Source organism: Brassica napus, chromosome C8 (assembly GCF_020379485.1).
Source record: "Brassica napus cultivar Da-Ae chromosome C8, Da-Ae, whole genome shotgun sequence".
NCBI lineage: Eukaryota > Viridiplantae > Streptophyta > Magnoliopsida > Brassicales > Brassicaceae > Brassica > Brassica napus.
The window spans coordinates 19,380,192-19,452,280 of record NC_063451.1 but is presented as its reverse complement, the minus strand read 5'-3'; the positions used below and the strand labels follow the sequence as shown (position 1 = coordinate 19,452,280).

General features: G+C 36.7%; 2 protein-coding genes, 1 long non-coding RNA gene and 1 other non-coding gene across 6 annotated transcripts; 1 reads left to right on the top strand and 3 right to left on the bottom strand.

The window, feature by feature from the left end:
- Positions 1–12,476: 12,476 nt before the first annotated feature.
- Positions 12,477–16,316, bottom strand: LOC106413917 (acetylserotonin O-methyltransferase). The gene is made up of 2 exons (XM_013854646.3): positions 15,453–16,316; positions 12,477–13,039 (listed from the first exon to the last, which is right to left on the bottom strand). Exons 1-2 carry the CDS (start codon positions 16,230–16,232, stop codon positions 12,716–12,718), a joined length of 1,104 nt encoding a protein of 367 aa, XP_013710100.1. The 5' UTR covers positions 16,233–16,316; the 3' UTR covers positions 12,477–12,715.
- Positions 16,317–31,398: 15,082 nt separating this feature from the next.
- Positions 31,399–37,365, bottom strand: LOC106414303. 3 transcript variants are annotated; one of them, XR_007327586.1, is made up of 8 exons: positions 36,411–37,359; positions 36,192–36,336; positions 35,501–35,680; positions 34,936–35,099; positions 34,732–34,858; positions 34,303–34,590; positions 34,025–34,223; positions 31,399–33,873 (listed from the first exon to the last, which is right to left on the bottom strand). It is a non-coding gene; the product is annotated as an uncharacterized LOC106414303 (long non-coding RNA). The 3 variants fall into 3 exon arrangements; XR_007327585.1 differs by having other exon boundaries at positions 34,732–35,099; positions 35,222–35,680; positions 36,411–37,365; XR_007327584.1 differs by having other exon boundaries at positions 34,732–35,099.
- An 18,157-nt stretch (positions 37,366–55,522) lies between these two features.
- On the top strand, positions 55,523–58,560 carry LOC125591506 (acetylserotonin O-methyltransferase-like). Its single transcript, XM_048765873.1, has one exon. It carries the CDS (start codon positions 55,695–55,697, stop codon positions 56,202–56,204), a length of 510 nt encoding a protein of 169 aa, XP_048621830.1. The 5' UTR covers positions 55,523–55,694; the 3' UTR covers positions 56,205–58,560.
- Positions 58,561–63,923: 5,363 nt separating this feature from the next.
- Positions 63,924–64,030, bottom strand: LOC125592066. The gene has a single exon (XR_007327916.1). It is a non-coding gene; the product is annotated as a small nucleolar RNA R71 (small nucleolar RNA).
- Between the last annotated feature and the right edge of the window lie 8,059 nt (positions 64,031–72,089).

Sequence of the window (72,089 nt, the reverse complement as noted above, 5' to 3'; positions counted from 1 at the left end):
GTGATGGCCTTCCGAGATTTCTTTCGTGTCTATTTGAGGATGTTCCGTATAGCTATAGGAGCTCTGTTACGAGTTTTCCTTACATGCCGCATTTTACGAGTAAAACACAGCGGGCTTAAAGTGAATCGTAGTATATGGAACTTGGTCGATTTTTGACAAGTGGAACCTTTCCGTTAACTGTTTGGTTGTTAGGACTGAGTTTTGTTATGACGAATTTACCGTATGATTCCCGTTTTTGGGTGGTACGATAATTGTTTGTGTAATCGTTACTTGGCATTTCAAGACAAATTCCGAATTACCGCCGTCAAGTTATTGGAGCGGTGGTCGCTCAATTGTTTTGGCTTTGCATGAAGGCTGTGCTCCGCTTTATAGCCAAGGACGTTGTTGCCGAAGGATTAGATCATGACACTTTCGTGCTGTCAATAAGGTCAAGTCGGTTAGAATCGTCCTTAAAGGGGATGCTGTAACCTAGTTCGGCTTTGAAGGAAAGGCGTAATTGGGAGAGTGACGAATGGCGTTTATTGAGATTGATAGGCCGAGTATGCCCATGGTGGTAGAAAACGTTTTTCCACTTTAGGGTTAATTTATACGATGAAAGTTTCGTATAATGTTTCTTATACGAAACTCGTTTTATCAAATCAGAAAAGATCTTTATGACTTAAGAAAATCATCGACTTTCATTCTGAAGTTTGGCAGAGGTTTTCTAAACGAATGATTGTGATGATAGATGCTGTATAGTCTTTGAGAATTTTTCCAACATGGTTTGGATCAGTTCCTATCGTTTAGACGAATCTCGGATTGTCGTTTGCTTTTAGGATGATTTTGACGAGACACCGCATTGTATGAATATTTTTCCGCATATTTCCACGAGAGTTTGCTTTGTCGAAAGCGTTTTCTTGTCGAAAGCATTTTCTTGATCTTGACGAGACATTGCATTGTTTGAATATGTTTTTGAAGTATGGGAGTATACGAGTATAGTATACGCACCTACTCCTTCCCTTTTTTCTCGAGGAATAAAATGATCGACAGTCCGAATCGCTTTGAAGACGACGCTTGGCCTGTGATTTGGTTGTTTCCAGGTTGAAGACTTGGAATATGTCGGTTCCGAGAGAATTGCAAGAAACGAATCGGTTTTAAGACGATGTTAATGTCTCTAGTTTTTTCTCTCCTTAGGAAGCGAACTTGATATGCGTGGCGATCGTTTCTCGATTTTCCGAGAGTTTAGATCGGTTTGCAAGATCTGGACGAACAGCTATGGGACAATGTATCAAGACAGGAAAAATCACCTAAGACTTAGTTCGCTAGACTATCCACCTAGGTTTTACGTTCCCTAAAGTTCTATGGCAGTCTCAAAGGTGTTTTTATTTCTTAGCAATTTCCTACGAAAATTCCAAGTCTGATTTCAAAAGTTTCAAGTCGCAACTACCTTAGTTCTCTCGAAGATGCAGTTTTGTCTCTTCTCAGTTTTGCTTGCTCATTTCCCCTTCCTCTTCTCGTGTATGTTCGCCTTTTTTCGATATTGGTGTTTATCTTTTGAAACTTGACATTTATCTTCCGAACTTGACTGATACGAAGTCAATAAAAAGGTTCAACGTAATCGTATAGTTGAGGCGGCTAAGGTGTTAAGTTAACCGTTGCCGTATTATACGATTAATCTGAATCCACGGGAGAAAACTAGTCTTTGCGGTTTTTTTTTATCGTAATGTTTCAATGGAAACTCCAATCGAGACGAAACAAGAGACGTTTCGATCGAGATTTGAAGGAGAACACAAAGATGGAGGAAAGGGCGAGTAGGAGCAAGCGAAGGAGTTTAGACGAGTCTTACTTGTTTTCGTCGTAAAATCTCAATGGAAACTCCGATTGAGACGAAACGAAGAGTGTTTCGATCGGGATTCAAAAGAAAACACAAAGTAGGGGCTTTTTGAGGCCTGACAGGTCGCTATGTAGCGAGATGGAGGTCTGACAGGTCGCTACGTAGCGAGTGGAAGCAAGCCAAGAAGAGTCCTACTTGTTTTCGTCGTAAAATCTCATCGGAAACTCCGATTGAGACGAAACAAAAAGCGTTACGATGAGGATTCAAAAGAGAACGCAGAGGAGGACTTTTCTGAGGCCTGACAGGTCGCTATGTAGCGAGTGGAGAGTCGGCTTGAGCTCGGTCGCTACGTAGCGATCAAGCCGTGTGCGTTCTCGATCTCTACGTAGCGACCGAGCCGTGTGCGTGCTCGGTCGCTACGTAGCGACCAAGCCGTGTGCGTGCTCGGTCGCTACGTAGCCACCGAGCTGTGTGCGTGCTCGGTCGCTACGTAGCCACCGAGCTGTGTGCGTGCTCGGTCGCTACGTAGCGACCGAGCTGTGTGCGTGCTCGGTCGCTCGTGTGCGTGCTCGGTCGCTACGTAGCGACCGAGCTGTGTGCGTGCTCGGTCGCTACGTAGCGACCGAGCTGTGTGCGTGCTCGGTCGCTACGTAGCGACCGAGCTGTGTGCGTGCTCGGTCGCTACGTAGAGACCGAGCTGTGTGCGTGCTCGGTCGCTACGTAGCGACCGAGCTGTGTGTGTGCTCAGTCGCTACATAGCGACCGAGCTGTGTGCGTGCTCGGTCGCTACTGTGTGCGTGCTCGGTCGCTACGTTGCGATCGAGCTGTGTGCGTGCTCGGTCGCTACGTAGTGACCGAGCTTGGCTTGAGCTTGGTCGCTACCTAGCGACCGAGCCACGTGCTTGCTCGGTCGCTACGTAGCGACCGAGCTGTGTAATCGATTAGTTGCGCTCCCTTTTTCCGCGATTAACCTAGGGGTTTTCTGCGGTTTTCGGGAGAACAAGTTTTACCCTTCCGAAACGTTTTCAGAAAACGTTTGATAAGATTTATCGTTTCCCTTTATGTTTAAAAAGAGAAATTGCGAGCTCGTTTCATTGCACTTCCTGTGACGAAAAGTCATAGCAAGGTTTTCGATTTTTCTCAAGAACTGTGGCGTTTGCATAGGCGTTGGCTATAGGCGCAGTGGCGGCTGGAGTTTTCTTACCAGCGTTGTTGCGAACTGCGATTTTCTCTTTCATATTTCCAGACATTGTTTTGATCAAGCGTTTTGCGGCTATGAGTTAGAGTAATCCGTACCTCCCCTCCTTCTAGCGCCAAACTGTGGGAACCGAAATTCGCATTGTCGATTTACGTTTAAATTAGGAAACTCGGAAAACCCTAATTTCCCAGAAGTCCCAGATCTCCGCGAGAACCAACAGCAAGTGACCAAATATATGCGGAAATATCGTGAAAAGATAACAAACGAGTTTAGAGAAAACGGTGGATCTTATTTCGAGTCCGCGTAAGAGCGTTGCGATCATTACAAGAGATCATAAAAGCTTTGGCCGCAAAGACTGTCAGCGAGTTACCTAGTTCTAGCGGCCTAAAAGCTCAAACCTAGTTGAGTCGCGGCTCGATAATAAAAGACGAAGAAAATAAAGAAAGGTTTTTGATTGATTTCGGATTGAACCTTATGAAAGGCTGCCTACGTACCCCTTTTGAGGATCAAGCCGAACGTAGTTCAAGAGTGAACCAAGGGATCGAACTGCTTGTGCGCGTTCGTCTGGTAATCGGGTGCCAGTCATGGAAACAGAGCATGTCGAGAATAATGCCTTAGAGTTTCTAAGTGCCGAGAGTTCTCCGTCTAAAAAGTTCTCCCTTTGTGCCTCTCGCCTAGGACTCCTTATATACTGGCTCCAGGGTCGGTTTACGCTTTTCCTCTTCTGCCCTTAAGCCGCCATAGCATAAAAATGGAGATATTCCATTTTTTCCGATCTTCGTAATTATCTTCAAAATTTCGTATTTATCCGCGGAAACTTGACATTTATCTTTCCTCGCGAACCAAGCGTAAACCGTCATGCGGCTTACAGGCTGTTGGTTAAGAAATCCTAAGTTGGGCTTCGAGTCATGTCTTAGGTCCCTTTGGGCCGCCTTCTGACTCGAAGCGTTTATTACGGCTTCTTTCGATATAGAACGAACTTTCTGCAGTTTTTACGGTAAAGTTTGATCGATAACTTAGAATGGCGGGGAACATGAAATGGGTTCGCTACGGTCTTCGGGAGATAGCATCGAAGGGTAGACGAGAATGCATGGACTAATGTCGTATCGACGTTTCGGAAGAGTCGGTCGCTACGTAGGCTCGGTCGCTACGTAGCGACCGAGCTTCGGCTCGAGCTCGGTCGCTACGTTGCGACTGAGCTTCGGCTCGAGCTCGGTCGCTACGTAGCGACCGTGTTTCATCTCGAGCTCGGTCGCTACGTAGAGACCGAGCGGGATGGACGCTCGGTCGTTACGTAGCGACCGAGCTTGGCTCGAGCTCGGTTGCTACGTAGCGATCGAGCGGAACACGCGTTTGGTCGTTGCGTAGCGTCCTTCTTCGAGCTCTTGTCTGATGTCTCGTGAATGTGTTTTCTCCGCAAGATTCTTCGTAAAAATAAATCTTTTTCGAAGATTTATTTTTCGTAAAAAAGTTCATGCCGATTTTTACGGACTTTCAGACATTGATTCCGTCGTGACCGATTTTGACCCCAACAATGGACAATATACCGAGCATGGTTTCATGAATTAATAACCTCAGGTTGTAAACCTATGATCCGGTGTATCTTCTACACGGATGTGTACCAATATCTTGTCCATTGATCTTTCTCTATTATCATGTTGAGTCATAGATCTCAACCACAAAAGCTCTCGAATACCTTGGCTATTATGATTGGTTATGATGATAAAGTGCGGACTACCATCGACCATACTATATTCTGATTGATTCATGTTTTGAATTATAGACATTGTCTATATATGTCCGCAACTCGTTCCATGAGCGTCCAAGATCATTGCTGCAAGGATTTTACAGTCTTATCAAACTACGGCGCTGCGGCCAAATACATTTGTGGACCTCGGTTATCAATCTCTCTTGCATTCGGTAATGCCATATATATCAGACATTGCAGTCCTTTATCCATATCTTGATGGTGTCCCATGACCTCTCTGCCGTGGATCATATCACACACTGAATATACATTAGGTCATAGACTTCGATCACACATTCTTATGGACTGCAACCTATTGGTATCCGATCGAGAAGGATAGATTAAATGTCTCCTCTCAGCCTCACATCAGCATCAGACTGTTCTGCTATGCCGGATCCTTATCTAAGGGATCTGATGTTGGATTGGTCTATTCGGAGAACATGCTATCCGAGGTAGCAAGCTGAGGCAATCCAAATTACCTTTCTTTGGGCTGATCTTTCTTTTCCACTAGCCCGTACTACAATCTAGTCGGTCCATGCTAGTGTCACATATCTGTATAAACCTTTTAACCTCTCTTTAGGTTGGTTTAGTATAAACACAAGGAATTCGAATTTCTTTATTAGTTTACATATGGACTGAATTTGATTGTTCTTATAGAACTCTTTTACTAGTATTACATATTATATGCAGCTGCTTTGTTTCAGTCCATGAACAGCTTAGGAACAATGTTGTCCTCTATCCAGTGATCCATATGCTGCTTACTACATCTTTATATGTCAATCTAATTTCTTTCTTATGACCAGACCTTTGTCAATTTCGAAATTGTGTAGCAGCATCCACCACATAGAAGTTTATCTCCATATAATATGTTCCATGTTCTCTGTGAGTATCCTTGTGTAGCAAGCTATGATCGAATGTTGTTAGTAGGAAACATGAACACCTTTAGACCTCGTGATCATGTACCATATCTCACGGTTTCTTTTCCCTCACAAGACCCATCTATTTCACTGGTTTATATCAGATGGCGTTTCTGTATATATGTATGTGGCCAATACACCTATCTTTCTCTATAGATACTTTAAACCCCACGTTTATCTTTTCAATCTAATCTTTATTCTTTATGAGTACTCTTTCATGGGTTCTGATCCTCGTTTATATCTTTATGTTCAAGTGCTACTCTCTTATGTACAAATATATCTTTATGTGTCGACACTTATATATGGTTCCATTGTGTTCCAGACATGATCTAATCGATTTGAGATTTCATTATCCATGACCTTTGTTACCTAGTAGCTTGGCGTACCAAACTACATGGTTGGGTACCTTAGATGTTTAGCTGCGCAGCCTTTTCTCAATGTCTGGTCTGGTTTCCTTATGACCTCGGATTTGTATTCTATGCACCTTTCTCTTTTTCTTTCCGAGGTTCCTTATCTTATGGAACACTTTGGTCTATCTTGTATAGACTCTGTAGCAACTTGACTGTGTCTCTTTCTAGGACATCAGATTTCGTTTGGTGCTAAGTTGGTTATGACTTAGTCATTCTTTTCTTTTCTTTCCGGCTCAGTGTCTGGCATCTCGGTTAGCTAGCTATGTATAATCTTTTCTTTCCTTGGACGTCTATAATTCTAATCCGAGGATCTTTGCCAAGACAATGATGGTTGATACCATTCTGTTTCTTATCATCCTTTACTCTTTACCAGCTTATAGCTTTCTCCTTTTAATGTTGGATAGTCGGATTCATTGATCATGCAATCCGTGTACCTGGCCACTTTCTGATCACCCATATTTGGCTCAAGGTCTCTTAGAAGTCGTGGGAGAAAGTCATACTCTTATCCAACATATATTCCCAATCCTCTTCTGAGGTTCCATCTTAGACGGCACATATGTCTGTGGTGGTTTATTCAAAGTCTCTTAAGATGGTGTATGTCTGGTTTATGACCCGTATTCAATCTGAGATGGGAATATCTATGCTCACTTATATGGCCTGATATATTTTTACTTTATATACATGTAAATCCATGATGTCCCTAAGCTTTAGGATGGATGTCCGATCCTTATAGGTAATGGACTTCACGGCCAAGCCGTTTATATCATGGTCATAGACCATGGTTCACGAATTTGTTCACGAATTTGTAGTATTGATCATGTATCACGGGTTTATCCTCTCTCCCCCTCATGAACATACTATAATTTCATGATGCTTAGGACAATAAAGCCTAATGAATTTCCCTTTGTGTACATGTTTCACAACGTGAGATCTTATGGGATAACTCTTTGTGCCTTCTCAATATCAATCTTTGCATCAAGTTTAGACTAGGATGGCTAATCCGGTCTTGCCATAAAGTGTATAATTTTCGTGGGATATATCAGTATGATCACCACGGCTCTTGCCTCTTATCATACTGATCAGTAGCATAGTTTTGATCAGTAGATTACATAGGTATAGTCTTGACCACTTTCTTAAAAGGGTCTTAGGCATTTTCTTTCTTTCTTAAATCTGAAGGAACTTGTTTCCTTTTGCCCATTGTTTCTACGATTTGACGGCAAAAGCAATAAGAAATCCAATATAAAATAGTATTTCGAGTGTGACCATATTAACTCAATGGGTCATACATTCTTGGGTGTATATAATGCCCTTTAGGCAATGCCTTAGCCATAGATTTCTTACTAGGCTACTATACCGTACCATAATGCCTTTTAGGCAATTTTTTTATCAATCATTCACATTATCAACTAAGATCAGGCAAAGATATAATAGTAATGAACTCAAATCAATTCTATTATTATATATAAAATCGTGAATGACAATTAGGTTTAAAGCAAAAAAAAAATCAAAGACTTAAAACAAAATTAGCATGTCGAGATCTTTCTTTAGTCAATAGACATGCCGGCCACACCATCAGTTACATTGGACACGGCTGCCTTGGATTCATCCTGATCCATACCAGTCTTATTTGCTTCAGGATATCTCATCTCACTGCTTCTCTTTAGCAACTTATCATTCTCAATTACCGTGAGGCAAGAGATTAGGTCATTATAGGTGGTGAAACCTCTTTCTATATAGATATGTTTTGACAACAGGTTTCCTGGATGGAATGTGGAGTATGTCTTGAAGAGTAAATCCTCATCTGTTACCACTTCATCACATAGTCTCAGTTTGTAAACGACTCCGGACAAAGCGAAGTGATACTCGGCCACAGACTCAAAGTCTTGGAATCTGAGACTCATCCATTCATGCCTGACCTTTGGTAATAATACCATTGCGTATCTGGACTTTAATTCTGTCCAAAAGTCACGAGGATTCTCAATATATATATATACTGATTTCTCAGATCCTCAGTGAGATGATGGCGCATAATTGTTATGGCTCTTAACTTTTCACTTCTAGTTGCATAATCACCATGAATGATACTCCTTCCGAGTCCTCTTGATTTCAGGACAACTGAAGTGTTCATTGCCCATTCTATATAATTTTCTCCAGAGGGATTTAGAATGGCATAATCCAAAGGCTCAAATCTCGGCATCTGAAACCATATTATCAATCAATTCATGATTTAGGATGCAACCAATTCAAAATAATCAATCCATATGATTTCATAGGTCTCTCGACCAAAACACTTTACTACTCGATCATGGTGCGAAACAAGTCGAGAATGCTAGGTCTATATGTGATGCTTAGGCCACACGGCCATGTAATGTGATACAACGATCCTAGAGATCGGTTAATGAGATATGCAAGCAAGGTCATACGACCATTCAGATATGGTGTCTCTCTAGGCCACACGACCAAGCTATGATGCATTAAGCCACACGGCTTTCAATCACATGATGCAAACAATGTGATCTATCAAGGGAACAAGGCCGCAAGTATGAACAATGCATCGGAATGGTTAGGCCACACAGCCGTTTGGTATGGTTCATAGCAAAATCACACGGCCACAACAGAATATAATGCAAACAAAGATAATCAATTTAGATGCATTCAATCTTATATCATTCAGTTGCATATCAATTAGGGTTTACCAATTTCAAGGTTGGTAATATGCGGCTAGATTTTAGGGTTTCAGAATCAGAGTAATCTAGCAACCTAACTCTCATGCAATATGTAATCAATCCTAAACCTCAAATCAATCAATCAAATTTTAAGCAATATGAGATTTAAGGTTTCAATGCCTTTAGGAATTTAAAAACGAGATTTAGGATTTTAAACATTTAAGTGGCCGATTTTATCAACATAAGGTTAAGGGTTTCAAGGCCCTAAGATTTTAGTTTCGAGATTCAATCAATCTATTAATCTTAAAACTCAGATCATCAATCATTCAATCAAGCAAGAACAATTTAAAATCGATTTCAAGCTTTAGGGTTTTAGGGTTTTCGATTCCAAGATTTAGGGTTTTCATAATTCAGATCAGAACAATCAATCAACATGTTCTAATGGAATCGATTTCAAGTAGGGCTGTTCAATATAGCAAAACCGAACCGTACCGAACCGAACCAAACCGAAATAGATAATATGGTTTGGATTTGGTATATACCATACAAACCGAATGGATATGATTTTTAAAAAACCGTAGGATTTGGATATGGTTCTGTATATAACCGATAAAACCGAATAAACCGAATAAAACCGATCAAAAAATAGAAACATGTAAATATGTATATATTTTATAACAACGTATGAAAATCATAAGTTAATTTTTTTGCTAATAACTATTACCATATTTTTTACAGTAATAAAATAGTCCTGATTTGTAAAACACTTGAACTATAATTAAATAACAATTCATCGCAAACATGCTTCTTATTTTCTTAGTCTTCTTTTAATCTTTTTGCTTTAATTTAGCATTGACTAAATTGAAATAAAGATTATAATTTTGATGATAACAATTAGTGGAAATTCTTCACAATTTTTTTTTATCTATAAACGAATAGAGTTTCGTGTTTAATAGAAGAAACATGACTTTGATGAACGCTAAATATGAAAGAATATAATAACTTATTTTTTGTGCTTAATTCGTGCTTCTGTTTTATTTTTTGTTTTTTATTTTTATTATAAAAATTTTAAGCTTTGATTTTAATTATAGATTTGATTATTTTATTAGATGATAGAAACATTTTTTATTTTTGTTCTTTTATTTAAACTTATAATATTTTTTAATAAATGAATGTGTTGACAACAAGACTCTAAAATTCATATAATATGATCCCAAAATAAAGAATTATATTTTTTGGTATAAAACCGAATAAACCGAAAACCGACGGTATATAAACCGAAGCGAACCGAAGTAAATATGGATTTAGAATGGTAGTTATATTTTACTAACCGAAATACCGAAAAACCAAAAAAACCGAACCGAAACCGAACCGATATCCGGATTGAACACCCCTAATTTCAAGCTAGTGATTATAAGATGATCAGTTTTAGGTTATACCAATTTTTAGGGTTTATCAAGAGCATTGGATTTCCATAATAATGGATTATGGTTTTAGGGTTTGATCATTATGTTCTTAGATTAATCGGTATACCTTTGTTTGTAGGGTTGAAACCGGACCACCAAAGAGAACGGATGAACCTCGAGCTGCACACGGACGGACGCGAGCTGGCTGTCGTTGGATGCGAGCTGAACGGTACGGGACGCGTCTGCTACCTATCGGGTTCGCGAGCTGCTTCCTATCGGGTTTGCAAGCGGCTGATCGGGATTGCGAGCTGGTTGATCGGGAACATGAGCTGGCTGTGATGCGAACGGAAGCTGAGGTCGTCTAGGATCAGGAACACCTTAGGGATGGAGCTGATCGGTTGCTGACGAGCTGGAACGCGAGCTAGGACGAATTAGGGTTCGTCGGGATTAGGTTAAAGTCGCCGGCAGTTTAGGTTTAAGGGATTGGCGATTTTAGCTTAGATTGCAGAGAACAATCGTGCTGATAACGTGTTGTAATTAGAAGATTGAAGACTGAATAGTTCTGTGTATTTCATTAATGAATAAGACATCCCTTATATAAGGGTTACATGATAGAGATAAAAGGAAAGAGTACAAATCATAATCCAACTAGATTTATAATAACTACTAAATACATAAATGGAGAGATTGCATATACAAGGAAAAGGAAATAGAGTTTCTTTTTCTCTAAAGCTTGTGGCCGCCTCTCTCTCTCCTCTAAGGCATGCGGCCACCTCTATCTCCTCTCTCTAGGGTTTCGGCTATGTCTCTTTCTTCTAGGATTTGGGCCGGTTATGGACTGTGCCGGTTATGGACATTAATCACTTGATTTATAACAATCCTAAATTAATAGATTAGATTCATTTTTAATTATATAATAAATTATATATAAAAATTCACTAAGGATAACATTGACTTAACCGCTCTAACTTTTACCGTGAAAGCTCGAATGTGAAAATCACTTCAAAAATAAAAATATATAGGTGTTTCGCCGCCAGCATATCCGGGCATAAACATTTTATAACTATTTATTAATATATGCAAGAAATTATAATGATAAAGTATTATTTATGTTTTCATTTGAAAATTCTTACGTGTTATAAATTTTTCGAAAATTTCTTTGTATATTATATTCCTTATTAATAAATAAATCTTAAAAATCACTCAATATTATCTTTTCAATTATATAATAAGAATTTTATTTACTTGATTACTATTTAGTTATGTGTTTTCTGTTTCTTAATTTTTATATTTTTGATTAAAAGATATTTTCGGATAACAACACAATATATATAAGATTTATTTTTATTTTAAAATGTATTTTTAATTTTTTGATAATTCTTATTATTATTAATTTTAATCACTTATCTTATAAAAATCGAATTTGTTTTTCTTTTTGGCTAATTAATATTTTTATTCATTAAGGGTATAAACGAATATAACCACCCTAACTTTTAACGTGAGAGTTCTGTTGCGAAAAATCACAACGCAAATAATAGTATAGATCTATTCAAATATAAAATTAAATAATATAATAATAGAAACATAATAAAATTTTAAAATTTTTAAAATATTATTTATTTATATTTTTTATAATTATGCAATTGTATTACTAAAAAAGTTTTCAATTTTTTTTAAAATTTTGTAAAATGTTATAAATTTTTAATCGTAATATTTTAGCTTCTTTTATATAACTACATGTTTTAGAAATATTGTTTAATTGTAATTTTTTCATAATTATACATCTGTTTATCAACTTTTTTTTAATTAATTTTATACAAGTTGATTTAATATTTAATTTGAATGAAGTAGATAAAAAAATTTCTAAGATTATAATTTTAATAAATATATATTTATTCTTATATATAATTTAAAATAATCAAAATTATTTATTTTATCTTGATTGTATGTTAGCTTAAATATAAATTTATATTAAAATATTGATAAAATAATGAAATTTAAAATAATGATAAATTTTGATTTTTAAATATAATTTAAATTAAAAACTTTATTATGCACATGGTACACGAAAACAATTAGTATCATATGATCTGATGTATGCATAAATCTATATATATTGAATCGGCAAAAATATGTAAATTTCGTCAATTTGGTTTTACTATTACATATAAAAAGATGTATTTTTTGCGACTTAGGACTTGGGAGTACCTAGATAAAGATTGGTTGTGGGTGGGAGTCGTTACATGTCCTGAATAACAAAAAAATAAGTTTTCCCTTTCTCGAAGATTCTAGAGAGAGAAATCACTTCAGTAGACTATATGCCACCAACAATCAACTAGACATATAGAAAAAATATGTGAAAATACACAATACAATACATTAACACAACACGACTGGTAAAACAAACCATGAAACAATCTTGCAGAAAAAAACGTTTTCACACAAACACAATGGCACACTACTGCCAAATTACACAAATACACCTTGAGATTTCTCAAATGCTTTTTTTTTATTTCGAGCTCTTCCTCAGCTTCCATTTGACCCTTTATCTCCATCTTCTAAGAGCGATACGCAATGATAACACTCTGAACATCATCGATGTCCCTAACCTCATAGCGAGCAAAACCAGCTTCTTTAATGACAAAGTCCCACTCTTTTAAAGTCCTTTCTTTGCCTGTGCTTGTGTGAACCATCATCACCATATCAAGCGCCAATTTCACATACTCTAATTTCTCATCTCTTTCTTCCATTATCATCGTTTTTTTCTTTTCTCCGACCACGGATTCCACTATTAACACTTTTCCAGTCTTTGGTGGGAGCGCTTTTTTACAATTCTTCAATATTTTTATGCAGTCTTTGTCTCCCCAATCGTGTAACACCCACTGCCATCATTTATCACAAATTTTATTTATATAAAAGTTCATTTATCATGATTAAAATGATAAATATATATTTTCTGTCAAGTTAGTTAATACCTGGTTTTATAGTAATGTCCAAGCTCGAGAAAATTAGTTAATAGGTAATTAGATATACCTGCTTCTCTACTAAGGCAAGATATATTGTATTAATAATAATAATTATCCATTTAGTAATCTTATTCTCAAATGTGATTGACGATTTTGTTTTGCATACGAACATATATTTCTAAGTAAAATTTATACTGATAAATTCTTTAAGCTGATATTTTATGTTTTGCTTTCGGCCACATTGACTAAAAAATGATTTAAAGTTCGAACATACCACATGTTTGTGTTCTTATGAAGGTAATGAATGATATAAGACTTTTAATATACAAGTTCACGGTATTCTTATAAACCAAAACAATGGTTTGTCAAAAAAAAAAGTGTTTATTGTTTTCTAATTTAGTGTTCTTTGATAGTTCTTACGCAACTCTGACAAAAAAAGATAGCTCTTATATACAACAGTGTTTGCTAAATTAAAACGTTTGTAAAAGAGTAAAATGCAAAAGTATAAAAGAGCCAAGTTCATAAAAGATCATCGCATGACATATGGTATAGTTTAAAAAATGACATATAGTATTACAAAGCTAAATATATTTAATTGGCGAAAAAGTTGTGAAGTTCGTCAATTTGGTTTTATGATAAACATAAAAATGATGCGTCTTTTGCCCATTCGGAGTATCTAGAAAAGTTTTTGGTGGGTGGAAGTCGTAACTATCAATTGATTCATTAGAGATTGATGCCAGATCATGTAGCATATCTGAAAATCATGATACATGTTTTTTTGTTCTTTTGGTCGTTTGAGTTTGACTTCCAATCCTTTTTTTGTCAAATATAAAATCGACGAATTTCCGGATTTTTTAGAAATGGTTTTCCATTTTGCATATCATTTTTTTTTGTCATAAACGTAAACAGATTCGATTAAGACACTAATAACCAAACATGAGACTCCGTATCTATGTAGACGAATTGAGACAGTTGAATTTAAGAATCTGGATATATGCGTGCGTGATCACGATGTTAATTTTTTTTTTCTTAATCTATTTATCCTTTTCTATGTTTCTGTGATAAATAAGTTCTTAGAGTTTTTAGACAATTTCCAATAGTTTACTCTATTTTTTCTTTTAAAATATAGTAATTTATAAAAAAAAAATTGAATTATCTTCCAATAGTATTCTACTTTAGAGGAAAAAATAAAGTGATGAACAAAAAAATAAAAAATTATAGAGTAAAAAATAAAGTACCACAAAAACAAATTTACTCTAATCTCTATTTTAGAATTAAAAATAAAGTACCCAGAAATGTCGTTTTGAGTGGTAATTTTTATGTGAGTATCTAACTTACTTTTGATATAAATAAAGAAAAATAGTAAACCCATAAAAACTGTTTTTAAATACTAAAATCCATTAAAACTCTTTAAAATTTATGGAAAACATGCTTTGGACGATTATTTTTGAACAACATTATTTTTAGATGCTTGTTAAGTTGAATCTATGGAAATTTATATTTTAATATTTAACTAAAATTGTTTTTTTGAAAGCTTATAAAACTGATTCATCTAAAATACTTAAGTATATATTTCTTAAGCTTTTGAAAAATGTTCTAGATAAACATTAATATAATTTGCTTTTAAACTTTTAAAAATTAACTTGAGAAAATTCAAATATAGATGTCCTAAAAACACATCCACCAATAAAGTTTCTCGAATGAATATATAAACTAAATACTATCAATATTTTAATAAATTTTATTAAATTTTATCTATGTAGAATAAGTTGATTAAAAATTGATAAGTGTCAGGAGAGCTTCTGGTAAATATTCCAAACTTTTTTACTTGATAAAGTTTCTACATCCTTTATCTTATTTCTTTTTATAGTTTTCAGGGAATAATTTTTTAACAAAAATAAATGGGAGAGTTGTAATTTTACCACAAATTTTATACCACTTTTCAAATTTTTTTTTAAAGGCTAACTATTTTCATAATTATCTTAAGTTTGTGATTAAAAAGACTAAATTAGCCTTCCTAAATCATTTATAAATGTTAGAGTATTTTTTATTGTGTTTACTTTTGAAAATTGGTATCAAACTTATGGTATCTAAGGGAATTCTAATGTTTATTTTATAAAACAAGAAAATAAAGAATGTTTATTTTAACATTTATTCATTTAATTTCAGTTTTGGTCAAGAAAATAACCATTTTTCATATCTTTTTCTGTTTTCTGTAAAAGTTTGATTTCAAACACCAAAATGTAAGTTTTTAGAATCACTACAAATGATTTTAGTGAATACTAATAATTAATCAAATGAATTAAAAACATATGGAAATGAATCTAACCTTGATGAAAACAGCGTCGCATGAAGGAATAGAATCAAACATATCTCCTCCAACATTGTCAACATTATCCATTGCTTGAACAACTTCAACAACATGAGGAAGATCAAAGTTAATTCCTTTGATCCCAGGAAACTCCTTAACCAATATCCCAATCGTCTCTCCGGTACCGCCTCCAACGTCCACCACCGTAGCCACGCCGTCAAATAAACCCTGACAGGCACCGGCTACACGTGGCACCACACGCCTTGCATCACAAGCCATGGCTTCATTGAGTAGTTCGCTGTGGCGCGGATGGTCCTTTGCGAACGACCACAAGTCCTTACCATGCACCGCATCAAAAGGCGGAACCGGACCGTTAACCGGCGAAGAGACAACTGAGCTCAATTTCAACCATGGAGCGAGCATCTCTGGACTTGTCTCGAGGAGAAGCAAAGGAGCCAGCGACTTGCCGTCACGTTTAGTTATCATCATACGGCGTGAGAGTGGCGTGTTAGTGTAGCCTGTGGCAAGACCATCTTTTGTGGAGACTTCTTTGAAGACTCCCTGGTACACAAGAAACCTCATTATACGGTGGAGGTGTGACGGAGAGGCGGAGGTGGCGGAAGAGAGTTCAGCTAGGGTCATCGGCCGGGAGGAAGGATGGTTTTCAAGGGCTTCTGGTACTTTAAGATCAATTGCACACTTCGCAGCAGCCATATCTGCAAACCCAAAGAGATATCTCCATATGTCTAGCGAAGCTTTAGCTTCTTCATCTAATAAGTTTCTCTTATTTTCTTCCATTTTGTTTCTACACTTATTTTTGTCTTAAAGATTTTGTAAAGATAGGTGATTGATATTGAGGAATCATCTTGTTTTTTCTATAATGATGAACAAATGAGGCTATAATAGTAATTTCGAAACAATATTTTATAATGAATTTGGTTTTGAATGAAATAATAGGAAAATGACAGTTTAGTTACACATGCAGTACTTCTGCAATAACATTATCATACAGCTTTTTCTATTTTGGAAACGCATTTATTTGGATGTCTCCATAATTGTTCCTAACATTTTTTTTTGTTTTCAGTTTTCTGAAAAAGGCACAAAAGACTGTATAGAGAGAGCTTTTGTCCACTATACAATAAAAAACTAAAATGCAATCGCGGAATCGTGGACAGAGTTCTTGTTTCATCTCAATATTTGTTAGGGTTATTGTAGTTGTGAATTTTGCATTTTAGGTTGATCATTGTTTTTCAAGTTTTTTATTGTTATAGAGTTAGAGTTGTGATGATGAACTGTGTATGCACTGTTCTCCACTCATGAAGGATTAAACTGTGTTAGTAATGTGATTGATATAGTTCGTGGTCATGTTATTTGCTGTGTCACTGAAATTTATTGTTTGTTTGTCTTTTTAATTTGTTATTTGTACTGTTGAGATTACATAAATTATATTAAGGTTGTTGGATATTTTTTCTCCAGCTTAGTTATGTAAGTTGTGTGTATTAAGTAATATTTTTTTTTATTCTTATTATGTTGGTTATATGTTTTTTTATTTTTAAACTTGTTGCTTTTACCGGACATTTAAAACAAATATATGAAGACTTGTAGAAATAACTATAAAATGAATGACAATTAGTATTTGGCCTTAATGTGTTTTAAGCGAATATATGTATTTCTCATAAGAAGACAATAGCATTAGCCTGTTGACATTGAGCATGTAAGCTATTTTCATAAGACAAGAGGAGTGAGCAGGTGGAGATGTTGTTGCCGCCTTTGTGCCTGTTGGGATTGTCTCTTGTATCTCCTGGTGTGGTCGTGTTTGTTTCTCTTTTATTTGATGAGTAATATGTAAACAAAAATCATTGTTAGTTGTGTTTATCAGAGTTTGTAACTTACTCTGCTTTTTTTAGGTAATTTCACTGATCTTGGTTGTCGTCTTCGTCTTCTTCGTAAGCATCTGCAAAAGTAAGTTTGTAAATTGTTAAATAGTTGGCCGTGTAGTTTGTATTTGTTTAGCTGGCTCAATGTATGTGTCGTTGAGTTTTAGTTGAATTGATTGGTTTGGTATATTTGTTTTGAATTTTATTTGTAAGATTAGACAAAAAGAGAGGTGATCATTAATGATTCATCTTTTTTGGGATTCTAGTTTTTGGTGTTTTGATTGTTTGGGTTATTGTGGTTTCTCTTAAGCTGTAAAATAAAGATTTGTGTAAAATTAGATTGATAAGTAAGGAAAATAAATAGACGACCACAAATCTTGGGTATGAAATATTTTTGATTATTGATATTAGCACAACATAGACAGTAATGTAAAGGGAATTATGTGTTGATTGTTTCTTACGGATCAATGAGGAGACGGATAACGACTCGAGTTGTTTCTTTGGTGAGGTCAGAGCCCTAGACAGAACGGATTTGCCGAACCACATCTGCGAGTTTAAATATCAGTTATGATATCGAAACATAATATAAACCCATATGCAATATGATAATATACTTGGGAGTTCTAGGTTTGTGTTCGCAATCACTTGGAAATTGTCGAACAGTCTAATCTTGACTTGAGACTGATCTCAGAAGCACCCGTGATGACTTCATCAATAATGGTTAGTGAGATGAAACGAATGAGGAATGGATGATCAATTATCTTGTACATGCTTGAGCACCTAGCAACCTCAAAACGATCGACTTTCAAAATGAAATCTGCTTTCAAAGATGGCATGTAATGATTAGCACGTCCGACGGGAGTAATCCAACGAATCACGAAATCTGTAAATAATATTATTCAACAAGAATCAGGAAATCAATTAAACAATTATGTTAAATAAGTGTGATAGATCGAAGATTAACTTACTTTTTCATCAAGGAAGAAAACCGTGATTCCCACAAACTCCATGTCTTTCTTGAAGCTCAGGGAATCCCAGAAGCGGAGGAAGCCAGAGGCTATGCTGTGACTACTACGACCAAGACAGAGAAACTCGAAGGTTGAGTGACGGACGCCGGGACGCCGGTTTGAGGAACTGGAGAGGCATAGAGAAACATTTTCTAGAAGATGATTAAAATTAACAGGAATCAATGAGTTTTGTGGAGATGCAGATTGGATTCATCAAAGATGAAATAATATATATAGGGTTTACAGAGGGGCTACAAATCAGGAAAATTTATGATCAAGCGATTTAAGATGGGGACATGATGAGTTAACCGGTGAAAAAATAGATTACGAACAGACACACGACGCAACTCTGTAACTCGGACTTGTTTGAGACAATGATTAAAAGAACCCAAACTCATGTTAAACGACAACAATTTAAAATATGGAAAAACTATCATTGTTGCAAACTTGAGCTTTTTTTATATAACGTACGATGATATGTAGACACCGTGCGCTACTAATCACCGGAAAAAATATATCTTCTAGATGTTTGGAGAACAGAAAAATATTACTTTTGAGTATTGTAATGAATAATCTGAATTTAGACGAGAATAAAGAAGAGATTAGAGAAGATTGAAATAGAATAAGAGATTAAGAGACTAATGGAGAATCATGGTGAAATGTGTAGAGAGAATAATTGTGTAGAACTATCTAATCTTTTATTAATGATCTTGAGTTACAATATATAGTAAGGAGAGCTTAGTGTTTTCGAAACAACAAGATAAGGTAAGCATGTGAAGTCAAAAGGTGGAGGAGCCTTGGTTTGAATCCGGCCAATGAGCTTTCCCACATGTGTGAAGTATCTAGCATCTTTCTAAAGATGCTTTACGCTTTCCAGCCTGTGCCAGCCTGTAAAGCAACACCTTATCATGCTTCCTCAACGGTCCTAATCAACTCCAAGGCTCAAATAACTCTTCCATCTCCTAAACGAGTTACCCAGGTAACATAGTTTTACCATGGGCGAGTTTGGTCGACCCGGAGTGTACGGCCAGTACGGCATGTACGGCCAGTACGGCATGTACGGCTTGTACGACCCAAACTCGTCCAACACTCAATTCACATCTTCCTCTTCATATGTCTTCAACTCCTTAACTCTTCTTCTCATATATTCAACTCATCTCAATACTCCCCCTCAAGCTTAGCTTTGTGAAAGTCTAAGCTTGGACATCCATGAGATTTTCCTCATTAAAAACCTCACCAAAGAAAACCTATTGGGACAAAACCTTGATGAGGAAAAAAGAGTAAAGACCTCATGAATAAGAGGATCAGCTCCTTCTTTTCCCAAGATCTATGAGTCCCAATCTGATGTGAATGGACTCCATAGTCTTTTGTCTTGATGCCTTAGTGAACACATTAGCCAACTGATCTTCACTCCTAGTGTAGCATGGCGAGATGACTCCTAGGACAATCATCTGCCTCACCTTGTGGCAATCAACTTCAATATGCTTTGTTCTCTCATGGAACACCGAGTTAGAGGCAATGTGGATGGCGTCTTGGTTATCACAATGCATGGTCATTGGTGTGGCTTGATCAATCTCCAAATGCTTCAAGATGTCCTTGATCCACACTAGCTCGTTTGTAAGCTTCAGCATGGCTCTGTACTCAGCTTCTGCACTTGAACAAGACACCACCTTTTGCTTCTTGCTCTTCCAAGTCACCAAGTTGCCTCCAATGAATGTGTAATAGCCGGTTGTTGATCTTCTGTCAGCTCTATCACCAGCCCAATCAGCATCGCAGTACCTAACAACCTATGTGCTTCCATTGCAGCCCATCCACACTCCTTGATCAGGTGAGCCGTTCAGATACATCAAGATTCTCTCCACCATGCGCCAATGGTGCTCCTTAGGTACCTTCACGTGTTAGCTCACTTGATTCACAGCAAAACAAATATCAGGCCTTGTGATGGTAAGATAAATCAATTTGCCAACTAGTTTTCTATAGAGTTTAGGATCCTGGAATGGTTTGTTGTCTTCAATCTCCCCCTCTCGTGGGACTTTGTAACCATCCTCCATAGGCATCCTTGCTGTCTTGCCGCCATAAGCACCTGCACCTTTCAAAAGATCAAGTGTATACTTCCTTTGGGACATGAACAAACCTTCCTTGGATCTACATATCTCAATCTCAAGGAAATATTTCATTTCTCCCAAGTCTTTAATCTCAAACATGGATTTAAGAAACTCCTTGGTTGCTTTGATGCCTTCCTTATCACTTCCCGTGATAATGATATCATCAACATACACAAGGAGTGTAATCATACCTGAGGGAGTGGTGAGAGTGAAGAGGGTGTGATCTAGTTCAGACTTCTTGAAGCCTCGGCCATTTAGGGTGGTGCTCAGCTTGTTGTACCAAGCTGTTGGTGATTGCTTCAATCCGTAAATGGCTTTCTTCAATCTCAACACATTTCCCTTCTTCACCAAATGTTCCAAGCCAGGTGGAGGATGCATATAGACTTCATCCTCAAGCTCTCCTTGTAGAAAGGCATTCTTCACATCCATTTGCCATAAGCCCCATCCAAGATTCACAGCCAAGCTTAGTATTATTTGGATTGTATACAGCTTAGCTACTGGTGCAAATGTCTCTATGTAACCCTCTCCATAAGTTTGGGTGAAGCCTCTTGTAACAAGCCTTGACTTCTTCCTATCAATCAGCCCATCAACCTTGTACTTGATTGTGAAGATCCATCTACTAGACACAACCTTCTTTCCCTTAGGTAGCTCACTCTCATACCATGTATCATTCTTTATCATAGCTCCTGCCTCAGCTCCCACTGATTCCTTCTATTCTTTATCCAACATTGACTCTTCATAGCTTCTTGGAATATAACTCTCATCCAAGTTCACCATAAAGGCACAATGCTCTTCAGGGTATTGAGCAAAGGAGCACACAGCCTGAGAAGGATGCTCCACAGCATGGGCATTGTAGTACACTCTCGTGTTTACCCGGCTAGAAGGATCCTTCCTCAGCCTTGTACTTCTTCTCAATACTGGTTGATCTTGAACAACTTCTTCTTGGATAGTTGGTTCTTGTACTTCAGCCTGAGTTTCTACATCTCCTTGGCATTGATTACCTTGATCATGAGAGCCTGAGTTACTCTCTTCCCCTTCTTCACTCAAGCCGGCGCCATCTTGGCCATTTTCTTGAGTTTCAGGCTCACTTCCCCCTTCATGATCAAGGTGAGGTGTTTGATCAGCTCCAATAGGTGCTGTGGAGCTCTCTTGTTGGCTCCCACCACCCACATTCTGATCCTGGTTCATCTTGATTCCTAGACCTTCCAAAATCATTCTCAAGGACCCGACCTTATCTGATGTCAAATCCTTCAGCTCCTCTTGATTCTTCTCTTCATAATATCCTCTTGCTTCTATGAACTTCACATCTCTAGAGATAAGGACTCTTCTAGTATATGGATCATAGCACTTGTATCACTTTTGAGTTGTTGAGTAGCCAATGAACATTGCCTTGGTGCTCCTTGTTTCTAACTTGTTTCTCAACTCTCCTGGTACCAGAACATAGCATAAGCATCCAAATACTCTCAGGTAATCCAATGATGGCGTGTGCCTGTTTAGAACTTCAAATAGTGCTTGATCCTTCAACACCTTTGTAGGAATTCAGTTGATTAGATAGCAAGCAGTGGCTACAGCATCACTCCAGAATCTCTTTGGGACATTGGCTTGGAACATCAGTGATCTAGCATAGCAACCTCCATCAAGTGCATGTTCTTCCTCTCGGCCACGCCATTTTGTTGGGGTGTATAGGGACAGCTTGTCTGATGTAGGATTCCATGGTGATCTAGATGGCTCTTGAAAGCATAGCTTGTGTACTCTCCTCCATTATCTGATCTCAAAATTTTAATCTTGGCATGATAATGGTTAGTTACATAAGCTTGAAAGTTCTTAAATGCATCTATCACCCTATCTTTTGATGAGATTTAAGTTAACCAGGTGTATTTAGATTTTTCATCAATGAATGTGACAAAGTATTTATGATTATCTCTAGATATGCAAGGAGCAGTCCAAACATCAGTATGAATTAGGTCAAAGCAATTATCATAAACACTAGATGACTTTGGAAACACAGTTTTACAATGCTTGCCTAAAATGCAAGCTTTACAATCCTTATTTTCAAACATAACACCTGGTAACATCAAGTCCAAAGCCCTTCCATGAGGATGTCCTAATCTAGTATGCCACAATGCATTTTTATTTAAACTAGAAGCAGAGGTAAATGAGCAATTGTAATTGGAAACATGGTCAAGTTCTTCAAGCAAATGCAATTCTCCTTTGGTAATTCCTTTTCCTATTAACTAGCTGCTCTCAATATCCTGAAACTTAACATCATTAGGACTGAATATGACATTGCAATTTAAATCAGCTGTGCATTTCTTAACAGATAGCAAATTTGAAGTAAATTCAGGTAAATAGAAAGCTCTAGTGTTCTTATCAAACAATTTCAAGTTTCCTATTCCTCTAATAGTTATTTTATCCCCATTTGGAATCATAACATGTCCATTAGTTGGTTCTATATTTTTAATGAGATTAGTATCATTAATCATATGATGAGATGCACCAGAATCAACAATTAATGGATTAGATATGTTGCTAGCATTATGACAAAGGCTAATTGGTTATGCATTGAACTTATGATCCATCTTAGCATTTCTAGCAAAGGTGTACTCAGTTCTCATTACTCCTAGTTCTATCAATCCTAGAAATATCAGCAACATTAGGAGATATTTATATGGTTTTAGCAATCATAGATACACCAAAATAATACCCATGAATGTTATCATTATCCTTGAGCATTTTGATGAGGGTATCCATCTCGGATCTCCTGATGAAGTCATGATCATTGCCACGGATGCTAGGAGCTCCTGAGTAAGTCACCAATGCCTTGCCATCACCTTCACGGCCTTCTCCCTCAGCTCCTCGGTTAGATGGCCCGGCTCCACTTGTTCCTTCAGACATGTGAGCTCTTGCCTTCCTTTCCTTCATGAACTTGGCCGTCTTTAGATGAGGATGAAGTATCCAGCACTGGTTCTTCTTATGCCCATGCTTCTTGCAATGATCACAATTCCCATTGAACTTCCTCTCCTCATACTTGTTGTGAGCTGCTTTGTTGGCTTGTGGAGTCTCCTCATAATCAGATTACGCAGCATTTGCAAGAGACAAGTCTCCCTTGCCTCCAAACAAGCCAATAGAGCCCTGCTCCTTTTGTATCTGAGCACATGCATCCTCTAGATCAGGAAGCCTCTCGGACCTCAGCATGTGCTTGATTAAGCCATTGTATCTTGGATTCAACGTTAACAAGAGCCCAAAGACCTTGTCTTGCTCACGCCTTTCATTTAGAAGTTCCGGATCAATTGTGCTTAGCCTCAGCATCTCCAACTCAGACCAAAAGGACCGGAACCTTCCCAAATGCTTGGTATACTCCATGTCTTCTTTAGATAACCCGTTGATGGCCTTCTTCACTTCAAAGACACGGCTCAGATTAGAGGTGTTTCCATACACCTTCTTCAGTGTGTCCCACAGCTCCTTGGCTGTCTCACAGTAGCTGTAAGCATCCAAAATGGGCGGCTCCAATGAGGCATGAATGACAGACATCACCATCATATCCTCTCAGCCTCATTCTCAGAGACAGTCTCCTTGTCTCCTCCTTAGATAATAAGCTTTGGAGCCTCATCAGATGTGATGTGCTTCCATAAGCCCTTGCTTCCCACAGCAGTCTTCACCATCCTAGACCAAACTAGGTAGTTACTTCCCTTGAAAGTCACATCAACCTTCATCTTCGTACCACTTTCCATCTTGAACCGTTTCACCTCACAAACTTGTAAACTATTGAATCTTGAGACTAGAGAACAACACCACCAGCTTCAGACGCCTTGTATCATGTATTGTATCTTCAAAGAACCAGATAAGATCTCCCAAGTACTAACTGAAGCTCCCTTGATGTCGATTCTTCAAAGAAAACTTCAAACACACTCACTTGATCTCTTAAAGTTTCAAGCTTGAATCTTTAAGAGAAACCACCAAGAACTCAGATTGAAATCAACCTGGCTCTGATACCATATTACTTTTGAGTATTGTAATGAATAATCTGAGTTTAGATGAGAAAAAAGAAGAGATTAGAGAAGATTGAGATAGAATAAGAGATTAAGAGACTAATGGAGAATCATGGTGAAATGTGTAGAGAGAATAATGGTTTAGAACTATCTAATCTTTTATTAATGATCTTGAGTTACAATATATAGTAAGGAGAGCTTTGGGTTTTCGAAACAGCAAGATAAGGTAAGCATGTGAAATCAAAAGGTGGAAGAGCCTTGGTTTGAATCCGGCCAATGAGACATGTGTGAAGTATCTAGCATCTTTCTAAAGATGCTTTACGCTTTCCAGCCTGTGCCATGCTGGAAAGCCATACCTTATCATTCTTCCTCAACGGTCCTAATCAACTCCAAGGCTCAAGTAACTCTTCCATCTCCTAAACGAGTTACCCGGGTAACATAGTTCTACCATGGACGAGTTTGGTCGACCCGGAGTGTACGGCCAGTACGGCGTGTACGGCTTGTACAACCCAAACTCGTCCAACACTCAATTCACATCTTCCTCTTCATATGTCTTCAACTCCTTAACTCTTCTTCTCATATATTCAACTCATCTCAACAAAAAAGGTACTTCAAAATTTTATGAGATCTATACTGTTAAATGGCTGTTCTAAAAGAGTTATTTTTTTTTATTTTCTTTTACTTTTTATAGATTGGAAATGTATTCAAGTGTGATGAGTGTTGATATTCAAATGACATATTGGGAAACTTATGATCTTTATTCTTCAAGTGGAAGAAATATACTCACATGAATGAAGAACGTGAAACAAAACAAGAATATATACTCAATTGAAAGCTATGTTGATTGAGTTTGATCTGTATTTTTTATTTTATTTTTGGAAATGAAAATTCATATTTTATTTTGATGTATTAATACATATTAACTAAAAATATTTTTAATTTTATTTCTGTTATGAAAATCTTACTAGATATTAAAAAGATTTGTGATATAAATATTAATTAATAAGAAAATAATTAATTATTGAACAAAATTATAGGATTATTAATAAATTAATTATTAATTAAATACTTTTAAAATTACATTAAAATTTTTAAATTCACATTAACTTTAGCATCACATATTGTAACTGATAAAAATATCAACATTAATTATAACAGTTATTGTAAATATATATATATATATATATATTTTATATCATAAATAATTTCATCATTTATATTAAATGATTCAATGGTTAACACCAAGTTTTTTAAGTGACACATATTAATATCAACTATAATAAATGATGTAAATATTCTAATATGAACATCATTTCTGTTTAAATGTATGAAAATTATTTACATTGCCACTTTTAGAGTCATTTTAATAAATGATGTAAAATACACTTGTATCACTTCTAACTAATGCAAATGTTTAAACTAATTGATTCAATCTACCTATTTTCTTGTAGTGACCTAGTATGATATATAGTTATCACTTAATAATTTTATACATATTATCTTATAAATTTTAATATTGCAAATCACTTTTTATAACATAGAAACATGTGGGATATATATTTTTTGTTTTGTTTTAGTTATTAAGTAGTATTATTTGTATCAAATGAAAATATCTATATTATTTTGTATAAAAACATAGTTTAAACTTCAAAAACAAACTTATTCATAATTGAAAGCAATTGTCAAACAAAAAACCATTAATATATATTAGATTAAGTATTTAAGTTAATTATTTATATAATATATAATTATTTTGGGTACTCAATAATATCTTAATGTGTTTTGGATACCTATCCAATCTATTAATTTATGATCCTTTTTTTATCTACCATACAAAAGTCTATGTTAGACCATTCATTAGAAACTTTACTAATATTTTCTTAACAAAAAAATATACATCTTAACAATAACATTCCTAAGAAAGGACAAATATATTTTTATTAATTATCTCTTGATTGTTTATCATATATAATCTAGACCATGTTATATATATATATATATATATATATATATTCTTTTTAATATTATCAAATTAAGTTTTTATATAAAACAAAATAAATAATATTTTTGATGTTATAACATTTTATGTTTGATTTTTTTAGTAAAAATAAAAACATAAACAATAATATATTAAATAAAATATACTTTTGAAATATAATATAAAATAACTTAATTTAGTCACATACAAATATTTCGAGAATAAAAATTTCTAAACAAAAAAATTTAATAAATTTTTTATTAATTCATATAAAACTAATGTTTAAAATTAAACTATTAATATGATGTTGTATTTTTAAACAAATAAACAAAATATTACATTAATATATGATTTGTACAATTTAATCAAAAGCAAATTTCGACATATATTACATTTTCAAAATAATAGTACATACATAAAATTTGATGATAAATATATATATATATCTTTATAACTGATTTTATATTTTAAATATTATTTTAAAAACATAAGTATATCCGCACGGACGTGCGGATTCAAATCTAATTAGAAATTGAGACTGACTTTGGTATAAGCTCTTTCTGGCATTTTTATTTTTTAGGTGTTTGGACCATTTGGGTTTGGATTAACTCGTAACCTAAAATACTTTAAAACAAAATTCATTCAGTATTTACATTGGATTCGATTTGGATTTTCTGATTCTGCTTATTTACCAACACCACTCAGCGGTGGCGGAGAGAGATAGAGGGGAAGGGGGTCAGCTGCCCCCTATGAAATATTTATTTTTGTGCATTTTCATTGATAATTCAAAATTTCTATGGTTTTTATGGTAAAATTTTTACTATTGCCCCTATAAATTAAGTGTAAATCTTATATTGCCTCCAGTGAAATTTTTGTCTGGCTCCGCCACTGGCACTCAGTGTCATCATTTTTTAAAAGTTCTTTTACCACAATTATTATGTTAATATATATATATATATATATTTCCCCTAGAATTTATTTTAAAATCCTCTTTTATTTTATGGTCAAACTTAAGATAATTAATTAATATACACACCTCTCCACTAAAGCGAAAGTAAATAAAAATCCTTGCTTTTTGTATTAAAAAAATATAAAATCATTGCTGTAATCTCATTGGAAAAGATGATTGCTATTATGATTTTTCTTACGCACATATTTCGAAATAAAGTTGTACTTATTTAAGTTTTTCTAAACTGGTACTTTTATGTTTGTTTTCCACATCAGAAGACAAAATTATAAAATTTGAAAATCACGGGTTTGTGTTTGGTTAAAAGTCCATTTATCACAACTTTTATGTAAATATATATCTTTCTTAAAATTAATTTTTATTCTGCTTTATAGTATAGTCTAAGCCACTGAATATTAATAAATATATATAACTCTCCACCAATATTCAATATCATAATTCATCATGATTGGTGGTTTTTCTTTTGCTTATACGCATATTTTGAAATAAATCTGTACTTTTTTTATTGGAAGATTATTTAAATTATTAGTTATGATTTGTTTTCAACATAAATAACAAAATTTTATTAAAATCTAAAATATTAAATGATTGAGTTTCAAAGTAATGTAACGAATTATACCTTATGGGTATGATTGATAATTTTTTTATCTCGGGAAACCGGATAAAATAAAAGGTTAAATATTACAAAATCCCTAAAAATGAGAGGCCAACAATGATGACTGAACTCTGATCTGTCAACTTATGTAATGTAGGATACAAGATTATCTCTAAGGTAATATGTCATAGATTAAAGGCTTGTCTTCCTTCCCCTATTTCAGAAACGTAATCGACTTTTGTCCCTAGAAGATTGGTTTATGTTAATATCCTTATCGTTCAGGAGATGTTTCATGGATTGAGGACTCACAAATCATGCCATGACAAATTTATGGCTATAAAAAATGGATATGAGTAAAATTTATGATAGAGTCGAATGAATTTTTCTTCAAGAACTACTCCAAAGATGGAGTTTGATCATCACTGGACCCAACTGATGATGGAGTGTATTTCCTCGGTACAGTACATAGTTTTATTACATTGTCAACCAAAGGGACACATAATCCCAATGAGGGGACTAAAGCAAAGGAATCCCTTATCTCCTTATTTATTTATTTATTTATTGTGTGCACTGAAACACTGGTAGCGAATATTAAAATGGTTGAGGGAGAGAAACAATTGACACACATAAAGGTTGCAAGGACCTGCCCTTCAATCACTCATCTTTGTAGACGATAGTCTTTTTTTTTGTGTAGAGCATAAAAGTAGGAGTGCCAGACTATACTCATGATTTTAAAGGAATACAAAGCGGTATCGGGTCAGCATATAAACTTTGAAAAATCTTCAATTCGATTCGGTCACAAGATTTACGAAACCATCAGATAGGAATTGAGAGACATTTTAGGAATACAAAATATAGGCAGAATGGAATCATATTTGGGTATCCCTGAAAATCCGGGAGGATCAAAAATACAAGTTTTTGGTTTTATTCAAGATCACAAATAATCGAGTAAATAGATAGACTTTCAAGATTTTTACAAAGGGCGGAAAATAAGTGATTATCAAATCTATGGTGACGGCTTTGCCAAACCATGTAATGTCTTGTTTTCGGATTCCAAAAACGGTAACAAAAAAACTAACGAGTCCAGGGAAAATACTAGGGGTATGCACTGGAAATCATAGAATAAACTTTGTAGTCCTAGGAAAGTAGGAGGTTTAGGGTTTAAAGACCTCATGGATTTTAATACAGCTATACTATGGAAGCCATTTTGGAGGTTGATAGAAAAACCGAATACATTATTCTCTCGTGTGTTCAAAGGAAGGTATTTCTAGAATGCATCACACCTGGAACCAATTAGATCATACTTGTCGGCCTATGGCTAGCGTAGTATTGTCTCTGCTATATCTCTGGTTAGCAAATGACTAATCAATAGGGTGGGAATATGATCATCTATCTCAGTATGGAACGATCTTTGGCTCCTATCCACTCGTCCGAGACCAGCAAACAAAAATTAACATAATCTTTTCCCGGATCTTACAGTGGATTCTCTCATCAATGCAACATCGAGGACATATAATTTACAGGTACTTCGGACACTAGTGGACCCTCACGATGTGAAAATAACAGAAAGCATTTCATTAAGTCGGAATCAGACATTAGATTGTGATGGGTGGCACTTTACTAATAATAAAAAAGCATTCCATTAAGTCAAAATCATACTAGTGGACCCTCACGATGTGAAAATAATAGAAATCATTGCACGACTACCCTTAGTAGCAACGGTATCTTCTATCCCAGGTAGATGGTGTTTTACGGATAGATCATAGATTCGCTTGGTCGTTTCTGGCAATGACTATTCAAAGTGTCATCAAACTATTTTACCTAAGTTACAAATGTGCTTTCTATTCGTTCTTTTTTTTTCTTACCGTCGACAAACTATTCGAAGTGATTCAAATGTTATTAATTTATCACCCTTTTTATTTGTTTTAGTTTTTAAAACACTTTAAAAATCTGAATCATGTATAAAATTATGTTTTAAAAGTTGTCCAGTTCAACAAAAATATATTAAAACTAATACTACTAACTTAATCAATTCATATACTTTATATTATTATTAATCATACAAAGTTAGGTTAGTGGTATGCAAGTTTTAGAAAGATAAAAGATCCAATGTAGAGTTCAATCGCAGCTCTAACAAGTTTTTGTTGGAGAATTCGAAGCTATGGTATCTTTCGCTCCTAATCCCAGGTCCCTTGATCTTTCCCATTGATTCAATCCTTGTTCATGACTCAAGAATTTTTCACACAGTTCACGGCCGCTCCGCTACATCTAGGGTGGATCCAAGATCCACAACATCCACTATGAAGTATCGGAAAACACCTCCTATGTGGTTTACAAGATCATTACTCTCTCTCCCTGTCATGGGTATACAAACCCTAAAGAGTATACAAGAGATAATAAAAGAGAAGTACATGGCTAAGAGCTAAGTTTAGAATACATATCTATATCTAGCTTACTCTATCTCTTCAAGAGACGCCATGGAAGCACTCTCTGGATGCTTGAGGCTCCTGCCTCCCAGAGACTTGGCTTCTGCTTAGAGATCCATGTTGTGATCTCTTATTCTTTGTATTGTCAGCATTTGACCTAATGGACTTTTTCGATTAGGTCCATAGATTGTTCGTGCGTGACTTGTGCAAGTCGGCCCAACCGATGAACAAGTCCGATGGGCTTGACCAAACCTCACAAAACTCCACCTGTTTGGTCCAAGTCTATAATCCTTCCTTTGTGCCGAATTTCCTGATGCTTGAGCAAGCCTGCTCATCCACTACAAGAAAATAAGGGTATTGTGACGAATTTTTCCGTCACAATAAAAAAGAATTTGTAACAATATCATCATTGTTACGTTTTTGTTACCAATTATTAATGGTTACAATACGTGTGTCACAAATGTTCTGGAGTAACAAAAATGTCACAATTTCTTGCGACTAATTTTTTTGTAACAAATCGTCACACATAGTTACGTTGTATATTGGTAACAGAATCGTTACAATTTCTTACTTATCAAATTGTCTCAAACTGACTTAATTTGTGACTGTTTAATGTGACAACTATGTCACCTGTAGTGACGGATCTATTGTCACAAAGTGTCACTAATATAGACGACATAATAGTCCTTTTACCGTCACCAATTTTGACATTATATTTTGTCCCGAACTGTCACTATTCATAACTAATTTAAAGTCTTAATTTTGTAGCCTATTATCAAAAAATGAGTCACAAAACCACTACAAGAAAAATGGCTTTTATTAGCGGACGAAAAACGCTATCTAACGATACGATAGCGGTTTATGAAGCGATGTATCATCGCCCGTCATAGTAGGTCAGACACAATAGATATCGGTTTTTTGCACTGCTATCATATTACAATATACTATAGCGGTTTTATATATGCAATTAAATATTTTTTAATAGCTTTGTTTTTGTGTTATTATTTACCTTATTAAAAATTTAAAAAAAAATTAAAAAAATTTATATATCGAAATTGTTACAAATGTAAAACCGGTACATCAAAGTTAACCAAACTAAACCAAACAACTAAACCTAAACCTACTAAGCCGTCGTGTCTCTTGATTTCTCTCCTACTCCGCCTCTCTTCCTCTTCTTCTTCTTGCTCGGCTCCACCTCAACCACCACCACTAGCTTCCTCTGCCATCTCCACACCAAAGCTTTGTCAGATCCGGTGTTGGTCTTCTTCATCTTCTCTCCTCTTCTATTTCATCCTCTCTCCTCTTCTTCAGAGACGCGGTGGAGTTAGAGTCTTGAGCGGCAGATTCGGAGAGCTTCACCTCAACCCAATCAAAAACGGCTCGTCTCTGGGCTTCGTCATCAGGCAGAGGAGCATCGCAATATGTTGGCATTGAAGACGGTGGTGCTTGAGATTCGTTGCCGTTTTCATCTCTGAGAAAGCTCTCCCCACCTGTCCCAACATTCTCGTTACTTTTTTTTAAATCTGGATAATTGAAAAAAATGGAAACACAAGAGACGAGAGAGAGGTTTGAGATTAAATTTTGATAGAGTAAACGAGATGAATCTTGAGTGACAAACGCAGCAGCAGAGTCTGGAATTGAACGCGCCATAGGAGGTGTTGAAGGCACCAGAAGCCGAGTCGAAGGCGGATTACTAAATCAAACTCAATATCCAAACTTCAAGAAATAATAGTTGAGAAGAATAGAAGATTAAAACTCGAAGGGGAAGGGGAAGGGAAAGAGGTATGAGAGAGAGAGAGAGAGAGAGAGAGAGAAGAAGCACAAATGAGTTGTGATCGTTAGATAAACTAATCTAAGGGTTTGTATTGCAATCCACGTGATTCATGAATTGGCCAATAGAAAAGCCTTCTTTATTTTTTACCTTCTCTTCGACAACCTTTTGTTTTTCTTCAGTACACATTATTTTTTTTTTTTAAGGTTTGTGTATATTAAAAGGTTGGAGTTTGATTTATGATTTAGAGTTTAAATTAAAGTTTAATGTATTTACATGTCTTTTTAATTCTTTTAGAATTTTCCTAAAATTAAAGATTAGATATTATAATTTAACATTTGAAATATAAATTTGATTTGGATTTTGTAGATTTATGATTTAAAAAAATTTCATAATAGGGTTTGAATAATTAGAGTTATATTAAGTATTTTTTAACAAAAATTTAAGAGCTATGTGTTATGATTTTGAAATTATTATACAAATTATATGTTTTGTGCTTTAGAGTTTATATGTTTATGATTTAGACTTGATTCAATTTACGAGCTATGTTTATATATGTTTGATGTTAGGATTTAGGGTATAGAGTTTGATCGAGGAATTAAGGTTTGTGTGTTTGGAAGTTATATATTAAAATTAAAAAGAACAAATTTGAGTTCAAATTCAAGAATTGAAGTTATAGTATGAGAATATAAGAGTTTTAAGGTTTATACTTAGAGTTTAGAGTTTAAAAACTTGTTTAGGGTTAAGAGATTTAAAAGACCAAACATAGCGTTTTAATTATTTTGCTATCAAACATAAGCTATGATAACGTTTCCAATTATACTATTCTATCATAACGTTTTCAAATATACAAACGCTATCTAAAACTAACGGGTATATCAACCATAGCAGAAAGACAAAAAACGCTATCCTCTACTGCTATCGAAACCCATTTTTCTTGTAGTGAACGTAATAACCAATGACTAAAGAAAAGATATTTATCCGTCTTAAATACATACTATAAATGTGTTACAAAATTGTTGTATTTTGTAACACTCATTTTGTTATTAATTTGTCACTTTTTATCACGAAAGCAAAGTAACTAAACGTCACAAACTATGGCCATAAAATAGTAACATCTCAGTTTGAATTGATTACAATTTTATAACGAAAATTTTCTTTATTTAAAATCTGTCACATATTTTTTTATAATTTATTATTAAATTATTGGCACAACAGAAATTATAAATAAAAACTGAAATCAAATATCAAATTTGCAAATAATATTATGTAAATAAATTTCTCATAAAACTGCTTGGATTTTATTTAAATATTAAACGTAAGCATAAAACAACAATTCGTTTACTAAGTAAACTGAAACTTCTTAGTAAACTAACGAAAACCAAAAGAAAACCAAATGAATACCAAACTAGAAACACCAAGCTAAAACACCAAACTGAGAAACAACTTCATACGGCTGTGGTAGTAGTATCTGTTCGAGTCAACACATTTTCACCAAAAGCAGACATCAATATTTTCTCCATTGCTTCAGTCCTATTCTGAAACTGAACCTTTTCTTCATTACTTTTTTGCAAGTCTAACTCCAGCTCTTTGACTCGGTGAGTTAAAGTACCATCATCTTCAACAGCTTGTGGTGAAACAGTAGAACCATCTAGTGGCATATAAACTCCACATTGAAGTGATCCAAGTCCAAATACCCGACCTTGTTTTGATATTCCAGAAACCTACCAAACATATAACAGTTACATAAACACATATACAATTAAAATGCGCAGACAACTTTAATTAAGCAAAGCTATGCAAAGAATCAATTGTATCTCCAAACATAAAGAAAAATCAGGAAAAAAACAAATTTGAAATATGATAGAAAACTACATTCACATAGATTTCATTTCTTTCCTCGACAGTAAGAGGATCTGTCAAAACCTCTCCATTAGAAGGCTCAACCAGTGACAATCTTTCTTGCACATATGCATCATATTTTTCTGCAACTAAGCGTGCTTTTTCATCACCATATGTTCCATCAGATTTCTGGTGGGTTTTCTTCATCACAAGAGTCTTCGTTGTTTGCCACCTAAAATATTAACATAAGCTGTAAACTCATTTTAAAAGTAAAAGTAAATTCTTTTGAAGTAAAATAATATGTACACTACCAGATTATCTTGAACTTTAGCATAGGAACGTGAGCCTGATCTGTGGCCGTGTTGACCCAAACCATCACGGTTAAACATACGAGCCAGTCGAGCTTTCTCACTTTTTTCTTTGGCTTTTGGTGTCTTCCAGTAATCTGACATTACTCTCCAATATTCTGAAAGAATCCAATCAGGTTTCACTCCTTTGGATTTTGCAAGGCTCACCATTCCTTTGAGGCGAGTGGCAGCTAGTTCATCAAAGTTAGCTTTCACTAGATCTTCGATGGCCACATTCCACTCATACTTAGTCTACAATCAAAACAATGTGGTTAGAGTTATTAAAAACAAACAAAAAAACAGGATATGAATGAAACGTTCATGAAATATAGAACTCTTAGATGTGGAAGAAAGGAAATATGTATTTGATGTTAAAAATATATAGAAACACACCTTAAACGTTGAATACCAAGCATCCTTGTAAAACTGAGGTACTTTTCTCCAACTGTACCATGGTCCTTTAAAACATCCTTCAATGATTTTCCTTACACGTGTTGATATTTCAGTGTTGTTCTTGAACCTGTACAGATATAGTTGAGTTTGTTATATATATACTTTGTAAATCAGAGAAGAGTAATTCAGAATATATCATAATACTATTTAGCTCCATTCTTTCTAGATGGATGAAGCATTCGCGAATCTCGCTCAACAGGTACAAATCTTCCCTTTGTTCACGTGGTTGGGCATTCCCTTTGGAGACCAACAGATTGAAGAGATGATCTTCCAAACAAGCGACCGCCTAACATCATTGGTGGACGCATCTATAATAGTACAAAAGAAAACATAGAAAAAGATGCAGCTCAAAAGTATTAGATCATGACATAACAAACAATAAACAAAAGCAAACGATTAACTGCAGAAAAAAGTGAAAGAGATCTGAGACCTTGACGGCTTTGATTCAGACTAAGATGTAGTTTAGGTTCTTAGGTTTTAACCTGAGAAGAGGTAACTAATATTACTTCCTTTATATACTAGTTAAATATTACGATATTTCTGAATATTCTTACCACTTTTTAAAGGATTTTTCCCGGTTTCCACTTAATTTTTAGGTTTTGCCGCTCTAAAGTAAAAATCTAAATATCTTCATAACTTGAAAAGCGCCATAAGAAATTAAGACGCCATTAAGAAAAAGATAGACAAAACAAAAAAAAAACAAGTATACCTTGCTAGTCTATTCAACGGTTTTGACCTGGCCAAAGATGAAAGCAAGTCCTTCAGAATCTGCAACAGACACAATATAACTTCTTCGAGTCTTTTCCCATGGGAGAGATCATCACCTTGATTAGTATAAGATCCCCCCCCCCTCCCGCTTCGCAGGTGAAATCCCAGCATTTACATGTTCCTGTTAAAAACACGTGGTATGAGCAACCAGCACTCATTCTCTTTTAATAGTGCACACATGTCTAAAGCAAACAAAATAAAAAAGCAAGAATGGAAAAAACAAATAGGAAACAGGATATAACAAAAGCAAAGAAGTAATGGCACAAACTATCTGATCAAGAAACTTATAGACTTCGCTTATCAGGGAAGCTGAAGGCAAACACTCTCAGAAAGAGCAACAACACAATCAGTGACATGTAAATTTCAGCTGCACATTTACTCCATAAACCTAAGATAGTCACCACCAACTGACAAAAGCTAAGATAACAACAGCAGAAGAGACAAGCTAGGCCATGAATTGTAATATATACAGTTAGCTAGGAATTCACAAGACAAGGGAGAAAAGCTTCTCAATTTGAGATCAAACTTCACTCTAATATTATTTCTTCCAAGATAACTAAGAGACCCGAGTACTGTTCTGCCCTAACATTTCTACAAACAAATCAACCAAACCAAGATTGACATGAACTCACGTTTATCTTCACTAGTCAAAGTGACAAAAGTTAAAGCAGTTCTGGCTCCAGGATCAAAACGCATGCCTTCATTGTTCACATTGTTACGCCTTCAAAAGCTATATTGTTATCATTGGCTCTAGGATCAAAACTCATCTTCACCAACCTGTTGCTCAAAACAACAACACATTCACAGATAGTTCGAAATCAAAATAGGAAACAATGGTTTTATCTCTTCACCTTGCCAATGAAAGCGTGAAGACCCACAAGAGCAATCTCAATCAAAGAAGACTGAAGCTGCCGCATGCCTCTATTAGTCTCTGTTTTGGTCGACATTTGGATTGCTTCTTCATTTCTTCTCCGTTCCGTAATCGACCGTTCCGTAATCGAAAGAAAAAAAAGTAGATGAATAATGCAAGCTGACGTTTCGGTGATATAAAACATGTCCATCATATAAAAGAAAATTAATTTAATCAGAGTAACTTAAAAGAGGAGACATGAATGATTAAATAATTAAAATAGTTTAAATTTAGTTCCAAAACCAATGCCATAAAACCTTGTCGATCATATAAAATATAAAGCTATAACACCAAATTAGTGAGATTCTTCATCTGTTCACTCATAATCATTATTTTCATCCTCATCTGATCTTAGTCCCGCTTCTTCTTCAACATCTTGAAGATTTTCAGTTTGACCATGTAGATTGATTAATGTTTCGACATGTAGTAGATCAGTAGAAACAACCGAATTATCATCACTATGTTGCATTGCAGTGGAATCCAAATTTTGACTCATCAATATTTTTCCCCGTTGTTGAATCACGATAGCTGCTTTCCAATGATGATCTTTCTTATGCGTTACTCGTGGATACAAAACATAACATACTTGATCTGTTTGTGAAGCTAACATAAAAGGATAATATTTTTCATGACGCGTTCCAGTATGAACATCAATAATCCCAGATTTGTTCACTCGTATACCTTTTCCAACGGTTGAATCATACCAATCACATTTAAATAGCACAATTTTTAGATGAACCGGTCCGGGATAACAGAGCTCATAGATCTCTTGTAATACTCCATAAAAATCAGGTTCTCCGCTTGATCCATGAGATGATGTGTCACAAACCCCATAATTAGCGTTGGTTTTATCTTTTTTCATGATCATTTGTGTGAAATATATATCCCCGACCAAAGTATATTGGCCAACAAGTAACTTTTGTCATAGGACCATGTGCAAGTGCTTATAACCACGGAATATTTATCTTATTATCCTCCACCTGATATGTATTGACAAAATAATAAATTAATAAAAATTTTAATTATAAAAAAATGTAATGAATTTTCATAAATTCTTACATGTTTTTCTAACCACTTTGCAAATTTTTTTTCTTTAATCTGATTTAGATCATTTTCACTTATTCCAGGATATGAAGTGTTTATACTCTCATCAAATAACCTACAAAAAAAATTCATAAAACTTAAAAATGTATTATATTATTAAAGTTTATGTAAATATAAATTAATATATGTATTTATTAATTATATTTACCTTTCAAATGACACTACTTGTTCGCAATTCAGTAGAACATATGTTTGCGCGATAATGTAGTCTTTATCTTGAATCCATATTTCTTTCTCTTTACCACTTCCTCTTCCTTGCTGATGAAAAATTTCTGGCACTTCATCGTTCTGGTTTGTATCAATTTGACTACATCCATCATAGTGTCGATTTTCTCTTCGGCCTTTTGTCTTGATATGTGGCTCAAAGTAATAAGTACCAAAAGCAGAAATTTCTTCATTGACATATTGTTCAACGATAGAACCTTCAACTTTTGCTTTATTTTTAACTTTGTTTTTCAGATGTCCCATTTGTCGTTCGAAAACATACATCCATCTAAACTGCACAGGTCCTCCAAGTCTAGCTTCGTGTGCCAGATGAATGGTTAAATGTTCCATAACATCAAAAAGGATGGAGGGAAATTTTTTTCCAGATTACAAAGAACCACACCAATGTTCTTTTCCAATAATGCAAGATTGTCTTCGTGTAAAGTTTTTGCGAAAATATCACGAAAAAACAAACTAACACCTATAAACAAAGGAAGTTAAATTTATATTATGCATTCAAATTTATTTCTAGTAGTAATTTAAAAATTGCAAAGAGAAATACTTACTTGATAGTGCTTCATGAACAGATTTATCCATTAGAACATGAAAATTATGAATTTTCATTCCTGTTAATTTTCCACTTGATAAATCAACACATTTGGATAGAATTGATGCATATCCATCAGAGAATTTCACATCTTTTTCAAGCCATTTTACAAAAGTTGTTTTCACATCGCTTTGCAGTCTAGAAATGGGGATTGATGCCTTTCCATCAGCTGTTAAATGCAGCTCTTTGCGATTACAATACTCTGCCAAATCAAGTCGTGATTGGATCTTATCTTTCGTCTTCCCTTGCACATTCAACAAAGTATTGATGATGTTATCGAAAAAGTTTTTTCGATATGCATCACGTCAAGATTATGACGAAGTTTATGGTCTTTCCAATATGGTAGCTCCCAAAATATACTTTGCTTATGCCAATTGTGAGTTTCACTGTATCCTTTTAATTTCCCATGGTTTCCTCCGCAACCAACTGTTTTTGGCAACTGACTGACTTCATTCCAGATTTCCTCACCTGTAAGTATTTCAGGTGGACCATCAACAACAACCCTTCCTCTTTTGAGGTTCTTCTTGTTCCTCCTATAGCTATGATCAGTAAAAAACGTCGATGGCAATCAAACCAACTTGTTTTTCTACAATTTTTCAGCTGAAATGCATCTGTCTGATCCATACAATACGGACATGCCAGTCGACCATGAGTTGTCCACCCAGAAAGCATACCATAAGCTGGAAAGTCACTAATTGTCCACATAAGTACTGCCCGTAACTGAAAATTTTGCTTGGTAGAAATATCATATGTTTGAATGCCATTAATCCACAAATCCTTCAACTCTTCTATCAACGATTGAAGAAAAATATCCAGACTTCTCTTCGGATGATTTGGACCAGGAACAAGAATCGTTAGAAACATAAGTTCTTGTTTCATGCACATCTCTGGTGGTAGATTATAAGGAGTCATGATAACAGGCCACAGAGAATAGTTATGTCCAGACATACCAAATGGACTGAATCCGTCTGTGCATAAGCCAAGGTAAACGTTTCTTGGTTCAGCAGCAAAAGTAGGAAATACCTTATTAAAATGTTTTCATGCTTCTCCACCTGAGGGATGACACATCTCTCCAGAATTTGATGTGTGTTATGCATGCCATCTCATATATTTCGCTGTTTTACCTGATTGAAATAGTCTTTGTAGTCTATCAGCTATCGGCAAATAAAACATTTGTTGATATGCAATATTTTTCTGCCCAGGCTTCTGAATAGGTCGAAATCTATCTTTCCTACAGAATTTGCACATCTCCTCTTTTGCATCATCCTTCCAAAACAGCATGCAATTATCTCGACAAACATCAATTTTGTGATAAGGCAAACCCAACAACCGCATAAGCTTTTCCTCATATGGAAGAAGAACCGAATGTTGAGGCAAAAAAGTTTTATGATATACTAGATGCTGCAAAACATCCCATATATAATGGATGTAAAGAAGGTCTTTCGCAACTCTCATTAGCATCTCGACTCATGAGTTTGAAGACAGATTATAATCTGCCTCAAAACATATCATAAAACTTTTTTTGCCTCAGCATTCGGTTCTTACATGTAAGTCGTCTATAGATAATTAAATATTGAAGTATTATTTTTCAATTGCAAAACTAACATATGACGACTTAATTGTAAGTCGTCAAGTTTAAATAAAATATTGATATTTCAATTTTTCACCAGACTACTGAAATGTAAGTCGTCCAGGAAAGTCAAACTTCTGAAATAATCCCGTCAAATGCAAAACTAGCCTATGACGACTGAAATGTAAGTCGTCTAGGTTCTTTAGAGATTTTTTTGTAACCAAACAAAAGCAAACGACTTATATTTCAGTCGTCTCAAAAAACAGATTTCAAAGTCAATTGCAAAAATAACCTCTGCATTGACCAGACGACTTCCTGGGACGAACAGATCTGGAAAAAAAACTCGATTTCATACCTTAAATTGGTGAAATAACATCCTTAACACACATAAGGCTTCTCCAAGCACACGAAATCTCAAACGAAAGTGACCCACCCAGAATCGTTAACTTCTATGACTCTATGAACCATAAAAAATGTAGAATCAAAATCTTGGGTTTTTTTAGCTGAACGTGGAGAGAAAGTGAGAGAGATGTTGTGTTTAGTTCATAAGAATGGAGAAAGAAGAAGGGTAAATCGATTTTGGGAGCATTACGAGATTCAAATTGGTTGTTCATGGTGGTTGGGGTATTGATGACAATGACAATCTTGTAACTACTTGAAGATGATGAGGGTGAGAGAGTAAAAACATCATTTTCGAAAAAAAAAAAATTGATGGTATTTTCGTTAATTATATGAACTTGTGGGCTGAATAGGACAAAACTAATTTCAAAAAAAAAAAGGAGTTTAGTTTTGTGTTTGACTTTGAGTTCTAGGTCAATTTTGCAAAAAGCCCTGCATATAAATATAAAATGTCCATATACTTATTCTTTTTGGTTTTATGTACTTATCGTGAAATTCCTTTTTCAAACAAAGTCTATTTCAATAAGGAAAATATTTTTTTGTTGCCAAAAAGGAAAATAATTCCTCCTTGCAGAAAAATTTGTACATATTTTCGATCTAGTCGTGAATTTTTCTTTTTGAGGACAGCGTTTGGTATTTCAAGGTTGAGTCTACTACTCATATTGAGTTACAACCGCATGAGAGGTATGAAAGCATATATATGACCTCGTCAAATCACAGCTTTAGAATAAGATTTAGAGAAACACAAACACACAAACTTTTGGGCAAATAATTATTGCCTCTTTTTGGCTTTTTCATTGATTTAAATAGAAGAAGGAACATGAAATAAAATATGGGATCATGGATCCCTAGCAACAAGGAAACACAAACAAACGTAAAAAGAATGAGTTACTCTGTCCTTCTTTCTATGAAACAAAGTTGTCTCAGTTATTGATAAATAAGAAAATATTAAACAAAGAGAATAGGTGGCATTGGTTAAGATCATTGTAGACTCATCAGAAACGATCCAACTGCTTGAAGATTGATTCCGGTGTAATCACAGTGCCATTGTAGAGTCTTCTGTTCTGCTCTGTCCACATACTATATACCACAGCATGCGCAGACAGCTTACGAAGCAGAGGAGGACAAGTTGAGTCGGTGATGGAGAGTCATTATGTGAGAGCTGTCCATGTGTGGAAAGAAAACGATTTGTAGTCAAGCCAATCTAATACCAGATTCCATAGGCGTTCACTGATCTCACTACGTTGCCGAATGTGATCTCTGTGTTAAATAATTTTATGATTTCGATTAATGAAATCTACCCCAAGACCATAATCTAGATTTAGTTTAATTCAACCCTAACCCATTTCTAAAGAAGATAGAAACACTAACCTTGATCCATGCTTGGATGCAATTCCACCAATTGATCTTCTCCTCTTTAACCTTCTCCCTTTTGGTGATTTCCTTGATGGACAAGAAATCTCACCTTCCTTAATCTCTCCTTTTGATAAATATTATTGTTGTATTGTGTTTTAGAGAGACTCGTAAGAAAACGTATGTGCAACACATGATGTACGAGTCACTTTTATATTAATCAAAGGGTGTGTCTTAACCAACACACCTCTTCCACACAACACTTCGATATTAACCGTACAAGTGCATTATAATATATCATCATATATATTTGACCTTATGGTAATATATTCCATTATTATTACCTTTTACATATATGATCATGAGATTAAGGACATTTATAAATATAAGGTAAAGTAGGAGGGTTATCAATACACCCATATTCTAACTCTTTAATAGAAACCGATCCATCACAGTATCGCCTTTTATATTAGAATCTAAAACATTAATATGAACTTGAACTTTATATTAAACCAATAGATACATAGGTCACATAGAATATAAAATATTTTTACATTCTCCCACTTGACCTTTATATCGACTTAAGGGTTCAATAACTTTAATGTGCACTTTTATATCAAGTTCACTTGATCTTTATTAAAATTAAAACTGATCGAATCATGGCGGTTGTATGTCATTTAATCGGCATAGTCCCTTCCATGTACCACAAACCAATTCTAACTTTATATTATCCTTACATGAGAAAAGAACCTTTATTTCTCAAACCAACTATATGCTATCTACAAACCATAAGTGTATACACATACTTTAATGATAACATAATAAATAAATCAGAAACATAACTTTATGTGAATTCTCAGTGTCAAATACATAATGAGCATCTCATAACTAAAATAGCAAAGCCTTATCTATAATACCCATACGCTCTACATGGCCATTGAACGCCTTGGGTGGTAAACCTTTAGTTAGCGGATCCGCTATCATCATGTCCGTCCTTATGTGCTCGAATGACACTCTCTGTTTCTGAACTTCTTCTTTAACAGACAGGTACTTTAACTCCATGTGCTTAGCACCCTTCGAGTACTTGTCATTCTTTGAAAAGAAGACAGCTGCAGAATTATCGCAGTAAATTCTCAGCGGCTTGGCTATAGTGTCGACAATCCGAAGCCCTGAGATAAAGTTCCGCAGCCATAGTGCATGAATTGTGGTCTCAAAGCATGCCACAAATTCAGCCTCCATAGTGGAAGTAGCAATGACAGACTGCTTTCCACTCTTCCATGATATTGCTCCCCCAGCTAATAGGAACAAGTAGCCAAACGTCGATTTTCTGCTATCAACGCATCCGGCATAGTCTGAATCTGAATATCCAATGACTTCCAGCTGGTCAGATCTCCTATATGTAAGCATGTTCTCTTTGGTGCCTTGCAAGTACCTGAGAACCTTCTTTGCAGCTTTCCAGTGGTCCATTCCAGGATTACTTTGATATCGACCCAACATTCCAACAGCAAAGTTGATATCTGGTCGAGTACATGTCTGAACATAGTTCAAACTCCCAACCACCGATGCATAGGGAATTCTTTCCATTTCTTTACGCTCCAGTTCATTCTTAGGACATTGCATTTTACTGAACTTGTCCCCTTTCTGAATTGGAGCTATTCCTGCAGAGCATTTCTCCATTTTATATCTCTTTAAGATCTTATTGATATATCCTTCCTGAGACAAACTTAACAGTCCTTGTGATCTATCTCGAAATATTTCTATCCCGATCACATAAGATGCCTCACCCACATCTTTCATTTCAAAGTTCTTAGAGAGATACTTCTTCACATCATATAACATACCCATGTCATTTGCAGCAAGTAAAATATCATCAACATATAGGACTAAAATCACAAACTTACTCCCACTGATCTTAATGTAGATACATCGATCAACAATGATCTCTACAAAACCATATGAAGTGATGGTATCATTAAACTTTATATACCATTGTCGAGAAGCTTGTTTTAGTCCATATATTGACTTTCTCAGCTTACACACCAAATTTTCTTTTCCTGTGACCACGAATCCTTCTGGTTGGTCCATATATACTTCCTCCTCAAGATCTCCATTCAGAAAAGCGGTTTTCACATCCATCTGGTGAAGCTCAAGATCATAATGAGCCACCAAAGCCAAAACAATTCTAAGAGAATCCTTCTTTGAAACCGGAGAGAAGGTCTCTTTATAGTCAATGCCATCTTTCTGGGTGAAACCTTTAGCAACAAGGCGAGACTTGCGTCTTTCAGGTTTACCTTTTGAGTCACGTTTAGTCTTATAGACCCATTTACAACCAATGGTTTTGAAACCATCAGGCAACTCTACTAAGTCCCATACATGATTATCATCCATAGATTTCATTTCTTCTTTTGAGGCATCAAACCACTCTTCAGAATTGTCACTTTCCATGGCCATTTTGAATGAGATCGGATCGTCATCGATGCTTAAGTCACATTCATTTTCAATAGTGTAAACCACGTAATCGTTTGAAATGGCGGATCTTCTTTCTCTTCCAGATCGCCTTAAAGGTATTTGTGGTTCACTATTCTCCTCTTGAATTATGACATGTTCATCAGTAGTATTTTCAGCTAGTGGGATTGGCTCATCATTATGTTGTCCTATTGTTTCATTAGAGTCTGATGCAACAATAGGAACAACTACTTCAGGTGGAACTACAGGTGAAAGAACTTCAACCTGAACTTCATTAATGTCCACTTTTCGTGGTTCACCACTCCCACTAGTTTCACCATTTTCAATGAACCTAGCATTACCCGAATCAACTATTCTCGTACTATGGTTAGGACAATAAAATGTATACCCCTTTGATTTTTCAGGATAGCCAATGAAAAATCCACTGACAGTCCTAGAATCAAGTTTCTTTTCTTGTGGATTATATAGCCTTACTTCTTCTGGACAACCCCACACACGTAGATGTCTTAAACTAGGTTTCCTTCCCGTCCACAGCTCATAAGGAGTCTTAGGAACTGCCTTACTAGGAACCCGGTTCAGCACATACGTTGCAGTTCTTAATGCATATATCCACAAAGAAAGGGGTAATGAGCAATTACTCAACATGCTCCTAACCATCTCAATTAAGGTACGGTTCCGCCTCTCAGCTACACCATTCTGCTGAGGAGTACCAGGCATTGTGTATTGTGCACATATGCCCCTACTTTCAAGTAATTTTGCAAATGGACCAGGACATTGTCCACTTTCATCGAATTTTCCATAAAATTCACCACCTCTATCAGATCTCACTATTTTAACCTTTTTATCTAACTGCCTTTCCACCTCATCAATGAATATTTCTAGAACATTCACAGACTTAGACTTTTCATGCAGTAGATAGGTATATCCATACCGTGAGTAATCATCAATAAATGTGATGAAATATTTTTCGCCACTCCATGAAGGAGCATCAAAAGGGCCACATATATCGGTGTGTATTAACTCAAGAAGCTGAGTGCTTCTTGTGGCTGGTTTCTTTAAAGTATGTTTCGTCTGCTTTCCCTTAATGCAGTCTATGCATACATCTAAGTCACTGAAATCCAACTGAGAGAGAATTTCATTCTTTATTAACCTCTTAATTCTTTCTTTGGAAATATGACCTAGTCGTTGATGCCACAAGAAAGCAGAACTTTCATTAATTGCGCTACGCTTAATGCCTCGACTTTCAACATTAAATAGGGATTCAGAAAACTTTGCATCAAGGTTGAACTTATAAAGTGAATCAAATAAAATACCACTACCATAAAAGTAATCATTTCGGTACAATGTGAAAACACCATGTGCAACCTTAATACTAAAACCTAAATTGTCCAACCTACTAACAGAAACAAGATTTCTAGCACACTCAGGTACATAGAGACATCCTTCAAGATCCACATGACTTCCAGTGTCCAAGATCAATCTATACGTCCCAATTCCTTCTATTTGTGCCTTCATCCTGTTTCCCATGAACAAGTACTGTTCAGGTCCTCTTATGGGCTGGATCGAACTGAATCCCTGTTTAATATGAGACACATGAGTAGTAGCACCAGAATCTAACCACCAAGTATTATTAGGAACTTCAACAAGATTCATTTCATAGCAAACAAAGCTGTAATGTTTACCTTTCTTGTCGAACCAATCCTTCCTTTTAGGACAATCCTTCTTGAAGTGTCCTACTTGCTTACAAAAGAAACACTTCTTTTCCTTCTGGATTTGACTTTGAGGTCCTTTCACGAAGTTTTTAGCATTCCTTTTGCCTTTCCTACTTGATGTTCTTTTGCTGCCACTGGCACTTCCAAGACCTACGAGGTTAGCAACTTGATCTTTCATCTTCCTTAATCTCCCCTCCTCTTGAATTAGCATAGCCTTTAATTCCTTAAAGTTCCATTTATCCTTAATGGTGTTGTAATTCACCTGGAACTGGCTAAATTCAAGAGGTAGAGAGTTCATGATGAATTGGACCAAGAATTGCTCATGTACCTCCATTCCCAAGGTCGTTAACTTTGCTGCCAGATTAGACATGTGCGTCAAATGATCATGGATTGGCTGAGACCAGTCAAACTTCTTTGTAGTTAGCTCATTCATGAGACTTCCTACAATCGACTTGTCAGCCAATTCCGATTGTGAACACTCCTTAATTTTCTCTATGAATTCCCTTGCTTTCTCTGTCTTAGGCATTGATGGCTTAATACTTTCTGCCATCGTCAACCTCATAAGGTTCAAGCTCAGCCTGTTAGATCGCTCCCATCTCTCATAACGAGACTTTTCAGATTCGGAGCTATCTACTGTAATAGCTGAGGGTTCCTCATCAGTTAGTATGGCAGAGTCCAAAGCCATTACACCCAGTGTAAACTGGATTTGCTCGAACCACTCACCATAGTTGAGGCCATTAAACTTTACAACAGAGTTAGCAGATGCAAATACATTTGATGAAGCTGCAAGCATTCATACATGTTTACCCGTTAGTGCTTTGAGACTTTAATATATATTCAGACTAATAGAAACTTTTAACACTTATATTTTAAATAACCTTTGGGCAATATTTAAATATAAGTACTTTCATTGATGCTAATTATATATTATTTAATATTAATCAAATCAACACTAGTCAAATAAATATGTTATCTTTGGATATACATATTATTCACTATAGTAGAAAAATGATTAATTATTTTCTTATTATTAATTATATTCAATGATCCACCTTTGGGTGATCTCCTAGAATATAAATAATAATTTAATTGATCAATCAAACTTTTATGTCATTTAGCATCCTTGATCTTGATCAATTATAAACTTTATAATTATTTTTAATATCTATATGTCATATAACAAGGTCACTTTGGTGACTATCATATTATATACATATAAACTTATAATATCTAAGGAAAAACTACTTAAATTGTGTTAATACTTCATAACACAATTATTTGATCATTAAAATGCTGCGGAAGTTTTTTTTTTTTTTTTTTTTGTTAACTATTTATTTTAATTTAATAAAATAACAACTTTATTAATTCAAATATGCATTTACTTTGATAAATGATTTCTGTTTATGCATACTAGACATAATTACTTAACAGTCATGCGTATGCTATCAAATGTTAATGAATAACAGAAAGCACTCTTTCATGCATGCAACACATTCATGCAACAACATGCATTAATCAATTAAACGGGCCAATATTTCCTTTCTAATTAGGTGAAAGTCTTACAGTCACAACCCGTAATAGTGACTCTTCACAATATTACGGTAATAACCGTCATAAGGAAACTTTCATGCATGTGCCTTTACGTTTGTTACCGTAAAACCCAGGTTTCATGTCGATCCTTTAAACAAACGACCATTATGCACACATGAAACATCGTGATTTTAATTGATTTATTGCAAAATCCATTACGTGAATGACTACGTTCATTTCGTAACTTGATCAACAACAACCCGTTTAATTTAGTGGCTGACATATAAAACCCTTTATGGCATCGTAAGATTCCGTAATTATAATAATAAAACAATCGTTCATAGATTGATTGAGTGTGTCGTATCGTTACGTTCGTTTACGATGCCATATTCATATGCATGATCATCAACGCACACTTTAACAAATACCATACGTTTAAGTGCCGTACGCTTAATTACGATGGATTATACTAATCTCATGAGCACTCTTTAAAACGGATGAAACCGTATATGTTCACAAGCACATGAGAACTAAACCCAGAATGTTCTTAACATTTTCAAATGCCTAGTGAGTGAATTAATTAAATCTAAGATGGCTCTGATACCACATGTTAAATAATTTTATGATTTCGATTAATGAAATCTACCCCAAGACCATAATCTAGATTTAGTTTAATTCAACCCTAACACATTTCTAAAGAAGATAGAAACACTAACCTTGATCCATGCTTGGATGCAATTCCACCAATTGATCTTCTCTTCTTTAACCTTCTCCCTTTTGGTGATTTCCTTGGTGGACAAGAAATCCCAAACCTTCCTTAATCTCTCCTTTTGATAAATATTATTGTTGTATTGTGTTTTAGAGAGACTCGTAAGAAAACGTATGTGCAACACATGATGTACGAGTCACTTTTATATTAATCAAAGGGTCTGTCTTAACCAACACACCTCTTCCACACAACACTTCGATATTAACCGTACAAGTGCATTATAATATATCATCATATATATTTGACCTTATGGTAATATATTCCATTATTATTACCTTTTACATATATGATCATGAGATTAAGGACATTTATAAATATAAGGTAAAGTAGGAGGGTTATCAATACACCCATATTCTAACTCTTTAATAGAAACCGATCCATCACAGTATCGCCTTTTATATTAGAATCTAAAACATTAATATGAACTTGAACTTTATATTAAACCAATAGATACATAGGTCACATAGAATATAAAATATTCTTACACTCTGCATTCTGAGAAAGTGTCAAATAATAAAAACAGGAATGGGTTCTGTATTATTTAGCTTCTTACAAACAAAAAGATCTCTTATGAGTTTAAGTTCTGAGGACATTAATGTTAGGCTTCAAGAGCTTGGTAGTCGCGTTCACAACACTACAGCAGGAGCAGGCAAAGACCTTGTTTCAAGTCTTGTCTCAGGTCAGTGAACATATTCTTTTCCCCACCAAACACATTGGTTTTCTTTGGCCGTACTAGGTATCCATTTTCCAGTCCCGTTTCTTAAAAAGACACTGCTTAGATTTGATCTGTTTCTAATTTTTTTATAACAATCTCAATGTGGTGGATTTGTTCTTGCAGTCACCATGTTCTACACGAGGCTGAAAGATCAGGCATCCATGCCTTATATATGTGTTCTCTCCCAAACAGTGAATGACAGTAGGGTGTTGCTCGGTCGGAGGTGGATGGCCAGAGATGATGATGGCAAAGGAAGTAGATGAGCTTGCAAGGAAAATTGCTGGTCAAAAATCGCATACCATTGAAGCTTTCTCACGGGGCTCTAGTGGCCATGTTCAATGCATTAGATTGTGTTTTGGATTTGGATCACAAATATTTAAATGATAGAAAACAAGTTAAAGAATAAATTATCTAATTTCATCAATAGTTTGTTTACGACATTTTTGTTTAATATCCTTTTGTATGAATTTGTCACACATTTAGTTTCTCTATCATCATAAACGGAGACATATGACTTAGTCAGATATTCGTTACTATGGTGACAATATAAATAGTTACAACTGTGTCACATTTCTTGTCTCGTTTTTTTTTTCCGTGATATTTGTGTCACTAAATGTGACAAAATTTGGTTACTACACAACTGGTCACAAAATTGTGACCAAATAACTACTCTTTTATGACAGAAAATATTAGTCACAAATCAGTGTGTGTTATGTCACAAAATTGTGACGAAAAAATTTAGTCTCAAAGAATCGTAACAATATCTCCTTTTTTTTGTAGTGATCTTCTGCACCTCTTCTGCATCTCCTTGTCTTTTCTTATCTTTTTTTACTTTTCTCAGCTCCACCTTGAGCCAAGCTTAAAGTCCTTTCATGATTTTCTTGAAACATGCATAAGTTTACACTTATACATCACAACCGCTTAAGTAGATTAAACACTTAAATCCACTTAGCCCCATCAATGAAAATAGACATCACACTTGATGAAGGGTATGTGACAATCCCATTGCGATTCTGAATTTCCATCACATTCATCTATTGTCTTGAGTTGCGAACCCAACTGCTACACTCCAAGTGTCAAGTTCAATTCCTCATTGACGTTATGTTACTTCATACCTTGTTACTCCTCGTGAACTTATCAACAACACAACCTTGCTGTTAAAATCACGAACCTGTTCAAGTGCTTGAACAGAAACATGAACATTTTTCTGCAAAATGATTTTCTCCGTGGCCTTTCGATTCCACTCATCTGCACTGAGCCTTGAATCAAAGTCCTTGAATATTGTGCAACAACCTTCGAACCATATATGCTTCAAACCTGAAACAACCTCTGATTCTCAACTTGTTTAAAACACTCCAGCCTTGACCACTTTTTGTACGGCTGTTGCTCCGAACAGGACCTGCCATCCAACTATCACTACTGGACAGACTTTCTACACAACCATGGTTCACCCTTCATGTTGTTAACATAAATTCCTACCACATAATTCTTCTGGAATCAACCGCAAACCCTTGAAGCCACTCATGCTCTATATCTCTGAAACAGTCTTTGACTTACCCTTGATGTTTTCGAACATATTACACTTGAGCATCACTTTGTACCGCTACTATCACAAGTAGGTCACGCCGCCTAAAACTACATGATTAGGAAGACTTTCAACACAAATATCTTTACTCCACCATCTGATCAACCTGTTCTGCAACAACAGAACCCCACTAACAGATTTAGACCCCGCTGCTAGTTAAATGAACTGACCCTCATACCATATAATCCATGATACGCCTTAGCTCTCCTTCACTGGTTGCTCGTGATATCTTGTCTAGAATCCTTGATATCTCTCCTTTACTCAGCTGTGAATCCATTTATCAATACCCTTCTTGTATTGAGATCTCTCCAAAAAACCGAAACCTGTGCATCACCATCAACGACTTAAACACGTTTGTTACTCGTTGAACTCGCCATTAGTCTGATGAGAACCTGACCATCAATATTCCCCTGTGATACCACCATATGTCCAGAACTCAACCGGTTCCATTTCTATAAATGTAGTCAATTTTTTCCTTGCATTTAGACCTTCATGAAGCTTTTTTCAGTTCCATGACTTGAGATTAAGATGATCCTACTTATGGAGAACAAGTCTTATCCTTCATGAGATGGAAAAACTGTAAGACAATTCCATGCAATCCTTGCAATGTCTTGTAACATTTTTTTACTTTGCTTCATCTCACCATTCTTTATCTCCACCGCTCAATACATCAGTTTAACTAAGTACCTCACCACGTGTTACCCTGCATCATATTTGGCTCAGATTTCGTGGTCCTATGTATCAAACCTCACTGCAGTGTACTCCTGATACATATGTCGATTTCATTTGTCTTGCCTACAAGTTACCTTATGTAAGATTCCTCTTACAAATTTCCTTATGATGTGTCTTGTACTTGTTAACTGATCTTGACACTCCTGGCCTTGATATTCTGAACAGGTCCACGAACCAATTTCCCTTTCAGCTCTTAATTCTCTTGAGCTGACCAAGTTGCTAACCAAAACTTTTACCCTTCAACTGAACCAACCAAGACATCTTCTAAAACAGAAAACCAGTGATTCACTCAACCTGGAATCAGATTATATATATCCATGATGCATCAATCCCTATATAATCTCAGTGGCTCCACCTGGATTAAATAACCCTTTAGAAGTACCATGTCTCAGTAACTAAGTTTCTGCAACTGCTAGTTGTTCCTGTCGGCCTTTTAACCATGTATTTCATCATCCACGCCTGTGATGCTCCTGAGATATTCTCTTACAGCTTCTCCTGTGTCAAACTCGAGCTCATGATGAATTTCTCTAGCTGTAATTATATTTGAACCATGACCTGTTCAAACTTGAAGTTCTAACTTGGTTAAGTCTGCAAATTTCTCCATTTGCTTTTCAGGTTCGATTATTGTCCGAGAGCTCCACCTTGACACCTATGCTCGTGACACCAGACCGGCATCCCTTACTTCTACTCTGATTCTATTCATCTGGAATTCCTGACTTACACATCCATGACGATTCCTCTAAGGTATAACTCACACACGCTTCTGCTAGCTGTGGTAGCGACTTTCTGCTTCTTGAACAAGTGTTGATGATTATTGTCTCATACTTTTTATCCACATGATTACAACCAGTCGTAACAACAGGCTCAACCTAATTCTGCCTACGCATTTCTCTGCCTTTGACCAGAATCTTCAAGCTAAGTCTAACCTTAAATCGCCTTTTCCCTTAGGTTTTTCTTGTCACTCTCACGATCTCACTAAAGCTGCTACATGTTGTTACGAAAAATAACCATTTGCTCAAACATACCCCTGTGTAGGCTTTTACACACTTTGTCCTTGATCTAGTTTCTCCTTCGTTGGAGGTACAACCTGTTTTAGCCACACTGACTTGGTGACTCTTCTAGCTTTCTTCTCACAGCGAGAAACCTTTCCTTTCATGCACCCATGAGACTGACTTGAACTGACCCAAAACAAATCACCTATGTTTCATCATATTGTTGCCTTACGACAATCAACATGTGCAGCTGCAAGATCCATTGATCATCTTTCGGAAAGATAACCTGCATTCCTTGTGATCTTTGAAAAACTTTCAGTCCCTGAGAGATTGACGACCTTTGATTCCATCTCCTTAAGCCTAGCTCTGACTTAATATGAGTATGTCTTTACTTGAGATATCTTCCATCCCAGACGACTCAAATCAATTTCCAACACTTATCACGAACAAGCCCACATGTGCAGCTGTTGTTGTAGCAGCTTACGCGTCCTTTTTTGCAAATACCGATTCATCTCTTGCAAGTCTCTCACCATGATTTCTCAAACCTGAAACCATCACGTGCATTGAGATAGTCCTCTGTGAACGTTTCTTTCTATGTCCCTCCCTGAAGTCATCTTTGTCTACCACAAACGAACACCATCTGCTTTCTCTGACTCTGCCTATCTTACAGCATCATCTATGCTTCGTCACACATGATGTGATCGTGACTACAAACCTACTGATTCTTATTCTCCATAATTTATCCAGCTGATGTCGATGCTACCTTAAAGCTCTTGCGGAACCTGGATCACCACTGCCTCAAAGCAGAAGCCCTTTGACTCAATCCTTATCCAACTTCAATAGCCCGTAGACACCAAACTCCTCATCCTGAGAATTTCTTTTGTAACAACTTGAATGAACACTTTATCTTGAACATCACTCTGAACTGCTGTTGTTGCCAACATAACCCGCCGCTTAGCTCAACTTGCTAAGAAGACTTTCGACGCAAAGAATCTCTGCTCAACCTCTGCTAAAAAATCATTACCTCTGTAACCGTGATACCCTGTATACCCATTTGTTTCCCCTCATATGCCTGAGAATTCAAAACAAACTATTACTGAATCCCATGCAGAAAACCCGAAAACATACATGTTTCCATTCTGAATCAGTCTCTCATTTGAACCGCCACCTGTTCAGCCCAACACCGCCTTGAACAAGTAAACCCTTGTTCCCGCAGATTCATTCCAGTAGAAAACTATGTGTTACGCCAAACACATATTTTCTTAGAAAACCACACAGCATTCCCTCTGAAAATAACAGCCTTGTAGTATATGGTTCTCTGAATATCTTCCGAATTGTAGACTCTTATAATCACACAATGACGAACCCTGCATCAGCCGATTTACTTCAACCCTTCTGCAACACTCTTCATGCTGACTAAAGAATATCATCTGAACAACCATGAAACACTTATATCATTCAAAGTTCTAAGGCGTGCCCTAGTTCTAAGGCGTGCCCTAGTTCGAGGACAGCTCCGAAACTCTCTTTCTTATGTTAGCAGCCTGCCACCATCTTATCTTGTGAGTAAACCGAAATCCTTCTCACATAGTAGCAGATTCTACATAGTAGCAGATTCTTGCACCCTTGGAGAACTTTAGAGAAACCCCGATTTCAAAATTAGAAATCATCTCAACCGATTTAACTGACTCGTGAGTCATTCCTCCCTAAACTTGTGCATCTGCAGCGAAGAATGTCCAACCGTTTTTCTTCCTCTCTTGTAAACTGAATATCTCTTTCACCTGATCTTGATCTTGGTGTATCCTCTGATTTTTATCATAATCAGATTTCCAGGTGTGTAAAACCACGTAACCACCAGCTTCCGTTGAACCCAGCGGTTCTTCTGTCTCGCTAGGAAGCTTCTTCATATGTCTCTCTTCCTCGAGATGTGGACTCCGTGAATCAATAAGCATGTGCTCTGATACCACTTGTAGAGTTCAATCGCAGCTCTAACAAGACTTTGTTGGGGAATTCAAAGCTATGGTATTGTTCGCTCCTAATTCCAAGTCCCTAGATATTTCCCATTGATTCAATCCTTGTTCATAACTCAAGAATTTTTTACCCAGTTCACGGCCGCACCGCTACATCTAGGGTGTATCCAGGATCTACAACATCCACTATGATGTATTGGAAAACACTTCCGATGTGGTTTACAAGATCATTACTCTCTATGTCCTGGGTATACAAACCCTAGAGAGTATACAAGAGAATACAAGAGAAGCACATGGCTAAGAGATAAGCCTAGAATACATATCTATGTCTAGCTTACTCTATCTCTCCAACAGACGTCATGGAAGCATTCTGTGGATGCTTGAGGCTCCTGCCTTCCAGAGACTTGGCTTGTGCTTAGGGATCCCTATTGTGATCTCTACTTCTTTGTATTGTTAGCACTTGGCCCAATGAGCTTCTTCGATTAGGCCCATAAATTATCCGCGCGTGACTTGTGCAAGTCGGTCCAGCCGATGAACAAGTCTGATAGGCTTGACCAAACCTCACACCCAAGTTTAAAATAAACCCATGACACTAAAGGGAGTGTATTTAACTAGGAATTTTAGGTGATTTGTAGTAAAATGACAAATCCACTGTTATTCAAACATGAATTTTAAAAATTTATGTAAAATCCACTGTTATTGAACTTGACATTTCATAAAGTACTCTGAAAACCATTGTTAAGTGGTAGAGCTTTAAAGTTTAAATGATATTAGAGTGTTTGGGTGGAGTTTCTTAGGAAGTATATATTATTGGTTTATATATTTTGATTGATTTAGAAATCAATGTAATATTTATAAATCCAAGTAAAATATGACATTTTAAAATTTGTTCGGATTAGTATTTAAAAATTCGGAGGTATTCTGGTTTAACAAAAATCACCTTAAATTCTCCAATTTATTATATATAGTAGAACATTTAATATTTATAATCAATAAATTTAATTGTTAACTTAAATTTATCATGTATAGGGTCTCGGTTATCACCTAGTAATTCTTTATTTGGTAATCACTATAAAATTAATGTTTCGAAATTACTCATATATCCACAATTGTTAATCATTTTCTTATAAAAACGACATTATTCTTCAATATCAGTCGCTCATCTTTAAAAGATCTTTCACACGAGAAAAAAAAAAGAGTTGTAACAAAATGGAAGAAAATAAAAGGAACCTAGTCGATGAAGAAGCAAAAGCTTCTCTAGAGATATGAACATATCTCTTTGGGTTTGCAGATATCGCAGCTGCGAAGTGTGCAATTGATCTTAAAGTACCATAAGCCCTTGAAAACCATCCTTCGTCACAGCCGATGACTCTAGCCGAACTCTCTTCCCCCACCTCCGCATCTTCGTCACATCTCCACAGTATAATGAGGTTTCTTGTGCACCAGGGAGTCTTCAAAGAAGTCCCCACAAAAGATATTGTCTTGCCGCAGGCTACACTAACACGCTACTCTCTCGCCGTATGATGATCACTAAACGTGACGGCAAGTCAATGGCTCCTATGCTTCTCCTTGAATCAAGTCAAGAGATGCTCGCTCCATGGTTGAAACTGAGCTCAACCATCTCTTCGCCGATCAACGGTTTGGTTCCGCCTTTCGATGCCGTGCACGGTAAGGAGTTGTGGTCGTTCGCAAAGGACAATCCGCGCCACAGTGAACTGATTAATGAGGCCATGGCTTGTGAAGCAAGGCGCGTGGTGCCACTTGTAGCCGGAGCTTGTCACGGCTTATTTGACGGCGTGGCTATGGTGGTGGATGTAGGAGGCGGCACCGGAGACACGATGGCGATATTAGTTAAGGAGTTTCCTTGGATCAAAGGAATTAACTTTGATCTTCCTCATGTTGTTGAAGTTGTTCAAGTCTTGGACAATGTTGAGAATGTTGGAGGAAATATGTTTGATTCCATACCTGCATGCGACGCTGTTTTCATCAAGGTTAGATTCATTGCATATAACTTTAATTCATTTGATTAATTATTAGTATTCACTAAAATCATTTATAGTGATTTCCAAAAAAAAAAAAAACTTACATTTAATTAGTGCTTGACTCATTTTATTTTAGCCTTTTAATCTCTTACAAATGAATTACTACTTTAGCACACGCTGTATAACACCTATCAAGAACACCTAATTGGAAAACAATAAACCAACATTTGTTTCTTTATTTTTAGAAACTACTTTTGAGAAACTAAAATGAGACATTTAAAGAAAATACATCTGAGAATAGAATGACAAAATGGATTATTATCATATTATATAATACATCTCTTTAAGTTTTTTTTTTTAATATCATCATTAAACTATTTCCCTTAAGTTTAGACTATACTATAAAACAGTATACGAACTCTTTAAGGGAAAAAAATATATATTATCATAACAATTATAATAAATGGACTTCTAAGAATAAAAATTTGTGATTAATGACGACAGTCAGTGTTACACGATTGGGGAGACGAATACTGCATAATAATATTGAAGAACTGTAAAGAAGCCTCCCACCAAAAACTGGAAAAGTATTAATAGTGGAACCGGTGGTCGGAGAAAAGAAAAAAACGATGATAATGGAAGAGAGATGAGAAATTAGAGTATGTGAGATTGGCGCTTGATATGATAATGATGGTTCAGACAAGCACAGGCAAGGAAAGGACTCTGAAAGAGTGGGACTTTGTCATTAAAGAAGCTGGCTTTGCTCGATATGAGGTTAGGGATATCGATGATGTTCAGTGGGTTATCATTGCGTATCCCTCTTAGAAGAAGGATATAAAGAGTCAAATGCAAGCAGAGGAAGGGCTCAACAACAAAAAGCATTTGAGAAATCTCAGGAATATTTGTGAAAATTGTTCTGTGGAAAGAAAATCTACATCTAAGTGTGAGTGTGAGTGTGAGTGAGAGTATGGTGTGGAATCTTTTTATTTTTGCGAGAAGTTTTAATGGTTTGTTTTGCTAGTCGTGTTGTATTTGTGATTTGCCATGTTTTTCACGTTTTTATGTCTCGGTTATTGTTTGTTGGCATAAGAATAGGTATGTATAATTAACGTACTTTTTTTTTAATTGTAGACATGTTTGATAGATGATACATGCATTTATTTATTATCTTTGTACTCCAATCCAAAGGCATCATCGAAATATTTTGTCAAACGTCATTCCAAATTTGTAAAATCAAATTAACGCAAATAATAATTAAGAACTGTGTTTAAATTTAACAAAATAAAATTAAAAGACTCTGCTTTTCAATATAAAGATAGCATAGCTACATTAATCTTATAAAACCCCTACATCGGCACTTATATTTTAATATCTTTACACAGTTATTTGACAAAAACAACATCACTATACGAACCTTTTTTGCATTTTAATTTCAAATTTTATGGAAGGAAACAAGGGAGGACAATCCATGGTTCAAACCAAATACCAAACAAATTTAACTTGGCCTGATGACACGTTGTAACGACTGTAACTTGGTTGGATCATTATTCTAACAAAATGCCGTGACGATAGACATTTGGCTAATTCATCATCTTGACGGTTTGTTGTGACGACATGCGCCACTTCGCCAAATCATCATCATGTGACTTGTTGTGACTAGTCATTTCGCCAGTTTATCATCTTGACGATCGTAACAACCTTTGACTTAGCTAGATCATCATCCTGATAACTTGGAGTGAAAACATGTTATATTGCCAGATTACCATCCTTGCAATATATCGTGACCACCAGCCACTTGCCTATATCATCAAGATCATTATTATGACGACATATCACTTGGCCAGATCATCATCTTCATGATTTTTCATGAAGATCACTCATTTTGCTAGATCATCATCGCATAAACATGAAGTAACGATATAACTAATACATTAATTTTATGTTCATTTTAAAGGCTCATTAAGAATAATTAATATTTTTACTATTATATTTTGGATATCCAAAAAATAAGCATTTAGTTTCAATATAATTTTATTATATGGTGAAACAGGTTATAATTTATATATTTAAAGATTGTAATTTATCAAGAGTTATGCCATAAAACATCACTACAAGAAAACACAAGCTTAACGAGGAAATTTAACGAGGAAAAACAATCCTCGTAAATTTACCTCGATTTTACGAGAAACTTACGTGGAAAAATAATGTCATCGTTATTTCCTCGTAAAGTAACGACAAAAGCGTTTCGTCGTAAAGTCGATGTAACTTGACGTGTCTTTTACGGGGAAATACTATTTCCTCGTAAATACGACGTAAACTTCACGTGTTATTTACGAGGAAATAATTTACGTGTATTTAGCGAGGAAATTTTGAATCCACCAACTTTGTAGGTGTTACACGTTTTTTTTTTGCCACCTAATTAATTTTCGTCGTAAATTCATAGGAAAATTACAACTACCAGATTCGAAATTTCCTATAAATATGGATGTTTGAACATCATTTTAAACACACCAACAACAAAAAACGTGAAAGCAAAAAAAATGGCTGGCTCCGGGACTATTTACGAGTTGCGGAAGTGGATGCATATGCATAGAGATGCTAACGGGAGAGTGACGAAAGAATACCTTGCGGGGCTGGAGACATTTATGCATCAAGCAGATTCAACACCGCTCGCCCAAGAAAGTGGTAAGATGTTCTGTCCTTGTCGGAAATGCAACAATTCGAAACTGGCAAACCGTAAAAATGTTTGGAAGTATTTAATAAATAGATGTTTCACGCCAAATTATTATATCTGGTTTCAACATGAAGAAAGTTTTAATTATGATCAGAATGAAGCTAGTAGTAGTAATAGCAATTTTCAGGAAAAAGAACCGGTTGATCATCATTTGCATAATGAACATAGTTACCATCAGGAGGAGATGGTAGATTATGATAGGGTTCATGATATGGTAGCTGATGTATTCGTAGGTCATGATGAAGATGAAGAACCTAATATAGATGCAAAAAAGTTTTACAAAATGTTAAACGCGGCGAATCAACCACTTTACAATGGTTATAGAGAAGGTCTCTCTAAATTGTCGTTGGCTGCTAGAATGATGAATATTAAAACTGATCACAATCTACCTGAAAGTTGCATGAACGAATGGGCGGACTTGTTTAAAGAGTATTTGCCGGAAGACAATGTGTCTGCTGATTCTTATTATGAGATTCAGAAACTGGTTTATAGTCTTGGGTTGCCTTCGGAGATGATAGATATTTGCATCGACAACCGCATGATCTATTGGGGAGATGATGAGAAGCTAGAAGAATGTCGATTCTGCAAGAAGCCACGATTCAAGCCGCAAGTACGGGGACGTAATAGGGTACCGTACCAAAGGATGTGGCACCTACCAATTACAGACAGATTGAAAAGATTGTATCAATCAGAGCAGACTGCTGGAAAGATGAGATGGCATGCCGAGCATTCTCAGACGGATAGTGAGATGACTCATCCATCAGATGCAAGAGCCTGGAAACATTTCAGCAAAGTACATCCGGATTTCGCTAGCAATAGCCGGAATGTGTATCTCGGACTATGCACAGATGGATTTAGTCCGTTCGGAATGTCAGGGAGACAATATTCATTGAGGCCAGTCTCTCTTACACCATACAACCTGCCACCGGAGATGTGCATGCAACGGGAGTTGCTATTCTTGACCATATTAATACCTGGTCTGAACCATCCAAAAAGGTCCCAGGATGTTTTCCTACAACCACTGATAAAAGAGTTGAAGGATTTGTGGTCAACAGGGGTGAGGACGTATGACTGTTCAACGAAGACGAATTTTACGATGCGAGCGATGCTTTTGTGGACCATAAGTGATTTTCCTGCCTATGGGATGTTGTCTGGATGGACTACACATGGGAGATTAGCTTGTCCATATTGTAATGGAACGACAGATGCGTTTCAACTGAAGAATGGTAGGAAGACAAGTTGGTTTGATTGTCACCGTCGATTTCTTCCCATTGGCCATCCTTACCGAAGAAACAAGAATTTGTTTAGGCACAAAAGGGTTGTGAGAGACACTCCTCCTCCATATCTAACTAGAGAACAAATTGAAGCGCAAATTGACTACTACGGAGCTAACGAAACAGTCCGTTGGGGTGGTAATTGGCATGTCCCTCGTAATATGCCTGATTCTTACGGTGTTCATCACAACTGGCACAAGAAGAGTATATTTTGGGAGTTGCCATATTGGAAGGATCTTCTTCTGCGCCACAACCTCGATGTGATGCATATAGAGAAGAATTTCTTTGAGAACATCATGAATGCAATATTGAATGTCCCAGGGAAGACAAAAGACAACATAAAATCGAGGTTGGACTTGCTGGATATTTGCTCAAGAAGCGAGTTACATATTAAAAGCAATGGACAAGTTTTCGTTCCGATATTCAGATTGTCTTCAGAAAAAAAGTCGGTGTTGTTCAACTGGGTGGCATCAGAAGTGAAGTTCCCCGATGGGTATGTTTCGAATCTCTCTAGATGTGTTGAAAAGGGTCAAAAGTTCTCCAGGATGAAGAGTCATGATTGTCATGTCTTTATGCAACAACTACTGCCCTTTGCATTTGCGGAGCTACTTCCAACAAACGTACATGAAGCACTTGTAGGTACGTAGTGTATTATATCACAATAATTTTATAACGGTCTAATTTGCAAAATAATATATGACTAACAATGTGTTTAATTGTTTTTGGAATATAAAAGGCATTGGAGCATTTTTCAGGGATCTGATCACACGCACTCTTAAAGAAGAAGTTGTGGAACAGCTTCAGGAGAACATTCTCATCTTATTGTGCAACTTGGAGAAGATATTTCCTCCCGGATTTTTTGACGTCATGGAGCATCTAGCTGTCCACCTCCCATATGAGGCATTGCTTCATGGACCTGTACATTACGGATGGATGTATCAGTATGAGCGAGCCATGAAATATTTGAAGGGAAAAGCAAAGAACCTCGCCAAAGTTGAAGGTTCTATAATTGCTGGAAGTTTGACGGAAGAAGTTTCTCACTTCACATCGTACTACTTTGCGTCAAAAGTACGTACCCGGAGAAGAGCTCCAAGAAGATATGATGATGGTGGTGTTGCGCCAACATATGCAGTTGCTGGTGTTCCAGACATCTTTAGCCAGATTGGGCGACTCGGTGGGAAGTCTAAAGAGGTTTGGTGGTCGAGTGCACAAGACGCTCATAGTGCACACACCTATATTCTACTCAATTGCGAGGATCCATTGATGCGTTATTTTGAAAGGTAACATATATGGACACTTCGAAACACATATAAGTATAATTAATTATATTATTGCGAGAGATTCATTCCTATAAAATGTGATTTTACAGCCTATTTGTTTCTCAAGTCGAAGAAACATTTCCTGGTATATCCACAAGTGACGTAGACAAAAGGAAAGATCAACACTTCATTAAGTGGTTGCGGAATCAGGTATTAACTCAAACTCTTTTTTCATACATGATCTGTATTTCAACATTCTCTTTATTTTTGCAGGTTGATTATGACGACGATGCAGATTATCCTAAGTGGTTACATGATATATTGAATATTCACATTGTTTTATCCATTTATTCATGTGCATTTTCATCATATAGATTAGGATTTAGCCATGTCTAGGTTGCATTTTGCATACATATGTCTCTATTAGGTATTAGAGTACCACATGGAGTTCCTAGAGACATTTGGGTGCATTTGGAGCTCAAAGGAGGTAATTAGAGTGATCTTTGGACGAGCACTGCCTGGAGCGACTTCCCGGAGCGACTTTCTCAGAGTGACCTACCAAGGTCGCTCCCAGCCAGAGCGACCAGCCCAGAGCGACTATCTCAAGTCGCTCCAGCCAGAGCGTCCTACTGGAGCGACGCCATGAACTCGCTCGCCCTATACGCTTTGGAGCGACCTCCTAGAGCGACAAGGCGAAGTCGCTCCAGCTCCTAGAGAGACCTCACCACAGCGACGTCTTCAGAACGACACAGCCAGGTTGCTCGCGAGGAACGACCCGGGAGTGACACAGCCAGGTCGCTCGCGAGGAGACAACCCGGGAGCGACGTCTTCGGAGCGACACAGCCAGGTCGCTCGCGAAGAAACGACCCGGGAGTGACCTCTCGCAGCGACGTGCCGAGGTCTCTCCACGTCTATTTGTTTGGCCGAATTTATGTTTTCTCAAGGGCTTTTTGGTCATTTCATTATGCACGTTTTTACTTTTCAAAACCTATGTTTTAAGTACCTTTTGTAGCGACCAGAGACCAGATCTCTTTTCTGGAGAACAACTAGTAAAACTTCTTTTGATTCAGATTTCATTGCTTTCATCTTGTGTTCTTGTTGATTTCTTATCTATTTCTCTACATGATTAATCTGAAATCCAATATGGGTTTAAGAGGAATCATGGAGATTATTGAGTAATCACTTTTTGAATTCATGGGTTAGGGAGATCAAGGGTGATTAGGTTTGTTCTAAGATGTTTTAGTGTAGATCATTCTTGTTCCTTGCTAGTAGAGTATTCATATTGCATCTTCTGAGTTGGCCTCTCAAAAGTTGATCTTTAGGCATTTCTCACCCACAAGGTGTTTGATGAAATGACTGAGACAACTCTCATAAGCTTTTAACATACTTTACCAAAGACATTTGTTGTTAAAGGTGTTAAGATAGCCAATAGACTTGTTAGTAATGATTGCTTTCATATTATTCAACCAAAGACATTTGATGTTTGAGATATGTTAGTAAATGAACATTCATCTAGACATAGAGTTTGTTTAAGATTGTGTCTAAGCTTAAGGTTGATAGTTTGATTGATCGTTTGTCATCCTTAGTTTGAAACTTGATCACCCAAGGTCTAATCCCTATGCCCATGAGTTCTCTTTTTCCTTCGTCAAGAAAGTATCATTTTGTAATTGCTTTCTAGTATTAGTAGTAGTTTAAAACCTATCTAAATCATTGGTTGCACTTAGATTAAGTGAGTACTTGCATTCTCAGTGCTTGAAATCCCTTGGAATTGGTTCGACAATCATTTATACTACAACATTTGTCTTAGGAGCCTTGAAAACTCCTAACATCAAATTGGCGCCGTTGCCGTATTCTGAGTAGATTTAAACATTGAGATTTAGTCACTTGCTTGAGACTAAGTCATTTTAATTTTGTTTTGTTACTGATTCTTCTTCTTCACCTACCTTTCACTTTAAGGTGTATGAACTTGAGGAGCAGGGGTCCATCAAACCTAGTTCCAATAGTAGCAGACATCAGAGCTTTCGAGAGGGAGTGTGCTAGAGCTAGAAGAGAAGAAGAACAACAAGCCCACTTGCAGAGATTGGATATTGATATGGCAGATCAACCGCAAGGGGCAGAACACCAACCGCGGGCAGCTCGACCCATTGGTACTTATGACCGGCCCAACATTCATGGTCATAGACTGGGAATCCGAGCACCGGCTGTGGCAGCCAACAACTTTGAGGTCAAGTCAGGACTCCTCAACGTGATTGAGAACAACAAATATCATGGCTTGGCTTTAGAGGACCCATTCGATCACTTGGACAGGTTCGACAGCTACTGTGGGTTGTCAAAAACCAATGGTGTGTCCGAAGATGCCTTAAAGCTCAAGCTATTCCCTTTCTCTCTGGGGGATAAGGCACGACAGTGGGAGAAGTCTCTACCAAGCGACTCAATCACCACTTGGGATGACTGCAAGAAAGCATTCTTGGAGAAGTTCTTCTCTACTTCAATAACTGCTAAGCTGAGAAATGAGATTTCCATCTTTCAACAGAAGAACTTGGAAGGCTTCAGTGAAGCCTGGGAGAGATTCAAGGGCTACCAAGCTCAATGCCCACACCATGGTTTCTCTAAGGAGAGCTTGCTGGGCACATTCTACCGTGGTGCTCTTCCTAAGTACAGGGCCAGACTGGATACAACTAGCAATGGGTTCTTCTTGGGGAGAACTGAGGAAGATGCAGAGGAGCTGGTTGACAACATGGTAAAGAGTGATGCAGTCTACAGTGGAGACCACGACAGAGGCAGTCGAACAGATGATAAGCAGACGAGGAAGGAGTTGAAAGCTCTACAGGACAAGATCGACCTACTCATTACTGAAAAAGCCACCCAAGAGCAGCTGAAGTTTGTTGGTAACTCCAAGCAGGACGATCCACCTGTTGTCCATGAGGTTGAGGGTTTGGAAGGTCAGGAAGAGCTGTGTTTCATCAACAACAATGGTAGCTGGTACAAAAAAGAGCCCAACTTTCAGTACAACAACTACCAACATAAATCCTATCCCAACAACCAAAAGAGTGGTTATCCGCCTAGAAACAACCAGCAAGGCAGCTATCAGCCTCAGCAAAACCCCTCATCTGGTTCATCTGCTCCTCAAGAGAGCAGCACTGACACCCTGCTGAAACAAATCTTGGAGTCTCTGACTAGAAGTGAGAAGCATGTTGGTTATGAGTTGAAGAACCTTCATTCCAAGATTGATGGGAGCTACAATGAGCTCAACAACAAGTTCTCACATTTTGCTTCTACAGTCAAGAATTTAGAGAATCAGTTTGCTTCCATGAACACTCACCAGTCTCGCCAGCAAGGATCTCTACCTGGAAAATCTGACCAAAACCCCAAGGAGGCCAAAGCTATCACCCTTAGGAGTGGTAGGCAGTTACCTCCTACAACCCTCACCAGGGATGCTGAGAAACTAGGTGAGGAGGTGGCCATCAACTTAGATGATGAAGTGGTGATTGTTGATGAGAAAATCAATTATGAAATATTGGAGAAGATTGTGGAAGCCAAAGGTAAAGGAAAGGTTGGGGAAGAGAAGAAAACAGTGAAAGATGGTGAAGTTCTTGCTCCAGCAAGTGAGAATTCTTTTGTTCCTCCTCCCTATGAACCCAAACTACCATTCCCTGGTAGATTCAAGAGGCATCTGCTAGAGAAGTACAAGTCTTTGTTTGAGAAGCAAATGAGTGAAGCTCAGGTTGCAATGCCCATCATCGATGTTTTCATGTTGATTCCTCAATACAACAAGTTCCTGAAAGATGTTGTAGCTGCAAAGAAGAAGGAAATGGAAAGCATGATGATTCTTACCCATGAGTGCAGTGCCATCATCCAGAGGCTTGATGTTCCAGAGAAGTTAGAGGATCCAGGATGCTTCACACTACCTTGTGCTCTTGGACCTATGGTATTTGAGAAATGTCTCTGCGATTTGGGAGCTAGTGTCAGCGTGATGCCTTTGTCTGTTTTAAAGAAGCTTGGATTCACTCAGTACAAGAAGTGTAGACTCTCTCTGGTGTTAGCTGATCGTTCAGTGAAGTACCCTGTGGGCATCTTAGAGGACCTACCTGTGAAGATTGGAAGGTATGAGATACCTACAGATTTTGTGGTGCTTGAGATGGGTGAGGAGGCTCAAGACCCATTGATTCTTGGAAGGCCATTCTTAGCTACATCAGGAGCAATTGTTAAGGTGAAAGAGGGCACGATTGATCTCCATTTGGGTAAAGGACATGTTCTCCACTTTGACATCAAGGAGAAAATGAAGAAACCAACTGTGTTCGGGCAAGCCTTCTACATTGAAGAGATGGACACTCCTGCTGATGAACCCCTTGAAGAGTTACCACCTGAGGACGACGAGGAGGGAGCATCTCCCTCTACTCATTCCCCATAGAAGGTAACCCAGTACTTTCCCTTGTATATACCATTTCGTTTTTGCATATTAGTTTTCTCTTTTTGGGTATCTCTCTCTCACTCACACAGAGACTTTGTGATTTAAGTGTGGGGGAGGTACCAAGTATTTGATCACGTTTGCTTTGATGTTGTTTCATTGAGTCATGCATTGCATACCTATTTGCATAAAAAAAAAATCATTTAGTTTGCATCATTTGCATTTCTAGGAGAGTCTAGAGCATATATGTTGCATTTACTTGCATTGGGAGCAATGATTTGAAATGCCTTGTAAAGAACATTACTTTGCACCTGAGTAGCTTATGCACCTCTCAAAAAGACTTGTATGCTTCGAGCCTTGAAAACTCTTCCTGAAACTTGTTGATTGCTGAAACTCAACCTTTGAAGCCAACTACAACCTTGTTTGAACTGAACGAACTTAATGCTTCTTGCTTATGGTCCCTTGTGTACTGAGCCATGGATATACACACTTGAGTTGTCACATCATTTATGTCAATCTTTTTGACAAACTCGAGTGGTACATCATTCCCAAAACCCTTCCCTCTTTTTGAGCTTTTATTATTTGATGAGTGAGGCCTTTTCGGAAAGTCTTACATGTGCATAATGTTGAGAGTATCGGGAACGATAATGCTTGGTCTTCATTATTGCTAGATTAGGCACTTTATTGTCTAGCCATAGGATGGGGGTGAGTGTTGTAAAGTTTGATTTGGGAGTATGAGAAAGTTGAAGGAAAAGAGTGAACTCTTGTGTTTAATTGACTAGTCTTTATGGGATTAGTAGAGAAACTTCTAGCTCAATTTATGAAAAGTCTTGGCCCCCGAAAAAAAAAAAAAAAAAAGAAAGAAAAGGGGGCTAGCAAAGTTGTTAGGAGCTAAGATTGTTTTGAAGTTAAGGAAAATCCTTTATAGATTTCAAAGAAAAAGAGTTTTATGTGCAAAGTGTTCTTGTGTTCCTTTGGTGAGAGATGTGAGTTGGGTTTGACATTATGAAGTGATTGTGTAACTTGTATATTTGGGAAAAGGGTAGAACAATGGAGATTGTACATTGTATGCATGAGTTGGTCCCTTTCTTAGATATATTATGTGCAATGTCAAGACTACTTGTTTTGAGAGTAAACCACTTTAAAAGATCATGGATTTTGAACCTCTTGACCCACTTGAATAAAAGTTTTCCCTTACGCAACCAAATGATTTGGACCAATTGACCATTTGCAAGAATTCACCTGATGTTTTATGCTTAATGAATGTGAGAGTTGGTTGATTTGCATATGTGAATGCATGATGATGAGTGTAGGAATGAAAAGAGTTGAGATAGGCATAGAGAAGCTAGAGTATAATAAGAGAGGGTGTACTAATGCTGAATTTAGATGTTGATTTGAGTGCTTTGTGTGTTTCTTTTGGCTATGAGCTCTCACCTTCAAACAACTCTCCCTATGAGTTCTAGAAAGTTCACTTGAGGACAAGTAAAAGAATAAGTTTGGGGGAGTTGATATCTTGCAAATTCACATTGTTTTATCCATATATTCATGTGCATTTTCATCATATAGATTAGGATTTAGCCATGTTTAGGTTGCATTTTGCATACATATGTCTCTATTAGGTATTAGAGTACCACATGGAGTTCCTGGAGATATTTGGGTGCATTTGGAGCTCAAAGGAGGTAATTAGAGTGATCTTTGGACGAGCACTGCCTGGAGCGACTTCCCGGAGCGACTTTCCCAGAGTGACCTACCAAGGTCGCTCCCAGCCAGAGCGACTATCTCAAGTCGCTCCAGCCAGAGCGTCCTACCGGAGCGACGCCATGAACTCGCTCGCTCTATACGCTTCGGAGCGACCTCCTAGAGCGACAAGGAAAAGTCGCTCCAGCTCCTAGAGCGACCTCACCACAGCGACGTCTTCAGAGCGACACAGCCAGGTCGCTCGCAAGGAATGGCCCGAGAGCGACATCTTCGGAGCGACACAGCCAGGTCGCTCGTGAGGAGAAAACCCGGGAGGGACGTCTTCGGAGCGACACAGCCAGGTCGCTCGCGAAGAAACGACCTGGGAGCGACCTCTCGCAGCGACGTGCCGAGGTCGCTCCACGTCTATTTGTTTGACCGAATTTATGTTTTCTCAAGGGCATTTTGGTCATTTCATTATGCACGTTTATACTTTTCAAAACCTATGTTTTAAGTACCTTTTGTAGCGACCAGAGACCAGATCTCTTTTCTGGAGAACAACTAGTAAAACTTCTTTTGATTCAGATTTCATTTCTTTCATCTTGTGTTCTTGTTGATTTCTTATCTATTTCTCTACATGATTAATCTGAAATCCAATATGGGTTTAAGAGGAATCATGGAGATTAGTGAGTAATCACTTTTTGAATTCATGGGTTAGGGAGATCAAGGGTGATTAAGTTAGTTCTAAGATGTTTTAGTGTAGATCATTCTTGTTCCTTGCTAGTAGAGTATTCATAATGCATCTTCTGAGTTGGCCTCTCAAAAGTTGATCTTTAGGCATTTCCCACCCACAAGGTGTTTGATGAAATGTCTGAGACAACTCTCCTAAGCTTTTAACATAGTTTACCAAAGACATTTGTTGTTAATGGTGTTAAGATAGCCAATAGACTTGTTAGTAATGATTGCTTTCATATTATTCAACCAAAGACATTTGATGTTTGAGATATGTTAGTAAATGAACATTCATCTAGACATAGAGTTTGTTTAAGATTGTGTCTAACCTTAAGGTTGATAGTTTGATTGATCGTTTGCCATCCTTAGTTTGAAACTTGATCACCCAAGGTCTAATCCCTATGTCCATGAGTTCTCTTTTTCCTTAGTCAAGAAAGTATCATTCTGTAATTGTTTTCTAGTATTAGTAGTAGTTTAAAACCTATCTAAATCATTGGTTGCACTTATATTAAGTGAGTACTTGCATTCTCAGTGCTTGAAATCCTTTGGAATTGGTTCGACAATCATTTATACTACAACATTTGTCTTAGGAGCCTTGAAAACTCCTAACATCATTACACGAAGTAATTCAATCTCCACTTGTAAAGGTCACCACATCACAGATGTATTTCACACGAGGCTATACTTTTCACACATATGAGTATGGTAGACAGCGGGCGACCAGTAACTATGGAATATGTGTGAAAGGGGAAACAGATTTCTACGGGATCTTGGCGGAGATTATTGAAATCGAATTTTCAGGGATACTGAAGTTGAATTGCGTCCTCTTCAAATGTGAATGGTTCGACCCCGTCGTTAGCAGAGGTGTTCGGTCTAACAAATTCGGTGTAGTTGATGTCAACGGTGGACGAAAGTACAACAAATTCGAGCCTTTCATCTTAGCTTCACAAGCAGACCAAGTTAGCTTCCTTCCATACCCTCGGATGAGAGATTCGGGTATAAATTGGTTAGCAGTGATCAAAGTTACACCTCGAGGACGAATCATCAGTGGAGAAGAACTACCATTGCAAGAAGAACAGATAAATGAAGTCGAGGAACCTGAACAAGAAATTGATGACATCCTTCTCATTGATCCGCATAATCACGAGTACGAAGATCTTACCGATGATGCCACAGACGAAGAGTGAAGACGAGTTTAATAAAAATGATGATGTTTCTAGTGATGACGAGAATGTCGATGTATCCGATTGATGTATTTGATTTTGTGTAGGGTGTTTTATGAATAAGATGTGAGAGTTTGTTTTATGAATAAGTTAATGTTGGAGTTTGTCTTATGAATAAGGTAATGTGGGAGTTTGTTTATGAATAAGCAAATGTGGGAATTGTGGTTTGGAATGGAAATAAAGATGGAGTTTGGAATATATGAAGTAGAAAATAAGGAATATGGGGTTTGGGGTTTGGGGTTTCGGATTTTAGGGATTTAAACATAACACTCGTTAATTCCTCGTAAAGCGACGTCGAACTTACGACGCAGACCTCGTTAATTCGACATAAGACAGAATCGTCGTAAAGGACTCATAAGAAGACGAGGAAATCCACGTAGGACGAAATCGTCGTAAACACCTCGTAAAATAAATAAAGAACTCGGGCCTCGTTAATTCCATGTAGGACGAAATCGTCGTAAATACCTCGTAGTGTAAAAACTAGAAAAAAAAAAGAAAAAGAAGAAAAATACCAGATTCACATGTGGCAAGACTTCCAGCAATTATAATACGTAAGTCTCGCCCACATGAATTCTAATATCTTCTTCTCTTCCTTTTTTTTCAAATATTTATAATTTGAATAGGATTTTGCTGAGGAGTGTGATTTGAGATAGGGTGTGATTTGGGAGTTTGTGTGTGGTTTGAGAAGGAGAGTTGTGGGTATATTTATAGGAAAGCGCGGCTCGTCAATTCCACGTAAGCAAAATCGTCGTTAATACATCGTATATAAAAACGCGGGCATTTGTAATTCCTCGCTATTTCCTCGTACAATAAAACGCAGGCTTTTGTAATTGCTCGCTATTTCGTCGTAACCTTACGAGGAATTTGCGATGATATGTAATCTTATATATACCTCCGAGCGCTCACTCTTTCTTTCCTCTGTACTTCCTCTCCACTTCCTCTCCATTTCGTAGCAATGGTAAGCCTCTCTAATTCCTCTCTAATTTGGTTAGTTTAGGATAGATTAGGTGGTTAGTATAGGGAATTTAGATAGGTTTACGGATTTTATGTTATTTAGTGTTGATTAGATGAATAATGTTGGGAAATATATTGTTGATGTTAATTTTAAAAATTAATTTTTTTTCCCAGGTTCGAAAAGGCAGACTTACTGCCCATTACAGAGAGATGTTCGGTGAGCCGGGTAGTCGTTTAGACCCGTCTTCTTCAGCTCCCGGTTCTTCGGGTCAGGAGACTGTCCCCGAGACTCAGTATACTCAGAGAGTCTCTGGGTCTCCTTCTTCTAGTGCACCATCAGCTCCTCATGTGCCTTCCCCGTTGGCTCATCCGACGATGCCTCCTCCTGTGGCACCTCCGATGCCGGCCGAGATTCATCCCGATTTGATGGTGCCTCCGAGTGCTCCTTACTCGCAGTACAATGTAGAGGACATTCTCCGTCTGCCAGGCAGAGAAGGTTTACCAGTCATCGACCCCGACCGACCGGACGGAACTTTGTGGTATGTTACATTATTATTTTTTATTCGTTTTAAATTCTTTTATAACATTAAAAAATAATTTATATTTTAAATTTGTATTTTCCAGGTTTGGGGTTGACGGATGTCTTGCATCAGACGTAACCGACACGATCAAAGATTACTTCTCCATGCCACATCCGAACTGGAGTAAGACGCCTCACTACGTCAGAAAGACGTGGTTCAAAATTTACGCTGTACGTTTCTATTAATTAATTATATATACTTTAATTTTTTCATGATTTATATATATACTTTCTAAAAAACTAATTGTTAATTTATTTTTTCCAGCAGCAAAAATATAATTGGGCCTTGGGGATCACTGAGAGGGTGAGGAAGAAGTTTATCGCGAAGGTGAAAGTTCGCTTGTTGGACACGGTCTCCAACTGTTAGGGTGACTGGATCGTGAAGGGGTATGAGCGTGGCAAACCCGCTGAGCTCACCATGGATGTGTGGGATTGGCGTCTTCCTAATTCCATTAGAATCGCTCAGTCTTGCTCTAACTCCCGTAACACGGTCGATGAGCACGGGAACGGGCCGATGCTTCACACTACGGGCCAAAAACCCACGCCGGTGTCCGTTTGGAAATGGTAATTAAATATTTTATTAAATAAATTTTTTAATATATATTTATATATTTTGACTTTCTTAAATGTTTTTTAGGCCTAAGAGACGGGACGTTTTCCGTCTCTTGTGGAACTTTACGAGAAGACCCACAAGAACAAGGCGGGCGTATTTCTAGATGGCAAGTCCGAGCAAATCTACAACGACTTGGTTGCTCGGGTTGAAGACCGCCAGACCCAGCTGACCCAACAGTCCGCCGACCGATTACCCGTCACCTTATCCACACTTGAAGTGGATAAGATTTACGAGGAGGTAAATTTTCTAAAATTTTAATTTTTTTATTATTCATTTAATTTAACTTTAAATTTTGACTAACAATATTTATTTTTTGTTTTAAAAGGTTGTCCCTAAAAAAAGGGGACGGACGTTGGGGATTGGTTCCGTCAACGATGTTCCGAGAGCGACATCGTCTTATGGTCAGCGACGGGATGATGAAGTCTCTCAGCTGCGTAGAGAGTCCGATGAGCTGCGTAGAGAGTTGAGCTCGACGCGAT

What these genes read in the sequence shown, in the direction of transcription:
- LOC106413917 (XM_013854646.3), bottom strand. Translation starts at nt 16,232, where the DNA reads ATGGAAGAAAATAAGAGAAACTTATTAGATGAAGAAGCTAAAGCTTCG. An exon ending in GCGACGCTGTTTTCATCAAG is followed by an intron (nt 13,040 to 15,452) that starts GTTAGATTCATT and finishes AAATGATGGCAG; the next exon opens with TGGGTGTTACACGATTGGGG.
- LOC125591506 (XM_048765873.1), top strand. Translation starts at nt 55,695, where the DNA reads ATGATGATCACTAAACGTGACGGCAAGTCAATGGCTCCTATGCTTCTC.